General features: G+C 47.0%; 2 protein-coding genes and 2 long non-coding RNA genes across 4 annotated transcripts in view; all 4 read right to left on the bottom strand.

Annotated features, from left to right (window-relative positions):
• Window positions 1–2,797, bottom strand: part of LOC126508674 (uncharacterized) — a 75,973-nt gene extending 73,176 nt beyond the window's left edge. The window contains exon 1 of the long non-coding RNA XR_007593931.1: window positions 1,877–2,797. This is a non-coding gene — a long non-coding RNA (uncharacterized lncRNA). The remainder of the gene's footprint in view (window positions 1–1,876) is intronic.
• Window positions 1–3,061, bottom strand: part of Cemip (cell migration inducing hyaluronidase 1) — a 136,233-nt gene extending 133,172 nt beyond the window's left edge. The window contains exon 1 of the mRNA XM_050154029.1: window positions 2,805–3,061. Within this exon, the coding sequence (XP_050009986.1) occupies window positions 2,805–2,857 (53 nt within the window). The 5' untranslated portion in view covers window positions 2,858–3,061. The remainder of the gene's footprint in view (window positions 1–2,804) is intronic.
• Window positions 3,062–21,399: 18,338 nt separating this feature from the next.
• On the bottom strand, window positions 21,400–59,520 carry Abhd17c (abhydrolase domain containing 17C, depalmitoylase). Its single transcript, XM_050154026.1, has 3 exons — window positions 58,631–59,520; window positions 26,388–26,567; window positions 21,400–22,809 (listed from the first exon to the last, which is right to left on the bottom strand). Exons 1-3 carry the CDS (start codon window positions 59,191–59,193, stop codon window positions 22,590–22,592), a joined length of 963 nt encoding a protein of 320 aa, XP_050009983.1. The 5' UTR covers window positions 59,194–59,520; the 3' UTR covers window positions 21,400–22,589.
• A 4,069-nt stretch (window positions 59,521–63,589) lies between these two features.
• The window catches only part of LOC126508665 (uncharacterized), a 72,650-nt gene continuing 64,693 nt past the window's right edge, over window positions 63,590–71,546 (bottom strand). Inside the window, exon 3 of the long non-coding RNA XR_007593924.1 lies at window positions 63,590–64,896. This is a non-coding gene — a long non-coding RNA (uncharacterized lncRNA). The remainder of the gene's footprint in view (window positions 64,897–71,546) is intronic.

The following is a 71,546-nucleotide window of genomic DNA, read 5'->3' as shown; positions in this document are numbered from 1 at the left end:
CCCAAAATGAGAAACTTAGGGAGACCTCCAAATCCAGTGAGGACCAAAATACTGTGAGCAAAGTATCTTGGCCAGGTTGTCATGTCTGAGCAAAACTCAAGCATGTAAGAGAGTGTATGGTGCGACCACTCTAGATCTGATAAGGTCAATGTCTTTCCTCTGCAGCCAACCAGAACTTTATCTAGAAACAAGACCTCAGAGACCCTCTCTTACCCCAATGGTGCCAGGCCTCAGCAAAAGAGTGAGAGGCCCTGTAGCAGATCGTGTGAGAAGATATGATCGGCTAAGTCAAAGGGCTGGAATGATGAGGTGAAAATTACTTTCTTTTTTTTTTTAAAAAAAAAAAACTATTTCCTCCAAGTGGGACAGGTGGAGAAACAATAAAAATCCTCCAACGTATCTTTCCGTTCCGTCAATGAGGAGTCAAATATGACAATAAAATGGCAATGGAGTCACTCCCAACCAGTTGCGGAGTTAAGAAAGAGGCCACTAGGTGGCTAAACACAGCTCAGACAAAAGCAGAGCATTTTGAAATGCACATGTAAACCGGGACCACTTTACGCGTGCTCTCTGCTCAGCACCGAACTTAAATACTTTGCTCTAGACCAGTAATTTCCCTAGTCACCAGTAGATTCACCTTGCCCTCACTGACTCATGACACTTAGTTGAATTTCCCCAAGTCACAGATTTTGCTCTCTCCTCCTTCCCCCCCTCTTGTTTTTATTATTTATTATACACATGCTTCCATCACAAGCAGAAATGACCTTCTGATTTGTAATTTGTAATTTTTAAAATGAAGGAACACGCACACTTCTGTGTTTTGGTATGGGTCAGTGGTTCTCATCCCCCATCAGAAAAGACAGATATTTGCAATACATTCATAACAGTAGAAAAATTACAGTTATGAAGTAGCAATGAAACTATAGTTTTACGGGCGGGGGGGGGGGGTCACCACAACATGAGGAACTGTATCAAAGGGTCACAGCATTAGGAAGGTGGAGAGCCACTGGTGTAGGTGGTCCTGACAAGAAAAGCCCATTCAGTATCATTTCTCACTAGAAGAAGGAAACAAACCCTCACCCAGTTCCCAAGTAATCAGTCTGAACCAACATCTCCTGGGCTAAGTCGAGCCCTCGGAAGCTGCCTACAGAGTCCTTTAGGGGACACTGTTAAGATCAAAAAGAGGACAGCTCGTTTTGCACACCGTCTTAGACACTTCCCTGAAATTTTGTCTTATGTGGTTTCTTCTCCATTCTGTCATAGACTGTGAAACTAAAGTACTGATTCATTACCATAGTCATTAAATTGTTTAATAAAAAAATGGCCGTATGCCCTACACTGAAAGCAGTTTAGTTCTAAACCTAATTGCAGGTACTTTTATCTCACCGCCTGGATCGTATAACAAAGGCTGCGCACCTGTCACGCCTCTGAGGGATCACCATGGTGCCACATAAGACTAAAGTGACATTAAGAGGTTACACAGACTCAGAAGCAAGCTGGAAGAAAAGCCCAGTCCCCGGCAGGGTAGGCTCCCTCCTGAGCGGTTAGTGCCTCCAAAAAGAACACCTAGGTCCACAGGTCTTTTAGTATCTCTCTACCTTCCCATTGTCTCAACACCTGAGTCGGTGAAGGAGGCGCCTGACTGCTCCAGACTCACGGCCACAGGCCCGAGTGGCGGAAGTAGCTGGGAGCTGTCCATGGTGGCGCCGCGCCTGGGCACGCAGAGTCGCCTGTTCCCCGCCCGCGGGCGCGCCTGGGGTCCCTCTCTCCAGACCGCTGACTTGGAGACGACTCCCTGGCTCACTGTCTCCTGGACAGGGCTTCAGCCAGGCCGTGGCTCTCACATCAAAGCTTGGCTTTAAAAGGGAGTTCTTACCTGTGGGCAGAGTTGGCTGCTCGGAGTAGGACTGAGAACCTCAGACCCGGCGCGGGTGGAATATCCAACTCTTGGGGAACACGGGTGCGCCGCCCTTCTCGTCAAGAACATACGCATTCTCCCGGGTCCATTCCGAAATCTCCTCGGACCTCGTTCCCAGAGCGGCGAACTGGAGAACCGTGCACGACTCCGGCTTGCGTCCTGCTGAGACCTTGGTTTTTCTGTCTATCTTGTGCGACACTTCTTGCCGGTGACGCCCGTTGCCAGGGGCCAACAAACATTCCTACAGCGCTTCCAGTCTTAGTGTTTGCTTAAATATCAGCAGGGACCACCGAAGTCGTCTAACATCGGATCATCTCCGCTCGCCCCGTGCCAGCGCATCGCTGGGACGGCAGAGGGAACCCAGGAGACCTTGCCAAAGCGGAAGCGACAAGGTGCAGACTTGTGAGGCTCGCGACCACTAGCCACAGGGTAAGCTTGTTCACTGACTGGGCTCCTTCCGAGACCTGCTTCGGGATCATCGCTTTTCAGTGAGAGAGTCGTTTGTGTGAGCATCTAGTGCCATTCACAGGAGGACAACCTAAGCAAAGCCTCCCGTCGAATGCGTTCCTGGACGTTGGTGTCCCCAACACCTGCCACTTGTAAAGATCTCAGAAACGTCCACGGAGGACGGTGACGCGGGCGTATGCCCACCAACATACACATGAACAGACAGACGAGCAGGCAGACAGACACACGAGCAGGCAAGGAAAACAGACAAGCAGAGGCAGACAGTAGAGAACAGGCTGGACAAACAGGCCGACGGAGGGCAACGTTTTCCCTAAACCGAGGGGAGGCGCGGGAACCCGACTGTCCTCTCTCTTGCAAGGCTAAATCCATGCGCCCTCGCGCCCCAGTACCGGTCCTCTTACCTCCGCGGTTCTCTTACCTACGGCTGATGACCGAGACAGTGCCACGCCTCGGGGACCTGGAGTGCAGCATCCCGGAGTCTGGTATCTGATCCCACGCGTCGAGCCCCAGAGCGTGAGCAAACGGGACGAGAGCTCGCGGGAAGTGAAGTGCAGATCCGGGCCTCCCTCGGTACAGTGCGCTCCCGGCACCAGACCACTGCCACTCTGCGCGGCGGGCGCTCTTAGCTCGGCTCCGCGCGCTCACTGGCTTACTAGCTAGCTCGGAGCTGCCAGCCCGAGCCGCCGCTTTTTATAGCCGCCTTCCGGGGCTGGCTCCTCCCCACCCCGAGCCCCCGGCGCCCGCACTCATCCCTCCCCCCCTTCCCAACCCCGTCTCGGGGCAGCGGTCCTCCCACTCACCGAGGTGGGCGGCCTGCGGGGCCGGACCCGGGCGGGCTCTGGCGGCCGCTGGGGGAGCCGCAGACCCAAAACCGAGAGCCGCCGCCGGGACGTGCCACGGCCACCAGGTGAGGGCGCTGGAGCCCAGGACGAGCGAGGCCGATCTCGGAGGTCTGTAGCAGTGAAAGCGCGCCTTGCACCCAGTGGCCTCCCCAAGGGACCGTCAGGCAAGAGAAAAAAGAAAGGCCTGAGACTTCCACAGAGTCGCCACCACTCTGCATTCCTGCTGTTAGATTCCAAACCCTTCCCCCTTTTTGTCAGCTGACATAGCAACAGAATCTAGAGTCGCCTGGGTCTAGAGGTCCTTTGGAGGGGAAGATGCACCCTCTTGCAGTCAGAGATCTTGGTTTGAAAGAGGGCTCACTGAGTGCTTACAGGCTTGAAAACGAGAGTTCAATTCCCAGAATCAATGTAAAAAGCCATGGGTGATGGTCCTGGTTTGTAATCCCAGTGCTGCGGAGGTGGAGACAGGGGCTTGCTGGCCAGCCAATCTAGCCTACTAGGCAAGTTCTAGGTGAAAGAGACACCTTGTCTGAAAAACCAAAAAACCGAGATGGGCAGCTCTTAGGGTGGGGAGTGCGGTGAGGACACACCCCAGGCAGCTTGACTTCTGCCCTGCGACCTGCATACACACATACATCCCAGAAGAAGGGAAGGTAGAGTGATCTCACTTTCATGTACCAGTTTTCTGCACGTGCTAGTTACTTGACCATGAGCCTGGGGAGAAGATTTCAATGAGTTTGAAGAGTGTGGGTGCTAATTCATAGCAAGGGCTTGCCATCCGGCATGTAGGACAGGCCATGGGTCAAAACAAGAAGGGACCACTGATGAGCTATTCTCTGCCGCAGGAGTCAGTCCATACAGAGTATGGCATCTCCTTAACTCAACACTGGGTTACTCGACTACTTAACCCACTCCAAGCCTGGCAAGTAGTGGAAAGCGTTGGAGGTTTTCTTTCCAATTCATTTTAGTTCTAGGATGAGGACCTTAGATTGCAGTTCTACATCCCGTGCCCCCTTCCCCAGGAACTTGTTACTCTGCTCCCCCCCTCTGGTTAATGGGAGTCTCTAAATACACATTTTTTTTCCGCCTGCCTGCCAGTGACCTGTGAGTATCACTATGCAGGAGGGGCTTCACTGTAGCCAGTGTTCTCAGGAGTGGGGAATCTAAATCAGGGTCTTGGGGCCAGTCTGTGGTACAGACTTTGGAAGTCTTTGTCTAGGTCCTCTGGGCAAAAATTTGGGCACTACGTGGAACCAGGGAAGCATGTCTCCAAACCTTTCTAGAGAGCTGGAAACAACGATCAAGAATCTCAGTCTGTTTGACATCCAAGCACACCAGATCTGGGCTCTGCGGCAGGCTTCCTTTCTTGGCCCTTCCTTTCTAGCTGGAACCGGAACCCAGCCCCTTGTAAAGTGCCCATCCAGCTCTGTCCCGCTCACTGCATTCCTTTCTTAGGAACCCATCCCCCCAGGCTCACAAACACTGGGACCTGGATTGGGTGTCCGAAGGACGGGCTCAGTGGAGAAAAGTGTGTTTGGATCGGTCTCCCGGGAGCCACGTGTCTGACTCCGTTTCCAACCGGTGGAACAGTCCTGAGACTGCAAGGCTAGGGAAGAGCTTATTTCCACTGAGACCTACAAGAGATGAGGAGTGGCTGGCCTCCTGTTTTAAGGGATGGACGCTGGGAAGTACTGTGTCATGCTCTCTCCAAGATCCAAAGTGCCCAGCTCATCCCTCTGACATCCAGTTTTCTTTATCATTGACCAATGCCTGGGGTGGGGTGAAAATGCTGACTAACTACAGACAGGCTCTGTGTGTCTACAACAGGGACTATCCAGCCACATCCACTCAGCACGTCTACTCGGTCCTCTGTGACAGACAGGATGTGATGGGTAATTCTTTTGGGGTGAATACGGACTGTGTGAAGGACGGATTTCCTAGCCACACCTCTCTAAATCTGCATGTAAATGCAGAGATGGGGGCTAGCTACAGAAGGGACTGTTAGCTGTCTATTCTTGCCAGGATCTCCCCAAGAGGAAGAGCGGTTGTCTTGCCTGGGGGATGGAGTCACGCCCAGCCTCCACACCCTGTGAGGAGTTCCCACCACCTTCCTGAGATGTGCAGCCCCTAGACCTCATCCTGGGTGTTGTGACCTGCTGCCTGCCCCGTTCCACAAACGGCTCGAATCCGGCAGTTTTTCATCAGTCAGCCAGCCACATTCCATATCCGGCCCTTAATGCAAAGGTCATCTCATTCCACCTACTGACCACTAAAAAGCATGTCTGGGTGAAGTTTGAAGGGCTGGTCACACCTGTGGCTCCATTTTCCAAGCCTCTATTCCTGGCTTCCCGGGACTGACTAGGGACGGAGGAAACTATTAGAAGTGAGAAGCACGATGGGGCTGAGTGAGTTGCCGGTAGAGTTCACAAATTCTAGCAGACAGAAAAATCCCCAGGACCTGAAAAACGCTTGGAGGAGAAAAAGAGCAAATTTAAATCCCACCAACAGGGGTCGCCCTTGGACGCAGAGCCTGAAGCTGGCGTCCAAGAACCGATATTCTGGGGTCCACATTCTAAAGTCAGGTTTCTAGCACTTCGAGTTCCTAAATTCCTATTTTGTTGGAGGCAAATGAAGTCCAGTAAAGAGAGATGGAAAAAAAAAAAAACTGCCAGTGTTTCTGGAGAATTCACAGCTAGCAGGAACTTGAGACTGGAAGTCTGAAGACTCATGCCAACCTTTCGGGAGCGTGTAAGTGGATTTCTGCATTTCTCCTTCAAGGTGGCCATCACCACAGAGAGGGAAGTAAATATTAAATACATGTAAGCTTGTGTGTATGTTCTCACAACATTTATTTTTCCTAATTGGAAAAATAATTCTATGTGTTTCCTATTTTCCAAAGACAAGCAAAAGAAATTTGGAACGCACACACAGGTAAGTATTATCTAGCTTCAAGTTCAATGTGCCAGTGAGTTTACAATGTGGGATGTTTTTTGTGGTTTTGTTTTTGTTGGTGGTGCCCTAACCTCCACCCCCACCCCCAAGACAGGCTTTCTCTGTGTAGCCCTGACTGTCCTGGAACTCACTGTAGACCAGGCTGGCCTCAGACCAGCTACAACGTAAAAAGTTTTTAAAAGCCAAGCACAGTAGCGTACACACTGTAATTCAGGATCAGTGGGTGGAGGAAAGAGAATCTGGAGTTCAAGGTCATTTTCGGCTACCCACCTTCACCTGCAAAGAGGGAGCCTGAATTGAGAAAATGCCTGACACATTTGGCCTCCAGGCAAGTCTGTAGAGCATTTTCTTGATTATCGATTGATGTGGGAGGACCCGGCCAAGTGTGGGTGGTGGTATCGTCCCTGGGCAAGTGGTCTTGGGGTGTATAATGAGCAAACTGAACAGGCCAGGGGGAGCAAACCAGTAAGCAGACTTCCTCCGTGGATTCTGTTTCAACCCTTGCTTCTGGGTTGCTGCCTTAGAGTTGCTGCCCTGACTTCCATTTATGACGGACTGTGATCAGGAAGCCAAATAAATAAGCCAAATCTCCTTCCCAAGATGCTTTTGGTCATGGTCTTTGTCACAGTAATAGCAACATAACTAAGATGGGGAGTTTGAGGCCAGCTTGGCTACCTGAGACCTTGTCTCAAACAAGCAAAGAGCAAAACAAAAGCTTGAAATAAATTATATCAATAAATAAATTGAAGGACAAAGGAGAAAATGATCTCTTCCAATCAAAGCCATCTCTGACAGTTTCAGTATATAGCCAAACATTTGCTCTTGTATGTTACATAGGGAGGTATAGAAATACACACATGTAGACAAGCATTTAACAAATGGGATTCATAGTTCAAAAAATCCTTCTTCACCCCAACATATCTCCTGGGCTGTGTGTCTTGAATGCACACGTCTACCTGCTACTGCTACATCATCCAGCACAGAGTACCAGCATGACTGGTGACTGAATGGGCATATGCACACATGTCTCTTAGAAGGACAATGTGAGCTGGGTGGTGGTGGCTCACACCTTTAGTCACAGCACTCAGGAGGTAGAGGAAGACAGATCTGAGTTCAAGACCAGCCTGGTCCTCAGCATGAGTTCCAGGACAGCAGAGGCTGTTACACAAAGAAAACTTGTCTCAAAAACAAAAATTAAAAAGACAATGTGACTGCAGTAGAGAGGGGTCGGCGGGTAAAGGTACCTACCATGAGAACATGGTAGAAAGAGAGAACCAACTCCAAGTCATCCTGACTTCCACGTGCATGCTGTGGTATGTGCATTCATGTGTACACATACGTGCACACACACACAAATAAATGTTTAAAAAATTTTAAAAGAGGAGATCTAAACCCTTGAAAAGATGCTCCACTTTTCTATTAATAAAGAAATACAAATTAATCTGACTAGCAAAAACCTTAAAAATGTGGTAGTACTTTTGCTGGTCCTAGGCAAGCGAGGGTGGGGAGCAGCTCCGCGCATTCCTTGCTGGATGTGAGCCTGTGTCCGTGCAATGTGAGGACAATTTGACAAGGCTTGTGAAGTGTACATCGCATTTCACTTAGTAATTCCATCCTCAGGAACTTTTCCTACAGATACGATGTGGAAATGATCAACACCAGATTTACACTACTGCCTATATCTCTGTGTGTGTGTGTGTGTGTGTGTGTGTGTGTGTGTGTGTGCATGCATGCATCCAGTGTGGGGATACAGGTCAGAGGACACCCTTAGACATCAGTCCTGGCCCTCATTTGTTTCAGTCAGGGTCTCCTCCGTCCTGTGTACACCGGGCTTTCCTGGACCATGAACTCTTAAGGACTCTCCTGCCTCTCACTGTCTGGGATTACAGACGTGCACACTACTGCAACCAGCTTTAAGTGTATTTTGAAGATTCGAACCCAAGGCCTCATGCTTGCAAGGCAGATAAATGCTTGACTGAGCCACGACCCCAGCTCCTGCAGCATTATTTCTATCCATTGCAGCAGAACAAACAGTTTAACGTTTATAACTGGAGTTTAAGGATGTTAATCTGCAGGATAGAGTATTGTGTAACTGTTGTGGGGACACAGATGTACGCCTATAGCTCCAGCTTGGTGAAGGGAGGAGGATCGCCAAGTTCAAGGCTAGCCCAGGCTGCACAGTAAAACTACATCAGATAGAGAGAAAAAGAGGGAGGGAGAAAAAGTAATTGTTTTATTAGATTTTTAATTGTGTTATGTGTCTGTGTGTATATGTACATAATGCAGGTTATTCCTGCAGTCCAGAAGAGGATGTTAGATTCCCTGGAGCTCAAGTCAGAGGGTGTTGTGAGCTGCCTGACATGGGTGTAGGGGCCTGAACTGCAATCCTCTAAAAGAACAGTGTATAGTCTCGCACCGAGCCACCTATGTAGCCCCATAATAATTATGTTAGTAAATGACGTTAGATAAAATGAAAAATTAAAATGTACAGCAATGAATACTACCAGCTGTGCAGACACAGGGAAGGAAATGTACGTTTGCAAATTCCCATTTATTTCTGGAGATAAATGACCTAGATCATGCATAAGAAGCTAATAACACGATTTCCTCTGTGTGTGTTCAGTAGTATTTAGTATATTCATAAGGCTGCACAACTATTTTTTTCTTTTCCAAATGTTTATATATTTATGTTTTGAGGAATGTGGGCATGTGTGTATGTGCTATGCACATATGTAGAGGACAAAGGACATCTTTTGGGAGTCTCTCTTCCAGCATGTGGGTCCTGGGGATTAAACTCAGACCCTCAGGCTTGGTGGCAAGCTCCTTTATCTGTTGAGTCTGGCCTGATTTTTTGCTTGGTATTATTGATAGCTTAGGGAATGGGAAGGTGGGAAAGACACACATCCAACAGGAGACTGCTTTTTTTGTTTCCCTGCCACCCAGACCCAAATAATCACACAGAAACTATATTAATTACAACACTGTTTGGGCTATTAGCTCAGGCTCCTTATTAACTCACTCTTATATCTTAAATTAACCCGTTTCTATTAATCTGTGTATTGCCACAAGGCTGTGGTTTACCCAGTAAGGTTCTGTTCTGGCATCTTTCTCCTCCAGCAGCTACATGGCATCTCTTTGACTCTGCCTACTCTCTCTATATATCTCTTCCAGCCTGGCTATATTTTGCCCTGCCATAGGCCAAAGCAGCTTTATTCATTAACCGGCAAGAGCAACACATGTACAGAAGGACTTCCCACATCCTCCCCACACACACAACAATTACACATAATAAATCTAATAAAATAATTTTTTTTTAGCTATGGCTACACTATGCAGCCTGGATTGGTCTAGAACTTACAATCCTCCACCCTTAGCCTCCCAAGTAGCTGGGATTACAGGAATATACCTCTGTGTTTATTCCTTTATTTAACAGCCACACAATGGGAAACCCAGAAGTTCCTTCACTTTTTCCTCTATTTTTTATTCCTTTTTGAACCATGTGAATTCCCAACCCAGTTAAAACTTTAAATGACTTTTAAGTGCCAAATTTTATATCATACATAATAATTTTCCTCTTAACAGCTTATAAGTGTTCTCCAATGCCTGAAATGTCTTTCAAAATTTGAAGGTGGTATGCCATTTCCTGATAAGGATATGCTTTATATAATCAATATCTTATTGCTGACATCAGCATTCTAGATTTGGCTTTGAACAGTTTTGCATGATTTTTCCGTTGCCTGGCATTCACTTCGTAGGTGCTCTTACCTATGCTCGGCTTTCCTCCTGAAAACGGCCACCCATGTCTGCTCCAATCTCGACTCCTTTCTCTCCATCCTAACGCTTGCCCTTCGTGTAATGTATGATTGTTTAGTTTTTTAACTCTTTCCAGTGTGATAGAAAACTGGCAGGAGCTACCGGATTTTCCTGCCCATCCAGTTGAGATCACTCTTCCTTCACATAAACTGCCTGGTCCCCATAGGCTGGTTTAGGACTTGACTGCACAAAACACAGCCAGATAACTGCACAAGCTGGGCCCCTTGACGATAGGCAGTGTCTTGGAATGTCAGGAATCATGAAAGCATAGAAGTACAGCCAGAGCTCATGTTCCAAGACAAAAGGCAAAGTGGGAACCTCCGAGACGCAGCAAACTACTTCCTGTTCACATAAAACTCCAGATTCGGTGTCAATGGGACCCCTTGATATCTGCCATGAGCCTGCTGTGTTCATTCAGAATGTATCCTTCAGCTATTTCCTTAGCGTAACTACCCAAGATTCCTTGTCCATGCTGTTCCTTTTGCCTGAAGTGCTCTCCCCTGGCGAACCAGGAGTCTGCTCAAGAATTACTTTCCCAGAGAGGACTTCCTATCCCTCTACAGTAATGTCACTGTCAACTTTCTTGTTCAACCTCTTACCTTGCTTTATTGCCTGTCCTCTCTATATTGTAATAGGAATGTCAAGGGCTCAAAAATAGTCTTTGTTTTTTAAATCAATGACTGTGTTTTCAGTGCCTGATACAGTAGACACTCCACTACCTGATTGAACATCTTTCCATTACTGCTAGCATCAACAAAAGGCTATTTATAGAAAGTAGATACAGTCTAACAGAATGTATCTTGGATAATAAGATATATTAGTTCTTACTAAGTATCAGATAGTTCATTTGCATTTCTGAACCCATGCTGAGAACCAGGGTATATCTGATTGATGACTTTCAGAAACATTTAGATACAGCACAAAAAATAACCCAGCTCCTAGTCCCATTTTTTTGGGGGGAGGGCAGACAAGCATGAAGCCAGTCTCAACACTTACATCAAATATCACTGTCATTTAGAGAAATAGTCTGACCTTTCCTACCCTGACTTCTCAAGGTGTGACAGTGAGGCACAAAACGGGGGGGGGGGGGGGGGGGGGGGGAGGGCACAGTTCCACACTGCTCCTGGCGGCAGCTTGGTATGTTATTTTCAGAGACTTCCACTCAGGGGAAGCTGGGATTCTTGGCTTCACAGCAGAAGAGAATTTCAAGATGACCCAGTAGGAAGCAAAGCTGGAGTTTATTGGGTGGAGATCTTTAACATATATTTGAGAGGGAAATTATTGAAAGAGAAACACTCAGAAGACAAGGTAGCGCCAAGTGTGGGTGTGGGCTTCTCCGAAGAGAGCCGAACTTCGTGACTTACATACCTCTGATTTTTGTGGTTTTTAAAGTTGCACCTCAAAGCATTGCAAAGGAGTATTAAAGGATACGCCATAGGGTGCTTCTGAGATGCAATGGAAGATCACACAGCTGATAAGGTAAAAATCCCTAGATCATGTGGGCTACAGAAGAAGTTACGATGTTATTACTGTTAAATGTATAGCCTTGTTTGTAAAATTCCTGGAAACTGCTGGTTTAGTTCTGGGAAGAGAGTAAGTCTGTATACGTAGGTAGAACTGAAGCATGGTGCATTATAATGTTACCATTCTTGTTTGAAAATACTTCTATAGAAAAGGGATCCTGTCTCTGGGTAAGTATTCTTTAAAGTAGAATTTATCATTTGTGCTGGGTTTTTTTTTTTTTTTTTTTTTTTTTTTTTGGTTTTTCGAGACAGGGCTTCTCTGTAGCTTTTTTAGTGTCCCAGAACTAGCTCTTGTAGACCAGGCTGGCCTCGAACTCCCAGAGATCTGCCTGCCTCTGCCTCCCAAGTGCTGGGATTAAAGGCATACACCACCACTGCCTGGCTATGTGCTAGAATTCTTGACTCTCAGTTGGGAAGCGATCTCAGACTCCAGGGTGAGGGACTTTCTCTCGCATCCCCTTAGCTTTCCCCTGTCTCTCTGTGCTGCCTCAGCAGCGTCCCAGACAGGTGTTCCCTATAGAATCCCAGAGGTATGCCCGTGTGTGCATGGGTGCCGCACGCATCTCCTCTCCAGCTGCGAGTTTGAAACGGTGGCCCGTCTTACCCCATCTCTGGCCACAGGCCAGCACAAGGAGGGCCCAAGTAGATGCTACATCAATCAAAGCAGAAGTAAGCACCATGTCTCCATTAGGATTCATAAACCCTCCCAAAGAGAAAGCCTCCATGTGAAAAATAGCATGTAAGCAGACTACAATTAGGCGCTCCATGCCATTCTCGCAGAATGAGGAAGTAGATGCGAGATGCCCTGAGCTGGTGCATGATTTCACATCTGATAACAGCATCATGGTTGGTTTTAGGTGCCACGAAGCCGTTTCCTCTTTAAAAGCAAAGAAAGTGTGCTCTAGAGGGGCTAGAGTGTTGGGACCATTTGGAGTCCTGGCCTCCAGGCTGCTCTTCCCTGCTAGAGATCTTTACTTTCCTTCTGATTTCAGTTACTGAAAGCTGTGTCAAAGTTGTTTACCAGCTCTGCTTCACGAGCCCGCGTTGCCTTGCCTTGAGGATCAGAGGATAAGGTTTTCACCTGTTGGCCCACCTGACTGCTGGGTGTATAAGCCTCTGTGGTGCTATTGAATAAGGGGCTTCTTACCAGTGACTAGAGGTCCGTGTCTCTGTCTTTGTTTGTCTCTGTATGTTTCAACCTCCAGCCCCTTGCTCGAAGCTAGCGTGAACTGTACGGTAGCGCACAGAGCGCAGACAGGCATTGTGCACAGCACTAGAGAGATGCCTAAATAGGTAATGTGCTTGTCAGGCAAGCATAAGTAACTGAGCTCATATCCACAGCAGCCACATAAAAAGCTGGCACAGCAGGGCGTGCCTGTCACCCCAGTGCAGGTCAGGAGGGAGACAGGAGGAACCCTGGGACTCATCCAGCTTGTCAAGCCAGTCAGTGAGCTCCAGGTTCAGTGAAAAAGACCCCGTCTCAAAAAAGAGAAAGAAGCGACTGAGAAAGAAAGTTAACATCAACTTCTGGTCTCCATAAACAGGTGCATTTGCATGTACAGCAAGAGACACAGACACACAACCACAACCACCACATAAAAGAGTGCACTCCCAAGAAAGTAGGCTTTGCAAAAACTGTCTACAGATCAACCCCAGATCTTGGGAAATGTCCTTCCCCTGAATGGCCTAAAATGAATAGGGTGTATGTAAACACTGGAAAGCCTACAGCCCGCAGGGTCACTGAAAGGCCTAGGCACACAGGACGGTGTGTTGTGACATCTGGGTTTATTGAACCTGTCAATATTCAGTTGTGGATGGGACAGGGGCTCCTGGAGAGAGGTTCCCTGAAGCCAGCCAGTGAGCAGCGGCACGCACTCTCCAGAGAGTGACTGGCAGTTGGGTGGCTTCTGGGACAGGAGGAGTCAGTCACTGTCTCCAGAGGTGTTACCTCCGGCGACTTACTGACTTATGTGTACCCTCAGTGGATAGCTCCACACCCTTGCTAGTGATGGGGTGCTGGTTAAACCCAGATGTCACAAAACCTAAACAAAACAAAAAGACACAAAGAGGGCTTGGCTGGGGGAGGGCAATAAGAGAGGATGCAGTGACAAGTGTCACCAGAATGTATATTTACACATACAAAATTGTCAGAGAGTAAATAATTCATATCAATAAATGAAACCAGTTCTTCTGGTTCCTTTTTCTATGGTCAGAGATCAGTGTATCTTTCTAAGAACAATCGCCAGAGACTTTCGAGAACCAAACGCTCAGGAGAGTTCCTTTTGTAATTAGAAAATAATCTGGTTTAGTGGGTCTTAGATTTACTGTGGATGAAATGAGATCACGGGGCTGGCTGCTGAAACAGATACACACTCCACCCCTGAGCCACACACCCCGCCCAGCCCAGATTCTCCTGGTCAATAGGGCTGGAGCCGGTCCAAGAATCTGCCTTCTGAATTCTCAAGTTCCCGTGAAGCTGTGGCTGCTGCTCGCTAGGAATTCCCGCTAAGTGCCTCAACTCCTGGGCAGTATCAGCGTTGGCATGGACAAGATGATAGTAGGTTAAGAACGCCTTGCAGTAAGAGTACAGCAGGATTTGGGGCAGCCTGATGTTTCAGACTGATGGGCTAGAGGGACACAGAAAAGGAGACAGGAGAAAGTGAGAGGGACCCTCGCCCACCTATGTAGATCTGGCTTCATGCAGCTGGCTGGCTAGAGCAATTTTAGGGAGTGGGGCATGGCACCCTAAAATCTCAAACAGGACTGTTAAATAGCGAGCTATGTTCTATCCTCTTTGTATAACCTATGTGCTGTCAAAATCTTCAGTATCTAAAGGTTAACATGTTCTTAGGTTTGCTACATTCTTCCTCGTATGTCGGTCTGCCCAGGACACTCAAAAATCACCCTACAATTTTATTTATTTAAAAGAAAAAAAATCTTATGGGCTGGCAAGGTGCTTCAGTGGGTAAGGGGCCCTGCTCCCAAGCCTGGAGAGCTGAGCTCAATCCCCGAGACCGACAGGGTAGAAGGAGAGGACCAGCTCCTGCAAGCTGTCCTGACCTCCATACCCAACCCTCATACAATAAGCAAATAAAATTGCTGTGTGATGTTTTACTTAATCACACCCCAAAATAAATCACACACAGAGGCTTATTCTTAGTTAGGAATGCCTGGCGTTGGTTTGGCTTATTTCCTGCTGGCTTTTTTTTTTTTTAAGTTATCTGACTACCTTTTGCCACTGGGCTTTTATCTTTCTCTATTCCTATATGCCTTTCTTTACTTCTTTCCCCATGGCCTGCTGTGAAGTGAGTAGCTGCCCCCAAGTCCTCCTCATCCTTGTTTCTCCTATTTATCCTGTCTGCCAGCCCCGCCCATCCTTGCTCCTGCCTTGCTATTGGCTGTTCAGCTTTTTATTAGGACTATCAGGTGTTTTAGACAGGCAAAAAGAATCACAGCTTCACAGTTAATCAAATGCAGCATAAACAAAAGTCACACACCTGAGAATAATATTCCCCAACAATAAAATAATTGTTTAAACCCTTCTTGTGACAGAATAAACAAATCAACATATTCTTTTTCTCCCTCCCCCTTTGTTATATATAACCTCCTTTGAGCAATGAACCTGCAAAAGCCCCAGGTCACTGACAGGGCAGTTTCTGAAGCACTTACGTGGGTTCCTCTCAACACCAGCACCGGACTCTTTTAAAGAGGGCTGTCCTTTCTCCTAGTTGATAAAATCACTGGCTTCACTTCACTCTGGCTCTGCCTAGAGTTCTTTCCTGGAGGCTTGTGCCTGAATATTCGAGGTGAGGCTTGCAGGGCTTCTGAGCCTCCATGGTGGCAAGGCTGAGCTCTCTGCCCACGGCGACATAGATACAGGTGAAGTGTGATAGCTCCTCCACCTACAGACTGTGGTTGGAAAAATGGGCCCTAGGACGCCACAGTAACTCCTTCCCTCCCTCCTCTCTCCCTCCACTTTCCTCTGTGGAACTGCGGTCCATCTCAATTAGGGAATCCACAGACCAGGCACTTTCAAGAACTCCCCTAGGTGGGTGTCTCTGCTTGAGGAGGTCTATGTGATGCAGGAGATATGAAGTAGTTTGTTCTCAAGCCAAATACAAGTGACCATGGCCCAGGAGTTTGGAATGGGGTTGCCTTCCACGTCATGCTCCAATGTGCAAACAGTATGATGAAGTTTTATAGTTAGAGATAATAACCGTGATCAAGATATTTTTCAAATGCCATGGCAGGATCATCCAAGAGGTGGGTTATAACCAAATGGGCAAATCTCTGCCACAGGTACCAGATGCTGTCTGATGACTTGATGTGATGCAGGGGTCTCCTACGTTAATACAGACCCCCCCCCCCAAATTCACCTGTTTTTTGTTTGTTTGTTTGTTTTTTTGGATTTTTTGAGACAGGGTTTCTCCGTAGCTGTTTTGGTTCCTGTCCTGGAACTAGCTGTTGTAGACCAGGCTGGCCTCGAACTCACAGAGATCCTCCTGCCTCTGCCTCCCGAGTGCTGGGATTAAAGGCGTGCGCCACCACCGCCCGCCTTCACCTGATTTTTATAAGGATGTTTGGTCAGAAACTGTGATGGGCAATGGATGACTATTACTACGGGAGCTAAAAATAGTCCAAAATAATTTTATCTCTGAATCTGCAACATCCCAACTCTTCACAATTACAAAGTTCTCAGCCTTGAGGATATTTAACATGGACATAGCTTTTCTCCTGGGAACTCCGGCTCACAATCTGAGATCTGGCTCTTGAACTCTTCAGGGTGAGTCAGAAGGCAAAGCCATAGCTGACGTCATCTGAGCATGAAGGAAGCAAGTTTACAGAATAAGTGGTAGGTGGTGTGTGTGTGTGCGTGCATGTGTGTGTGCATGCGTGAGCTCGTGTGCATGCTCGCATGTGTGTGTCTAAGTGGTGGGGTAGAGACTAGAGTTCCCATTTAAACAGTAAAGGCTGGGCAACTCTCATTCTCAGGAGCATCCTGGCTGACTCCAGGACCTTGGATTTTTGCTGTGAGAACACTCAGTCTTTAAAAGGGAACCTGGCACAGCCATTAGCCTGTGGGGCCAACACTTAGAAGAGAACTAAAACCACTCCGTGGTTTTAAAGGTGAAACAATTTTTGCAAAGCAAATTCTCACAAAAAAAACAACAAAAATTTAAAAACAAACAGGCAGTTCTCTTATGCATAGAAGCCACCACTGTGTGTGAGTAAAAGTTCCAAACCTGTGGGGCAGGTAGAGCCATTTTCCGACACATTGCTATTATCTTCCTCTCTGGGTTTGCGAGCAAACCCGTTTCAGAGGAGAATGAGCGCTCTGGTGCTCCAGGTGTCGCTGGTTGGGGTTCAGAGTGCAGCCGCGTGTTCTGGCCCCGTGGAAGCCTCACCTGAATCGAACAAGGTAGGACCAAATCATCCTTATTTACCAAGTGAAGGACAAGCAGCACAGAGAGGTTAAAGCGCATCCCCGTGACACACAGCTGGGGACAGGAATGCTAACCCGGGTGACAAACTCCACACAGGCATATCTAAATCACTGCTCTACCTCTCTAGGGCCAAAAGACGTGGCGCCTTCCCTCACCTCAGAGCTCTGTTGACAGCGCATATCACACTTGGAGTCTGGTGGTTTCTCAGTGTTTACTGTCACTTTTCGATCAGAATGTAAGCTCCAAGAGAGTGCGCACACTGCTCATGGCTGAAGTTCCGGAGCCAGCGTGTCGTAATGGATTCTCTGAGTGAGAGGCAATGTGCTGAGTCTGGTCCATCAACCACCCTGGGGTTTGGTAAGGAGATGGTATACGGCTGGAGAGAGGGCTCCGTGGTTAAGAACACAGGCTGCTCTTCTAGAGGACCCGGGTTTGATTCCCAGCACCTACATGGTAGTCTCGCTCTTAGAAACCACCTGTAAGTCTAGCTCCAGGGGATCTGATGTCCTCTTCTGGCCTCTGGCAGGTAATGCATGCACACAGTGCACAAGCATACAGGCAAAACACCCACGCACATAAAAGATTTTTAAAGACCGTGTTATATAGTTCTCATACTTTGTGTCAAATGATTTTCTGTCTAAGAAAAAGCCTGAGGTTTACACTGGAACAGAAGTCGCCTCTAAGGTGACAGCATATGACATGGAGAATGAGCACCACCTGGTCTCCTCAATCTACGTTTTGCCTCAATTTTTCTTGAGCTGCTAGAACCTGGGGGCATAGCAGAGTTCTAACTACATCTCACAAGGCTCCTTCCTAACCAAAGACTAGTGTGCCCATGGGGACACCTCTGAGGCATGGGCTTGGCAAAGAGCAACTGAGTGAGTAGACTTGCAAAAAATTAAATAAAGGAGTATCTAGAATTTGTGAAGATTATGACTATGAAAAAAGAAAGTACAGAAATCTATCAGGTGAGTAGGCTAGGGCTACAAGCAGACATTTCACAATAGAGAGCTCTTGAACATCCTGTGTGGTTTTGAAAACTTATCTCTTGAGTGATCGGGACATAATATTACACATTTAGACAAAACTGCACAAGACACATCAATTGTGGAAGACTAGAACTCTAACCCGCTGTGGGGAGGAGTAAGTAGATCCAGGCTCCTCAACCCCTCCATGACTTTTATACAATCCTCAAAATCTGCAAATATTAGTGGATTTTTTTGTTTTTGTGCATGTGGTATGACTTGGTTTCTCAAAACGAAATCTCAGGTATATTTTTTCACTATATTGATAAATTTGGTGGCAACTGATTTTTTTTTTTTTTTGGTCCATTTTTATTTGTCTCCTATGCTGGTGGGTTCTTGTCAGCTTGACACAAAACCAGACCTGGGCGGGAAAGCGTCTGTAAGATTGGTCTGCAGACAAGCTGTGGGCTTGATTACTGGATGTGAGAGAGCCCAGCCCACTGTGGGCGGGGCCATCCCTGGTGATCCTGGGCTCTGTAAGAAAGCAGGTTGTGCAAGCTGTGGAGAACAAGCCGGTAAGGAGCACTCCCGGGTTCCTGGCTTGGTTCTCAAAAATTAGTATCACCCAAAATTAATAAACTCCTTCCACCCCAAGTCACTTTTGTCCAAGGAGCTTTCCCACAGTAACAGAAACCCTAACTCAGTCTTGGAATCTTAAATCTTTGTGCAACTCCTCTTGAGTTTGTTGCAATCTCTCTCCCTTCCCGGCTTATCACGTGGTTGGAATTCTTGGCATCATACTGTAGTGTGGATGGCAACACCAATCCTTGACTACAGAGCAAAGAACTTGAATATAATCAACGTTAATTTTTTAATGAACTAAAAAGCCAGCTTAGCAGGCATGACGACACATCTGCAATCCCAGCTGAGACCCAGAGGGTGGAGGGAGGCGGAACTGATTAAAGACTAGCCTGTGCTGCGGGGAGAGACCCTAAAAAAAAAAAAAGGCATCATCCTTCTGTACTGATTTTACTAGAATTTCAAGTCAGAAGTGAGCGTCAAGTCATTATTGCTGGGCTGGGATGTAGGCCAGGGGTAGAGCATTTGCCTAGAATGCTCAAGGCCCTGTGCTGGATCCCCAGCACTGAAACAAAACCAAACCATTACTGTGGGCTTTGGTTTTTAATTACTGAAATTATGCCTTACCGATATATTAACGTTTGTGCATTTTGTTTGCATAATCAGAATAAGCCCAGCTTGATCATTCATGCTGTGTTACCGTGACAGAACATCTGTCCTGTTCAGAACATCTGTGGAACATTCGCTCCACATACCTGCATCTGCATGTGAGCGCTACCCTGGTCTACGTGTTATAGTGTGCATCTGCATGAATGTACCGTTAATCGTCTACAGATGATGGAATTCGCTGTTCCTCTTAACAGTATGGAAGACTTTATAATTGCCTGAGCCTTGCATGTTTTTGGAGACAGTTTTACACTTGTACCTGTCCTTCCAATGCTTTCAGTCCATTGTCTTAGGGAAGCCGTGTCTCGACTGGGTATCTCTGTTGTGAGGTTTTGCATCCTGTTACAGACTAGAAAAGCTGTTCCAGGGTTGTCTCTGAGACTTGGTCCTCGGAAACACATTTGCCAGTAGCCTAGACCAAGGGAAACGCTAGAGGGAAGGCATTCCCCATTCCACTCCCAAGAGTCAGGGAGCCGTACCCCAAAGGAGTTATCCTGACAATTCATTTGCCCTTCCAAGCTTCAAACAGTTCTCACAATCTGAACTGTTGTAAGCATGGTTTTGAGAGGATACTTTTTCAGAAACAATAACCACCCGATTCTCCATGTTTACAAAGAATGTGACAAAACCCCCATCCAGCCAAATCTTTTTCACCGGCTGGTGATTTGGATGGTGACGGTACCCACAGGCTCAGCTGTCTGAGTGTTTGGATACTTGGACCCCAGTTGGTAGAACTGTTTGGGAAGAATTAGGAGAGAGCCTTGGAGGATGTGTCACTGGATTTGAGGTTTCAGAGGCCCACAGCAGGCTCAGTTAAATCCCTCTCTTTGCTTCCTAGCTGCTGCTGAGATGTAGGCTCTCAGCCACAGCTACAGTACCACGCCTGTCTGCTGCCCTGCTCCCCACTATGATGCTCATGGACTCACCTTCTCAAGCTGTAAGCTCCCAATGAATGCTTTTCTAAGTTTCCCTTGTTCGTTCTGTGTCTTAACAGCAATAGAAAAGTGGCTTCTTGATTTCAGGGATAACAACCATCAGAACGAAAGTGAAGAACGTGATCACAGTACCTTACCCTCTGTGTGATTTCTATGCCTGTCCCTTAATATTTGAGTTTTCGTTAGTGGAAAGCACCAATTCATATATTAGAAATAACCCACTCAATCTCCAGTCTATGAAGGGGCTTTTCCATACATCCTTGATTTCTTTTGTTTCCTACAGAGGAAGGCAATTTAAGTCTCCCTGACAGAAGCTTCTGTATCCAGAGCAAACCTGGTGGGCATTCGTCATTGAGGGGTGAGCACAGCTCAGGAGGAACCTGCAGTCAGGATTCAAGACCCCTGTGGGATTCCATTACTTCACCAGCCACGCTCAAAAGGATGCTGCTTCTACATCATGACCCTTGGCTCTGGGAAAGCACGAGCTGCTTTGAATGACTATGAAGCAGCAGTGAAGGAACGGGCCTCTCAGTTTCTATCTGCCCACAGGGTAGTCGCCTATTATTAATAACAACTGTTGAAAGCAATCTCACTCAATTGTTCAGGAGGTAAAGAAAATGAAGTAAAAATAACAAAGATGCAAGCACTTCCAACAAACAGGGTGAGAAGTCAGGTGTTTAGAACTCCAGGTTAACTTCCCCTCAACAGGCCTCTGGGGAGTTTCTCCCCTTCTGGTGCTCTGGACTTCTGCGCATACCCTGGAAGCCTTGTTAATGCACTCTCAAGGGAACGGCCCTGCCCAAGGCTCCCGCATTAGCCAGCAGTGATTTAAGAGCAGAACGTGGCCTGCTCAAGCATGCACACCCATATCCTTCACCTTCCCCAAGAGCTGGGACTAGAGCCATGTGCCATGTCAGGGAGCCACCACATCCTCTTAAACATGGCTGGGAAGGGCTGCTAAGAGCTGAAAGCTGGCATCCTTCCTCTGGTGCTCACAAGGCTGAAGAGACCCCACGGCATCCCCACAACTCACCCTTCCCAGACAAACAGGCATTTCGTCTCTGCCAGCTGTGTGGTGAGGAGATTTCTCTCAGTTTTGTGCATTTACACGAAGTGCCCACTGCATGCCCCTCTTAGGGGCCTTCTGTTTACTGCAGCTTTGTGTTTCAGCCTATGCAAGTATCTCAGGCGTCTCACCTACAGCGATGCCCCAAGGATCCCCTCTTGAGATGACTGATGCGATCTTACAGTTCCTTCCATGCGAGATGAAGAAAGAAGCACATAAGCCCACGTGTTCTGATCCATGCGTCCTTTATTCCATTACCAACCACCGTGCCACATTCAGGCAACAGCACACAAACTGGCAACCAACGCAATCCAGTTGTACAACGATCTGAGGCTTACAGTACATTTAAGGCTTTTAAATTTGAAAGAAAGAAAAGAACTAAAATAAGACCAAACAACCCCAAACCCAATCCCCCGACCAATACAAGTAGTGTAGCAATCTTAAGCATCTCATTTCTGATGTTCACCTGGCACGACTCCAGTGTCAAAACCCAAGTAACTCCTAAACTAAGAAATCAGCTTAGGGAAATTTTAATTACCTAAATTCTTCAAAGCAGAAACTTGGAATTTTTGTCTTGGAAATGTTATAAAAATTTTAATAGCAAAACATAGGAATAAAAACATATTAACAAAATGTATTCAATCATTTACAATACAAACAAGGAATCTGCAGTCTGTTGAAGCCTGACTAAAGGAAACTACCCATTAGGAATCTGTGCACAATGTCATTGCAAATATGTACAGGACTTTAAAAAAGCCGACGAGAAGGACTTTACAGAAGGAGAGTCGGCCAGGCTTTATTAGACCAACCAGACAGTCAAAATATTAAAACTCTTGGCTAGTAATAAATTTACACTTAAAAAACCCCAGTTTCCTGTTGTTTAAGAATATTCCAGTTGTATTTATATGGTTATAGCTGATGAAGCTGTTGGCGATAGTTCACGGGTGTGGGAAGGACTGGTGTGTTAACACGGCTAATGGAGGATGTCTCACAACAGGTTTCCAGTTACACTACCATAGCTTCACAAATGGGTCTCACCCATGGCACCAGAGCGGAGAGTGCTGCAGTCAGACACTGGCACCTGGGTGAGAGGGTGATCCTGCACCGGCTGGGGAATCAGAGGTGACAGCGAGGGAGACAGACTTGGTCACACTTTAGTCTACGATGCTGGGAAACAGTCCCCACGGTCAGCTCTTGTTCCCACTCCTGCAAGGTCATGCAGCTGAGACCCCAGCTGCTCAGCCTAATGGAAGGTGGTGATTAGGTACAAAAGACAGACTTTGTTAGCTCTTTAAGGACAACACCCCAAGGGCTGGGCCCTTCTCTGTGGTTATTGGGCATCACTGTTAAATCCAGTCAAAGTGTGTGCAAACAAGGATCCTCGCTTCACAGTAATGAGGTAAGGTCGGCCGTCATCTTCAGGAGTTGGGAAGCTCGTGAGATATGAACTGTTTTAGCCGCTCTAGGTACTGTGCATAGAGCTCTATGTCATTGTGCCCAGCCCCCTCAACCCACAAGGGCTCCACAGCACGAGGACAGCGCTCATACATCGCCAAGCCATGGGAGAAATCGATGACCTCATCCTCAGTACCATGGATAACCAATACAGGAGAGGTGACTTTAGATATCTTGTCAATGCTGCAAGACAGAAGTGGGAGGGGAGACAAGGACCGTTTAGTCATGTTCTCGAAAGTGCTGCCCTGTCACAGCTGGACAGTACAGAGCCTGGCCGTGCCCTACGACTAAGAGTAGTGCCCCGGCCCAGGTGATGAACTCACACCAACACACTGTAATTTCTCAGTTTTCTTTCCCCACTGCTAGTCTAGTAATATTTTTTTTCCTTAACATCTTAATTTGGAATCATTGAGGATTCATAGCAAAGGAAGATATAGTTTCCCATAATTCCTAACTCATTTTCTATTGGCTAACAGCAGCCATTACCATGCAGTATTTGTCAAAATCAAAAAACCAACTTTGGTACATACACAGTAGCTAACATCTCCCGCCTTTATTTGGATCCCACTTAGTTTCCACAAGCGTCACTTTCCTATTCCAGCACCCTGTCAACAATACCATACTGCATTTACTACTACTTTTTAAAAAGCAGTTTTATCAAACATCAGACTAGTGCCTAATTTTTCTTTAGATATTCACGTTTCGAGAAGACTTTAAAATGTAAATAGGCGAGCACTTGATATGTCTGAATGAGCATCCATCTCTGAAAAGTGGGACTGGACGTCCTCCAATTCTCAGAACTCTTCTTGAAGAAGCAAATGCAGGCTGGGTAGTGGTGGTGCACGCCTTTAATGCCAGCACTCAGGAGGCAGAGGCAGGTGAAGTGCTGTGAGCTCGAGCCTGGTCTACATAATTGAGTTCAGGACAGTCAGAGTTACACAGTGAGACCCTGTCTTGAACAGACAAAGAAGCAGTTCTGGGCTGGAGAGATGGATGGGTCAGTGGTTTAGAGCACTGGATGCTCTTACAGTGGATCCAGGTTCAACTTCCAGAATCTGCATGGTGGCTCACACCCACCCAACTCGTTCCAGGGGATGAGGCCCTCTTCTGGCTTCTCTGGGTACCAGGCACACATGTGGTACACATACACGAAGGCAAATTACTCATACATATAATTTAAAAAATTTTTTTTCAAGCCCCATTTCATAAAAACAGGGGACTATTTGATAAAAAACAGCATCACTTAGCTCAAAAGCTTAACATGGTGTTTAGATTTTACTCCAACTGTCTTCTGTTAATAAAAACCAAATCCACTCTTACAGGATAAATTCTCAAGGATCTGAAAAATCATCCCAGGGAGGATCTGAAAGGACCATCAGCATCTGTCCGGCTGGGTGCCTGGGCGACTGCTCTCTCTGGTGGGCGGGGGGTGGGGGTGAATACGGTCCATTAAGCCATGAATAAACATATCTTTCCATTTCTTTCCATTTGTCCTTCGGCCCAAGACCTGCTTACTGCTGACTCCTTTCTGCAGCTGATCCTGGTCAGGCTTGTAAAGACACAAGCGGGTCTATCTGTGGGAGTCTCGCTGATAAAGTAACAGCCATCATTCATCACAGCTGAACACTCTGTACAGTCCGTCATTTAATCCTTAGGAAACTGGACCCATGAGGAATTGCCTTCTGTTGATCAGGGAGGGAACTGAAGCTCAGAGAGATTATACAGTAACAGGCACCAGGCCAAGGAGATAATACAGAGGGCTTCCATCAGTTATACATTCCAAAGGTCTACTAGTGACTGTCACAGTCTTTATGAACAACTCATGAAGCTGCCAACTGCTTGAAGGCACCACAGAAAGACAGAAACACCTCAGCAGCCACGGGGTCTGCGAAGACCAGAGCCTCTGTGGCCATGTGCAGCTCTACAGAGCAAGAATCTTACCTGAAACCTACTCCTCCCCTGGACTGAATTTGAAAGTGCCTGCCTTTATAAGCTTTCAATTATACTCAATTAAAAAAGCGATTTACTCATCAGTTACGGCAGCCCTAAGACTATGCCCATAAATCTCGGACTGCCATGGGCATGTGAAGCTGAAAGCCCCGGCAGAGAATAACCAACACTGACGTATAAACAGGAATCATCCTCTCTTTCTGACACTGGAAGGGACTGTGAAAGTGTCTTCCCTTTCAGAAAGAAAACATTCTGCCATTTGGTAGCAAAGGATACTATATTAAAAAAAAAATGTTTGCCAAATCCAATTAATGATGAAAGCCAGTGCAGCCATTAATGGCTTGAAATATATCCCATCAATAATTTAGGGCGCTGAGTAGGAGCAGGGGCCTCTTTGTCTCTAACCTTACGAAACCAGTGACATCACTGCTCTTGACCTGATCTGTAAAGAATACAGTAACCGGGTCAACTTCTTAAAGCTGCTGGGAAAGCCAACTGGGGGGACAACCACACGCCTGGTGGATGAGGCAAATAGCATTTGTTGTTGGTTTATTATTAATTAATAACACATAATTAGTTACAATGGAATTAGTTTCAATTGCTGCATTTTAAGGTATAGGCTAAACTCATCATTTTGTTGCCAGGGTAACTCCTGGAATTATTTTCCACAAACATGCAAAAAAAACTATCTTTAAACAAACTGCCCCTCATTACCAATTCAGCACAAATAAGGCCACATTTGCGAGGCACATTAGCCCTACTTAGCATTCGCAGCCACACCACCAGAAATGCACAGTGCCCCATTCCCAGGAAGCAGGGTTTCAGTGAAGCCTGGTACAAGCTACACAGAGCTGAGGGTCAGCCAAGGTGCTAACATAGATTTCTTCCTGTGAAATGAGACAGTGGAACACAACCTTATGCGACCTAACGCTGTGTTTTCTTCTCCAGCAAGAACAGAACGCTGGCAATTAATAGGTCAGCCCAAGTCTGGAGACCATGCATTACTCCTGCTGATGCTTTTCCTGGAAAGGGTAATACAAGCTGGCTAGCTTCTGCAATGGACTGTGGGAAAAAGCTAGGGGGCAAATACTCTAAAAATACATCTCACGTTATCACTTAAATAACACAAAACAAAACAAAGAGCCAAGAAGGAACTTGCCACGAAAGCACTTTGCTCACAGCTTATATTTACAGAGGATCTCTCTCCCATTAAGCGGAACTAGAGACCAGCAGGGGTCAGGTCAGCCTGCAGGAGGGGCCTGGGCTGGCCAGGATGAGTCTCAGGCCTCTCCAGGGCAGGGCGTGTCTGCAGGGACAGGCTGCAAGTGTAAGATCAGGACAAGGTGGTTTTTCTCCATCACCCCAGGAACACCTTTCTATTCTTCTCACAGAGACTACCTGAGCATGTACCTTTCCCCTCATCGCATCCTCTGACTGGAAAACAGAAATTTCATACATGTGCCTGTTTTTTATTTCAAGGTCTAGACCAGGGTTAATTGCTAATTTATATCTCCTGTGTGTAGCTCTTCAGTAATTGAGCAATACAGGTCCCTCTGAACAAATCAACACTGAGCTGGAAGTTCCTTCAGGACATGCTGCATGTTACAGCTTAATCAATTAGTCCCGGGCACCGGCACTCTCAAGGTCCTTATCCATCATCTGGAGACTGAAGTCTCAGTATGCTACGTTTGCCTCATCCCTGGTGGTGCCCGGGTGAGTCTGACCTGGGGGGATGCTCAATCAATATTAGAAAGTGCACAGATGTGGACTCAGCACTGGCTGACTTCTCACTCACCTAGCTGTGAGCTTACCTGGGGAAAGCATCAAAACAGTATGTTTTTCTGGTATCCGGAAAAGCGACACGCAGACCAGACATCAGCGGGGAGTGGAGGATGACAGCTGCACACTCATACCGCGAGGCCAGGTCCACGGTGGGGACAGTCCCAATGCTCTGCCCATAGAGGATGATGTTCTCAGGGCTCACACCGTATCTGTGGAAAGCAGAGGTTACAAACCATGGATGATGACAACACTATTGTAAGCCCACAAAAACTCCCACATACGTTAACTTAAAACCCTTATCTAACATCTACATTTTAACTTAAATGAACGTGAATTTTATAAAAAAACACAAAGGCCTATTTCAGGACTTAAGGACTAAGGATCTGTCTTCTACATTTGAAAGCAATCACATCTTTTTAAGCCTCTTCTCAGGGCTAAATGCTCCCCAGCTTTTCATCTCAGCAGTGGTCTCCTGACCTGCTTCTGTAGGGGTTCCAGTTGGGTAATGCCCAAGGGGAACACTGACTACACTTCCCAGCCTCCCTTGCAGTTCCAGCCAAAGGCTGATGCTAACAACCATGAGGTGTGGCTTTGAAGTGTGCTTTCCTTCCTCTCCTCCCTCCATGTTGTTGGGAAGTGGTGTCAGGTGAAGGTGTTACAGAAAGCTACACCCATCTAAGGGTAGAACAAATCAGAAGACAGACAGAAAAAGGGACCCTCTTACTAGCCTACAATAAAGAGAGGGACGGTGAGAGACAGAGATACCTCAGTGGGTAAAAACACTTATGGCCAAAGCTGAGGACTTGAGGTCTTATCCCTAGGACCCACATAATGGAAGGAGGGAAACTTCCTACACTGCCCTCTGACTCACGTTATGTGCAACATGGTACACACACACACACACACACACACACACACACACACACACACACACACACAGAGCTATCAAGAGTATACTAAGAGCACCTAGCTAGAAAGGACAAAAAGACGGACAAATGAGTGGGGGGAGAGGGAGGGGCAGAGGAAGTGCAGACACCTAATACAAACACAACACATTAGTTTTGTTATCACACGACAAGACACATTAAAGCAGTGAGTAGCTATTTTATATCCAGGAGACTGGGGAAAATGAGAGGCAGACAGCCTTCAAGGTGAAATGTGCTGTTTAATCCTCCCCGTCATCTTGGCTGCATCTGGAGTCCCCTAGGAAGCTCCAGCCATCTCTATACATGTGTAAGTTCTGCAGAGGTTCTCGCTGAAGGTGCCAGCCCATGGGTCGGGTCTCGGAGGAACACAGTTGGAGGGAAAAGGGAAGTGAGTACTAGCACCCATCTCTGCTCCTTCCTGACCACAGATCCAGTGTGACCAGGCACCTCGTGTTCTTGCTGTCCCGCCTTTACCCCCCTGTACTCACACTGCAAGTCATTAGAAACCCCATCCTTCCTTTTGTCACAGGGAGGAGAAAAGTAATACAGATGACAAGAGTGAACCACAGAATGTGTTACCTACTGAAGGAGTATAAATTACTACAAAAACCTCCGGAAAACAATCTGGCACTCTGACACTAGCTGGTAACACTAACGATACCTAATGTGCAAAGTGTGTAAAGCCACCAAAAGGAAAAGCTATTGCTTACTGCTCACTTGATGCAATACTAAAAAACAGGGATTTCAATTCCTACACAAGTGGTGATGGTGGGACAGGGAAGGGTTTCATCCGGGAAGGTTGAGTCACTTGCTCAGTGTGCAGAGTGGCAATGGTCCTGTTATGGTGTGCCTCTGCTGGTCACTAGGCTGGACATCTGCCAGTTGATGATCCTCTGAGATCCGTTGCAAGAATCTGGGGTCAGTTTCCCAAGGTATTCTGTAGATCTTACTGGCACTGCCTTTGCATCCTTCCCCAGGAACTTAGACTGCACTTCTAATCTGCCCTATTCTGTGAATCATCCCATGATTATGGGAAGCAGGTGTCCCGGTTTCTGGATCTCAGTTGGGTCTCAAGTCCCCTGTCTCACTGACTCATGTTAATGACATATACCCTGATAGCCTGCCAGGACTCTGCCTTCTGCTCGGGGCGGATCTTGGGTATCACCTGATCTGACATGCCCACGTCAGACCTGCTCCTCTCTGTGACCTCCTGCTCTCAGTTCTATCTGCATGGACCACCATAGTGCCTACACTCTGACCCCTGCCCTCTGCCCAGGGAAGAATTTGGGTATCAACCAATTTGACAGACGCCCATGTCAGACCTGCCTTGCTCCCAGTTCTAGCTCCATGAATGGCCACGATCCTCATTTCAATTCATCTCCCACTCCCACCACGTAAGACACCTGTCTGGAAACAAGGCCGAGCAAACGACCTTTTACCGTGTTACTTCCTAACCACACCCTTCGGCAAATCCCTACCTCCAAGCCCACAGACCTAAAAGAACCACCACCTGGCCCAGATAACTATTCCACCCTTTCCTCTCTAAGTAGCCCATCTGCGAGGAAAGCTTAATCTCCTGCTGATCATAAACGCTCTCTGCCTGCAAACCCTTGATGGCCTTCATCACTGCCAACCGCTGGGCCCTATGGACTCGTCTTCCCAGCTCTCCCTCCTTCTCACACTTTCCTAAAGCCTCTAGTCCGCTGCAGTATCGTTTGCCTGAGCTACTCATTCATGTTCACTGAAGTGAGGTGAGGGGTATGTGATGAGCCACTCTGCTGCATATAAGCCTTGCTCTGCTGGTGGGATGTAAGCCCATAGCCTTAGGTGTACCCTTTAGGAAAGCTAAGGACATCCATGTCCAGGGATCAGTTGGAGGCATCTCCAGCTTTGAACTAAATATGATTCCAGCCAAAGGCTACTTGTGTAAGATATAGAAACACACACACACAAGCAAGCACACGCATGCATGCACACACACACACGCATGTGCGTGACGGTACTGCTTAACTTTTTTCCCCCTGTTTTTGCTGTCTGCTTCAGGTAAGTTTCTGGTCCAGAGCTTGCCCAGCAGACTAGGCCAGGCTGGCTAGTAAGCCCCAAGAATCTGCCTGTCTCTGCCTCCTTAGTTCAGAGATGACATGTGTACACCAACATGCCTGTTTTTTAACATGGGTTCTAAAGACCAAATTCAGGTCCTACAAAGAGCCATCTCTCCAGCTCCAAAAGCTATTAAAAAAAAAACTAAAATCCATGCATACTTAATATTTCTATGATCTAAAACTCACTGAAGTCTGGCATCCTGGAGATACTGGATAGGAATACAATCTCCAATTTGCAGGGCAGTGAACATGAAAGTCGCAGCAATACCAGTAAGCATATAAACTTTGGTTTTACGGGCATGACCTAAGGTTTTCTAGAAACAAAGCTCAAAGTGTCAGAGTCGGGGTCTGAGGAAGCCATGGTCCTGGGCCCAGCTTCCCATGACCAACAGCGTGACTACAGGCATCTCCACGTTCTGCTCAGCCTCTTCCAATGTCCACCACGGTTTTGTAACTCAAGCTACACACAGTCCAGGAGTGGCCTGGAGCCAGAGACGCCATGCCCCTCTCAGCATCAAAAGGTGTCGGACAGGAAGACCCACCCTGGAGGCTGAGTGAGCCAGGGCACTGTCCCATGAGAATAATCACCTATAACATTCAAGTCATTTGTTTTTGTTTCAACGTAAAGCTTTCTTCTCTCTACGGCAGAGCACAAGCCCGACCTCCCCAAGACACCCTGCATCCTGTGTGAGTTAATGGGCCCTGACTTTGTCCTTTGTCAAAAGCTTCCTCCTTTATCTTCAAAACTGTGCTTGGCACAGTTCCATTGACTTTGAAGTCAACATTTTAAATATTTCAGAGCTAGAATTCCTAGTAGGATGAAGACAAATACTCCAGGTAGTGGGAATGTTAACGGGAGGACAGGGTCTGAGGATAAGGGGAGACCCTTACCTACTGTGGGGCAAAACTGCAGAGCCAAACAGCCCGGCTGGAGAGGGAAGCAGGCACACACAGGCCAGCCCCAACCAGGCTGGATCCTCTGCCTCCAGGCAGGCGAAGTGAGCTGACTGGGGACTTTCTGGGCATAGAAAGTTTAATCAACACGAGGTTTACATTTTAAGTATGAGGAAGAGGAGAAAAACCACTCATCAGAGAAAACATGTTGAGCTCCCCTTTTCTAGACCTCTGCAGTCTGGGGAGGTCTCGGCGACTGACTAACCAAAGCCTCATGCACTGGCTTCCTGGCTGTTTATTCCAGTGATGAACAGGAAGCACACGAGAATCTGCTGCATGCTACTGCTCGAGAAAGTAAAGCACTTACAGGTTATTGGCACAGACTATGTTTCTTTTCTTTCTAATTTTTAGTTAATTTAGTTGAAAGGGACATTTACTTTTTGTAAACTGTCCCCTCTAGAAGCTTTACAATTGTGAACACAATCAGTGTTCCCTCCATACCAGTTATAAAACCAAACAGTCCAAATAAACCACGAAAAGTAGCCTTACTGGTTCCAAGACACAACAATAGGGAGGGGGGAAGTGGAGGCAAAATTACATGCTCTTCAGTCACATGTCTTTGAAGGAATAAAAAGTAGACGGATTCAAACTTCTCAGTTTGTACAGACAGGTACAAATGGAGGCAAAATGAATAATACAGCCAGTGGGTTTGGTCCATACAGAGAATAGAGGATGGGTATGGGGAGCTGGGTATAGCTCTGGGAAGGAAGGCAGCTCACACAGGAACCTGGAGGTCAGAGGGGTGCTACTAAAATTGGAGATGTAGCATGGAAAGACTGGGGGATCAGGCACAAGATCCCCAGGACACAAGAGCTTGGCTGCAAGCTGTGGTCTGGGGAAGACAACTGTCTACATCAATGTGTACATGACAGGAAGGCTCAAGGGAAGGGAAAAGGAGCTTCAGACAACACTGGAGAGAGAAGGGCTGACAAAACTGGCCGAATCGAGGAGCTGCAAAAGAGATGAGCTGGAGCTAGTCAGAATTTTGTTGCTCTAGGAAGTCCAGTTTGGGGTATGTTGAGTTTTAGGAAACTAAAGTAAACCTGTTGTACCACATCATCTTCCAAGCCAACTGCTACAATCTCCCTGAGTTCAACTGTGCCCACTGTGTATGAACTTCCCAGCATGGCTGCTTCACAGTCACCTATGCCTCTGCTGGTAGCCCTGCACCCACTGCTCTGTAAATAATGAACTCATTGGTTCCCCAGAGTGAGCTCTGGTAGAACTGCAGCCTGTGCTGTCCCTGGGACCTCAGGAGGAAGGGTGGACGTTGTTCAGCCCCACTGCCCACCCAAGGAATTGTAGCAACAAAACCTGACAGAATTAACGGTGAGGAGAAATCTTCTCAAATCTGATGTATGCGCTACAAAGACCATCCTCGAGTACAAAGCTTTATCTTCTGCTGTAATTCAGAAGATGGCTGGCTGAAAGAGGCAGCCTGGGGCATGTGTATGTGAACAGGAGCTCAGCTCACCCTGGGTATTAGAGGATGTCTCCAAAACCTGTGGGATGTTCACATCTCCTATGTGAAAGTGTAGAGCTTGAATATAACCATGCACACTTCAATACTTTCAAACATCTCTATATTGTTCACAATATTTAACTCTATTGTTTATGGTATAATGAGAAGAAAAAGAGCCTACATGTTCAGTACAGGGACAGGCATAGCCACAGCAGGCCTAACTACAGCCCACAGGGTTCAATGGGTGCCGGAGAAACTGGCACGAGAAGCAGGAGGCCACATGCATGTATACATAACACTCTGTTCACATGCATGTATACATAACTACTCTGTCCACATGCATGTATACACACTACTCTGTTCACATGCATGTATACATACTACTCTGTTCACATGCATGTATACATAACTACTCTGTCCACATGCATGTATACATACTACTCTGTCCACATGCATATATACATACTACTCTGTCCACATGCATGTATACATAACTACTCTGTCCACATGCATGTATACACACTACTCTGTTCACATTCATGTATACACACTACTCTGTCCACATGCATGTATACATACTACTCTGTTCACATTCATGTATACATACTACTCTGTTCACATTCATGTATACACACTACTCTGTTCACATGCATGTATACATACTACTCTGTTCACATGCATGTATACATACTACTCTGTCCACATGCATGTATACATACTACTCTGTTCAAATGGTTTGGCATGTTACTCAACAAACAGCAAATTCAAGTTTTGCTTTAGGGAACATTCTAGAATCCAATCCACCTTCCAGATAGTCCCAATTTGTAGTTGTTGAAATCCATGGATGCAGAACCCATGGGTAAAAAAGGCTCAATTCAGATACTCTGGGAAAGATCAAGTGCCCAGATCCTATTCACTACGATAAAATGAAATGCATAGGACACAAAAGCCTCTAAAAAATACAACTTAAGGAAGGCTTGCAGCGTGTGTGCAATGCTTATCAGCTCAGCCTTTCTTTGTGTTTATCTAAACAGCCGTTAGGCCAGGCATCTTCCTTTCACACAGCACCATCCACCTGTTTACAAGTCCTTCTAGCCGAGTGCTTGCAACTTCCTTCTAAATAGAGATTAAGGGAAAGGTTCTCCTACAACTCAATTTTTTCTGACATTCAAAACTATTCCCTACTCCAACTCTCTGTCAAAGCAAAAATAAATAAAGCCTGACACGACTTAATTTTAATATTTTAAAAACCGTCTTTCAGAGGAAAACTACAGCTCTAAAGAATATAGAATTAACTGTCTCTGGATCTGTTACAATTAAAATAGAATCACTTACTTGAATTCATCTAAATATAATTGAGCATGAAATTATCCCGATGATAATCAGATTCCTGGCATTCTGTAATTATCTGACATGCTGGAAAAGCCAGCAAATGCTGCCTCCCCCAGCTGCAGCGCCCCCTAGCAGGTGAGAGCACAGCTGCCCTGCGGCCTCTGCAATATGAACTGCCTGACGCAAAATTCGAGCACAGGCCCCCGACAAGAGCCCAGTGCTAAGTGTTGCCTTTGTCCAGAGAAAACAGTTCAACACAAACCCCAGCTCTAAGAAACCCCAACGAAGCTAAGGCACAGGCATCATGAAAGCTCTCCCATGGGAAGACAAAGTTTAAAAGCCCAAGTTCATGGCCTACCGACTGCCAAGGCAGAGTCACTTCTTAGGAGTGGAACCTGTGATGTACTTGCTCTCACTCTGAACAGTCTCAGAGGAGCTGTGGGAGACCTGCAATGTCTGGAAGCTTTCCTGTGGAACACTGCCTTAACAAGGCTGGGATGCCACAGGTCACATCAGCTCATGCAACAAAAGGTTTCCACTAGCAAGCTCTCTCAAGATGACAAGCGGAGACAGGGCACCGATGACCTGCTCTTTTCGGGGGTGGTCAATAAGGTCTGGGCCCCTCTAGGGTAACGGAGTGACTTTTCAGGGTAAAACACAGGACTCAAGCATGCTTTCTGGGGGTATCTGACTCTTGTCTGAATCATGTCCTGGACTGAGGCAGGACAGCTCCTTGGCAATTACTACCGAGAGGAAAGCCAAGGAAGGGCACCAGTCAGCCTGGTTCTTAAGGACCCACACCCAGCTTGTGCTCTGACTGTGCGGTCTCCTGATGCAGCTGGGTGAACTTCGTACTCTGGACGGCAGTGAGGCAGGCGCACATGGTCACGACTGCGGAGAACAGGGCAGGAGGAAACACGGGGAGTCAGTGCTCCCGGGTTTGCACCCTAGCTTGGCACCGCACTACAACAGGACTCCACCACCTGCTTCTCTGGCCCCTGGACTGCAGTGAGGAGTGAGAAGAGAACACAGGGCAGGGGGCAGGCCAGCCCAAATTCTCAGACTCACTCCACACACCCAGAAGTGAGCCGTGCTCTCAGCTCTCTCCTTCACAATCCCGTCTTCCTCCCCCGTGCCTTCCACACTGGTGTCCCATTTCCAATCTCAGGTCTTGCCTATAGGATCTACTGTGGCCCCAGTTACTAAAGCACACTACGCAGGCTGAGGTCCTGCCCTGTTCTGCACGCATCCTGACTATGCTCCAGCACCCACCACGGCACCTCTGAGATCCAGCCAGCTGGCCCTTCCTCAGTGGCATTTTCAGCTCCAATCTCCCGGACCAAATTCTCAAAAGTGTCCCTTGTTTTCCCCACTCTTCCTTTTGCTTCCAGAACTTTCCATCACTCTTTCTTAAAAGCACACACACACACACACTCACGTCACATCATCAATTATGGAAATAAATCAAACCACAGGACAGCTTGGCAAGGTCCGCAGAGACTGTAGATAGATGGCTGTATTTTACAGATAAGGAAACACTAGTTCTGAACAAGGTTACTGAGTTAACAGGGAGTGCGATTACCAAGACAGCTTAAGTGAATCAGAGCCGGAACTGGGACTTAAGCAGGGGAAGAGCCACAGAATTCCAGGTTTACCAGTTACCATGAATTACAGCCCTGAAAGGTGTAAGAACTGAGCTGGTATCACCAGCGCTCTGCCGGTCAACCGCTGCTGGTCCACCTCTACCCCCACAGGTCAGGGCATGCTTTCCATCGCCGCACCGGGTTCTAGCTCCCACTGTGCACCAGGCTCTTCCCTACAAGAGGTGCTGGGTGAAGACTCAACACTGGTCCTTAGCACATGCACACCCATGACTCAAAGACGCAGCAGTCTGTACCCAGGGCACCGCACTGGGTCCCCATCAACAGAACAAATCCATTCAGTAGCAGTCTTAACCTTTTGTGGGGAGGGGAGGTAGGAAGGCTCCTAATGATGAACAGGGGTGGTGGCTATACAACAACGTCAAGGTGTTCACTGCCACGGAACATCTACATAAGTGGTTATGACTGGAACCAAGGATGATGTTGCACACCTATAATCCCAGCAATAGAGAGGCAGACACAAGAGGATCATCTCAAATTTAATGCAGTCTAGTAAGTTTCCAATCAGGATATACCATGACCCTACCTCACAAACAATGTTTTTGTTATCACTATTTTCCTGAAACAGGGTTGTTCTGTGTAGCCCTGGCTGGCTGTCCTGGAACTCAGAGATGCACCTGCCTCTGCCTCCAGAATGCCAGGATTAAAGATGTGAGCCACTACACATAAATAAAAAATTATTTATTTATTTTTTGGGTGATAAATAAAAAGTTGTAAGGGCTGGGCAGAGTGAGACACACCTGTAATCCTAGCATTTAGGAAGTAGACTCAGGAGGATTGCTGAGTTCAAGGCCAGCCTAGTTTACATAGTTAAGATTCAGTTAAGACTCTTAAAAAAACAAAATCAGGTTACACTGGCAGATTGTGTATGTGTGTGTGTGTATATATGTGTGTCTGTGTATTCATAGTTTCAAAAAAGAAAATGGGGCTGGAGAGGTGGCTCAGCGGTTAAGAGCACTGGCTGCTCTCCCGGAGGTCCTGAGTTCAGTTCCCAGCGACCATATGGTGGCTCACAACCATCTGTAATGAGATCTAGTGCCCTCTCTGGCCTGCAGGCAGACATGCAGGCAGAATGCTGTACACATAATAATAAATAAAATCTTTAAAAAAAAAAAAAGAAAATGAAGTGACCATTCCTCTCACATCTGACCATCGCATCTTATTTCCCTATTATCCTAGATTCTACCATGGAAGAACAGCTCTCCCAAATTCTAAATAAAACAGAAACACACAGTAAAACTGTCTTTTTTATTGTAAAATCCAAGGGCATTAAAGTTTATTGGTAGTATAAAGAAAGAAGATTCTCTAGCCAGGTGCTGAGACTCATACTTGCAATCTACCATAAGGGAGCTGAGGCAGGAAGATCACTGGAGACCAACCTGGACAAAACAGCAAGAGCCTGTTTCAAAACCAAGAAAACGAGAATCAGATTATAAAATGTGACCACGCTGTGCTCTTTTGCCAATCTGGAAGACCATTCCTCCCCTGGGATACTTAGTGGGGAGGGTATAAAAGGCGTGGTGACAGCAAAGCTCAGATCCTAAACACTGCTGTGAACGTCATTTTACCTTCCTTGCACAAGGCTTCAAATGTGCCAGGACTCTGGGATCAAGTGTGCCAGTCTTGATAGCCCACAAACAACAGATGCGACTCTGTGACTGAGGCCTAACCCACAGAACTTCCCATTTCCTCTTTTTAGTCAGCCTCAAACAAAGCCTTGAAGTAACTTCAATGTTCTATTTTAATTAAAATACTATGTAGGGTACAAACTTAATAAAGCAAATCCTGCATCCTTATTTATCGTAAACAGGAAGGCTTTCCCGGCCACTGAGAACACTGAGTACCATGATCAATAATTCAAAATACCCAGCTAACCACATTCTGCTCCACACACTTCACCATAACCAGTTTCAATGTCTTGTAATGCAGTCTTTGGGAGTAAATGCAAACCAGAGGTGTGGCAGACTCTGGGCTGCTGAGGCAAGCAAGACAAGCAAGACAAGCATGCAGGGTTGAGTGCTCAGGATAAGACAATCATAACCTTTTGGTTTTTGTTTCTTTCAAGACAAGGGCTCACTGTGTAGCCCCTGGCTGTCCTCGAGCTCAGAGACCACCCGCCTTTACCTCCCTAGCACTGGGAGTGAAGGTATGCACCACTAAGCCAGCTACATTCACAGACTTTTAGGCAGCAAGTCCATACTGAGTGTTACATTGTTCCGCCAAGGCAAGAATGGTTCTCCTTTGGCAGAACATAAAATGTAACATATCTCTCCTTTTCTGAAATTGTGATGCCCTCAACAAGCTACATGCTAACAAGGCCTTGGACAGCTCTAGCTGCATACCTGCTTTCTACTCTGAAATGAGACTATTCTGTAATTGTAAAATCTTCAGACTAACATCTGGATGCATTGATCATCCACACTCAGGTGCCCGGGGGGAGGGGCCTCCTCATCCTGACAGCAGGAACTGAAGAGGGCAGCACAGGCCAGCAGAGGGGCATGCCACGGATTATGAGGACAGAGGACATTCGGGCCAGTACCCTGGACTGAGGCGGCAAAGGCAAGGGGATGAGGGCAGCGTAGCAGAATCAGACATAGACGTGCTTCTGGACACCTCCTGTTCTGAACACAGAATTTACTGTCTCAGAACAAGACTCCTCTGTGACTGCCACGCATGTGTTCTCAGGGGCTCATAACTTCCCCAGATGGGTTCCGTTCCTCCTCCTAAATCCACCTGACTTCAAACCCTAGTGAAATCCCCTCGGAGATGCCTCTGGGCACCTCAACACATCACACTCTTAAACACTGCTTCCCTTTGCTAATTTACTGGTGTTTGAGCTCCCACCAAAGCAATGCATTAAAAAAAGTCACATCAATTATAAAGATGTGATCTTAAAGGTGTAAGAAGTGGGCAAGTGTGTGATGTCAGAGAAATCAAATAGATATGAAATCTACAAAGCAAGAACAAATGCTTTCCATAATATCTACTTATATGCATGTTTACCTTGAAATAAGCATATTTTCTACAATGTATTAGAATTCCTAAGACTGAAAAGAGGAAACATATGGCTGAAGTATTTAAGAAAATATAAAGATTTTTTTAAGATTTCACATCTGCTGTACTACAGCACAAAGCAAAATTCATGAGCAAGATAATAGACACAAGAATGGACAGCAAATGCCTGAACTGAGCAGCCCCCCCTCCCCTAGACCTCTTAGAAACCAGAGGAAGGTAGCTCTGAACCTCTATGAGAACTGTGACATGGTTTCTGGGGACTGCCCTTAGAGGATGCTTGACCAGAGAGCTGGTCATGAGTGTCACCTGCATTTGGTACCAGAAACCTGACTTCTAAGTATGGTCAATCTGTCTCCCAGGGCTGACACTCAGCCTCAATCCAGGCTGGGTGTACTTGGCAAATCTGTGCTTTTAGATAATCCGTTTGGTAACCTAGGTGATAAAATTTTATCTTCTAAAAACAGCCTCAGTTCTCTTCAGACCTTGGAAACCTCTAGAACTGACTTGAATGTATCAAGAGAGGTAGAAGACCCAGCCACCACACATCACTACTCCTAAGTAATGCCCTAGGCATGGACCTTATGTAGAAGTCAGCACTGAGGAGCGTTAGGCTGATCTGTCCAGTGATGGGAATGGATCAGGCCTGAACCTTGCCCACTCCTGCTCCTTCTCCGCTAGAGTAACTCATCACTGCCCCCCTACAGGCTCAACCTTACCAGGTCAAAGCAAGTGGAACAGCCCAATGCCCAGGTGCTACTACCTGGGGCTCAGGCCTGATGTGAACACTGTCTGGTTCTGTAAGAATTTGCACACCGTGGGCTACTTGTAGCTATATATAAGGAAGCCTTGTGCTCGTGGCAGACAGACTCTGTTACAGCAGTGGCTTGATCTTGCCATTAGCAAATGCCCAGCCCACAGAAGAACCCATTCTATATGCCGTGTCCTTGATCCTAGCAACAATCTGGCATTGCCAGCTCCATTACACAGACCGGGACACTCAGCACCCTTCAGCCAGGTAAGCTGAAGTTCAAGTCTGGTACTTGCCTCCGTGTCTCCACAAAAGACCAGCGAGGCTGTGGTGAGGGCCAGGGAGGACAGCCTTGCTACACAGTGCAAAACCCTATGAAGTCAGGAATGCAAGCCTCCCCAAGCACACAAGGAAATCCTCGGGCCTTTCCCACAATGCCACACTCATGATGAAGTCCACATCTTAGGAGGCTGCCCCAGACGCATTGCCACAGACTCCATGGTCCACAGGCACACTCAGGGACAGCTCTGGACAGCCACTCCCCCGTTACTGCAAAGCAACTCCTTAATTTTCGGGGTCTGGCCATGCACTATGTTTCAAAGAATGCAACGCTCTGACAGTGACGGCTAGCTAAAGGATCAAGAGAGGCCCAGAAATGTGGAATTCACAGCCCAGCACAGAAGGCTGGCAGGGCACAAAGAATGCACTTTATCACGTGTGCAGTGCAGCTCTGAAGTGCCACCTGCCAAACAGCCACATAGTTTGAATTTCTCACCTTCAGTTCCTCAAGTAGGCAGATAACTTCCCATACCCTCCCCCAGCTGGCGGCCCCAGGCTCTTTATGAAGGCCCTGCTCACCAGACCATACTCAGCGAGAGTTCTGTCAAGGAAGAAAGGGGGTCAAGTCTCTTAAGAACTAATCATGCCCACTACAGCATTTACAAGCGAGCTAATGGATTTTCTCTTTGCATTTACAGCTTAACATTTCTCTCTTCCCCTGCAAGACTGGAACAGGGCTCCCTGTGACCTCAGACTGAACCTACTGCTAGCCCCAGCCGACTGTGAGGACACGGGAGCAGACTGTCAATAGGGAACCACTTAGATGAGCACAGGAGTCTATAAAGTGCTGAAAGGGCCTGAGCTCAAGACCACAGTACATGATACGGCACCCTTTCTCACTGCAACGTCAACAACCAGCACAAGAATAAAGAAGTGGTTAGCCAAGAACAGGAGAACTCCTCGGCATTTTAGAAAAATGTAGGCTTTAAAAATTTTTTGCTGAACAATTGTGAATCAAAGAGAAATGAAAGCCAACATGCAAAAACATTGAAAGCACCAGCTACTCAGGCAATGGAACTTACTGACCACCATACCGAACATCCACATAACCAAAGTCACAGCAACACTGAACTACAATACAAAACTCGGGGCTCAAGAGACTTGGGGACAGTGACAGGTGCCAACTGCATGGAGCAGGATCCTCAGCCACACTTGCCTGTAGCAGCCCAGCATCCCTAGGATATCAGAGGCCAAGTCAGGTCCTATCTACTACAAAGGTCTGCAATGGCTTAAAAACTGAAGAGAAAACATTCTCAATTATTTGGGACTAGTATACGGCTGTCAGTCAGCAGTATAATGCCCACCATTCTAGTTTTCTTTTTTTAAGATTTATTTATTTATTATGTATACAACATTCCTTCCATGTATGCCTGCAGGCCAGAAGAGTACCAGATCTCATTATAGATGGCTGTAAGCCACCATGTGGTTGCTGGGAATTGAACCTAGGACCTCTGGAAGAGCAGTCAGTGCTCTTAACCTCTGAACCATCGCTCCAGCCCCTCTAGTTTTCTTTCTGCTGCTGTGATAGAACACTGTACACAAATCAGCTTGGGGAAGAAACAGTTTGTTTGGCTTATACTTCCAGGTTACAGTCCATCACTGAGGGAGCCATGTAGTAACTCAAAGCAGAAGCCATGGAGCAAAGTAACTTGTAGGCTCACTCTTTATATACAGCCCAATATTACCTGCCCAAGGTGGCCTGGGCCTTCCTACATCATTAACTACCAAGAAGTCTCTCAAAGACAGACTCACAGACCAACCTGACAACAGACTTTTGTTCCCCTCTGGTGATTCTAGGCTATGTCAAATCGTCAGTTAATTCAACTCAGGACGCTCACAAACACCAGCATCTCTGAATGAAACCTTGCTACTTCGTGTTTCCTGTCATTCTTGGACAAGCTGACTGGCTATTCTGCAAGGTTCCAGAGCAGAGGAACATAAAGACGGAGGTTACATAGGAGAGAAGACAGCACTGGTTTTTCCTCTAGTGATACTCTGCTGCTGCTGGTCCTCATCGGAACCAAAACTAAAGTCATGTTACTCTGTTCTCATCCAGGGCTCACCGTAGACAAGGATCCCAAGAAAATACTGGGGGAGAAGAAAACTCTACCTTCAAGCAAAGAAGTCATAAAAAGACTGAGGAGGAATGGGGAAAAGATAGAGAAGACAAGAGAGCACTTTCATGCAGAAACACCAACACCCCAACAAACAGACAGCTCTGCCCAAGAAACTTCAGGTCATCACAGAAGCACCTGTGAACCTCTTGAACGGCTCCATCTTGTTTCCAGTCACCCTTTCTTCACCCTATCAATTACCCTCATAACAGACCACTCTAGACAAGATTTTAAGTCAGCAATCAATCAAAAACTACACTGTAGAATACTGTTTCCTAATGATGATCCAGAGTCATTAATAAATGATTATGCCATTCATTTCTGCTTAGAATGGAAAGAAAGCACATGAAGACATTTTAGACCTGTTTTATCAGGAATTGCTGAAGTTTTAAAGTTTAAGGACACACACCAACTCTGAAGCTCTGTAAGCGACAGCCAGACTGCAGCTCCTCAGAGAAGGATCTGGCCACCGCTCCCCCTAAGTATTTACCCCCCAGCACAGTGTTCTGGATCCCTCATGTAAATAAACCCTTGAGAGTCCTAGACTTTGGTACAAAATCATCTTTAAAAGTCAAGAGTAACTGGGGATTACCTTTCTCTCCAGCGCTTAGTGCATCCTTCCCTGACACTGTCTGCAGAGACGCACACTGGGCTTGGAGGCAGGAGAGAAGGGCAGGTAGAAACAACACAGAAGGAGGTGGGGGACCACTTCCCTAGCTTTTGTCATGGCAAATCTAGTGCATTTTAAAACAACAAACAAAACTGATAGGTGGGGCCATGAAAAGTATCAACAAAATCTCCTGCCGGGAGTGTGGCTCAGTCCTGGCACACTGGCTGACAGGAGCAAGGCCACCATGAAGTAAACAACTGAACCACAAGTGGCACTAGGACTTTCTGAGAGGAAGTAAATCCTCAGTCCAGCTGAGTGTGCTAGCTGTCATACTTGCCAAACTGCCCCTTCTCTCCTCCCAATAAAATAAGGGAGTTACTAAGTTTGCAAAAACTAAATAGCAATCAATCAATTACTGTAATAAAAAGCGGAAAAGGCAGTATTTTTTTGCATTTGGCTTTCCAGGAACTGGCGCTGCCTTTACTTCTTGCTTTCCTACTTTATCGTAAAGTCAAAATGTCTTCTCAAACCGTTGGCATTAGGAATCTAGGGGATATTTCCCATCCTCACAGTTCCACCAAGGAACAATTGTTTTCTTAATAATGGAAGGAACAAAATCTTAAGACCCATTGACAAGTACCAAGAACTTTTTTACAGGGCACAGCCTGTTTGACCACAAGTGGCCGTGCCTCTGAATCTCTCTGGCTAATAAGACTAAACTTGAGTGGGATCAGAGGGGCTCCATTCAGTCCAGCTGCCTGCAGAGCTTGGATTGGTCTCCAGAGTCCCCTTGCTTTAGGAATAAGAGACACCACCACTTTCTAAACTTTTACAGCAATGCACCTACAGCTAACAGCTATGAATCATACCTCCAGCTGGGTCACTGAACTTGCCTTACCTGTCCCCGCGGTTGTCAAACAAGCCTGTCCCTGTTGGGAGCCAAGCCCTCGGTCAGTAAATCATCACAGAGCCGCCCAGCACCAGCCCTCAGAGCAGCTGCTGCTGAAGACAAGCGCTCTATACCTTGGGTCTACAGGACTCTGGGAAGGAAAGCATCACAATGCTAATTTAAGCTCCCTAAAGAACTCAAACTGATTTTTAAAAAAAAAAAAACATTTCAATGCCCCCTAACAATTCGACAGGAAAAGTCAGTCCCTATCTGAATGGTGTTGTTCCAAGAGTGGCTACACTACATGTTTGAAGCCTCATTTCAAAACAAAAAATAGAAAAATTAACTGAGTTAACCACTAATCATCACCAATTACAGGAATATCAGTGAGATGGTACAACACTCAGCTGCCCAGGGGGAGAGGGGTTAAACCTAGAAGACAATACTTGGAAGCAACTGCCAACAAATCCGCTGAGGCAGGTGGTAGCCGGAATGTTTGTCAAGAGAAACAGCAGCTGATACTTGCTCCTCAGTCCCTGGCTCTGCTAAACCAGAGCTGCCAACTTCCTCCTGAACTCTCCTGCTGTTCCTACAGAACTGTTCTGAGGATCAAAGGTTTGTGGAGCACTTTGAAGACTACAACCCCTTCAGAATCACTTCGTTGATCTTTTTCAAATCTCTGAGAACTATCTATACTGCGGAATGACTCATTCATTTATCTTTCTTTTAAAAAAGAATCTTACCAGAGTTTGGAAACAATTTTTTTAGGGGGATATGTGGGGGAGTGGAAACATGGTTTCTCTATGTAACCACTCTGGCTGTCCTAGTACTCACTCTGTAGACCAGGCTGACCTCAAACTCAGAGATCTTCTTGTCTCTGACTCTGCCCCTGCCTCCAGATTGCTGGGATTAAAAGGCAGGTCACCACCAGCACAGTCACCACTGCCAGAAGAACAGCAACCACTTCACAGAGGAACCTGAAGCACAAGGTTCAAACACCACTCAGGAACTGCTCACTGGAGATGTAGTTTCCTTCTTCCGTGTGATTTCAGAGTCAGGAGAAGAATACTGTCTGTTACAGGATTTGAGTTTCTGAAGGGTAGTGGGAGTCTTTATGAAAGGGTTCAAAGTCATCTTTTCAGATACAAACTATTGTGTGTGTGCAACGTAAGTCCCTACCTGGTATTTAGTCCTACAACCAACACAGACACACCAGAGCGTCAGTTATCCAAAGACTGAAATTTCTACACATTCAATTGTTCTGCTCAGATCTCACAGTTCAGGAAAAGAAATCCAGGAATGGCCGGGCGGTGGTGGCGCACGACTTTAATCCCAGCACAGGCAGAGGCAGGCGGATCTCTGTGAGTTCCAGGCCAGCCTGGTCTACAAGAGCTAGTTCCAGGACAGGAACCAAAAAGCTACGGAGAAACCCCGACTCGAAAATAAAAAAAAAAAAAAAAAGAAAGAAAGAAAAGAAAGAAATCCAGGAATGCATGAAACAACTGCACTGTCATCCGAACTTTAAATGAGAGGAGATGGGAGCCTGTGCATGACTTTAATTAGGCAACACAAGCTCTGCAAAACAAGAAAAACAGTGGTGATGCACCTTTAATCCCAGTACTTGGAAGGCAGGGGCAGATGGGTCTGTGAGCTCAAGGTCAGTCTAGTCTACAGAGCAAGTGTCGGAACAGTCAAAGACACACAGAGAAACCTTGTCTGGAAAAACCAAACCAAACGAACAAACAAACAACAGAAAGAAAAGAGACAGTGAAAATTCTAATTGGCACACAGAACTCTAAATTCTGATCTTGCTTTTCTGCACTCAGACTTGACTGTCCCCCATAAGACACACAGATAGACATACAGACAGGACAGACCCATTCCCCCATCCCCCCAGGTCTTAGAACACAGGCCCCCAGGTCAGCCCCAGCCTACCTGGGGTCAAACTCTGCTTTGCTGTTTAATGAGTGACCCAAGGCAAACCATTCGGTTTCCCCAGTCTTCAGTTTCTGTACCTGTGAAACCACACACAGACCCTTCATAGATGGGTGTGCTAAGAATATATAAGTAAAACAAATGTTTTCACACCAATGCTGCCTCAGCAGAATGGGTACAAAACCGTTATTCCAACAAATAGAGGCACTAAGGCCACCGAGACAGGACCTGCCAGCTGTGTTTTGGTGGTCACCCACAAGCCACTGCTCCCGTAGGGTTCTGACCAATTCTCTGTCACTCATCTTGGCATGACTGAAGTCAGAATAGTCAGCCAACAACTAGAGCCTTCCTTCTAACTGTCTAGTATGCATCTACTGGCAAGCCCCTTTAGTTCATCACACACCAAGCCCATCTTCCGGCTGTCATCTAGCACTGTGTCTACTGTATGGTGAGGAAGGTGGGATGCCACACCTGCTCACCACCAGACCAGATAATGAGATCCTGCCAGGAACCAGACAGCCAGCATGGCGGCATTTCAATGCTTTTACATTCTTCCTTTGAAAAAGAACAGCCTACACAGTACTAATAACAGCCTGGTGGAGTGTGAGCGGGGACGGATGCTGTATGGCAGGATGTTAATAACTGCTCAAAGATGAAAACTAATATCATGGGGTTTATTCCCATAGTTCCTTACTTTGCTTAGAATTGAGGTTTTCCAAATAAAGTGGCTTTCTATAAACAATACAGTACAGGGAAAAGAGTAAAAGATCTCATAGACCAGAGGGAATGAAGCAATAGTCAAGTAGTTAGTGAAACCACATTCTCGTCATTGTCAGCTGACAGTATGTGATAACCACAACCATTCTCACAAGTATTATAAAAACACAAGGCTGTATAGACACACACACACACACGCACACACACACAGAGAGGGGATGGTGGTTTCCTGATAGTGGTTAGACTTGCGCACACATGTGCACACACACACCCTGCCCCCTCTAAGCAATTTGGTCACCTTTTTGAAATGCAGATATGGGGGGTGTTGATTTTCCTAAGAAAGCAAGCTTCATTTTTCTTCAGGTCTGGTTTGAGAAACTGGAAGGCAGGGTATCAAGAAGGCCTTAATTTTCTCAGGTCCTTATACCTAAATCCCTGTACTTTTTCTGGGCTGAGGTATACTTCCACACTAAACTTTAAAGAAGGACTTCACAGAAAAAAAAGCTAAGACTGCACCAGTTAGGTTACTGATGCCTTTGTGGCCAGAATTAAGTAGATAAAGACCTACGATCTTGAATCAGAAAAGGAAAAGGGCCCTAAACATAAACCCAGTGCTTCAGATTGTCTAGACCATCCATTAACACTGCCAGAGCAGGTAAGACCAGCTCTGCAGGAAGAATGCACTGGACACCTACTAAGTCTAAGAACAATTGGTTATGACTGTGTCTTTCCTCGAGGTTACATTCCTAGGAGGAGGCAGACAGACAAGCTACTCAGAGGACTAGAGAAGGGCAAAACCCAGGAGAGGCAAAATCAGAGCAATCAGAGTGGAGACAGGGAATTCTGTCGTGCTGGCAAGGGTGACATGGGACCAGGAGCCAGAGGATTCTAGACAGCACATCAGCAGAGAGGAGTCAAGCCTTTGGAGTGTGTGGGGGGGTGCGGGGGTGGGGGGTCCCCTTTCAGAAATACACAGGTAGCAGTCTTTCACTCTACAAAAAAGCTAAGATGGAAAAGAAAACTCCAACTCCTATGAGATTTAGATCCAATGTTTGGGGTGTTAATTAACTTTGCAGTTCTTCGGTAAATGTAAAGTTGGGGGATAACTGAAAAATAAGCATAGGATTGAGAAAAGCTTGCAAAAGCCCCAGGAAAACTTGTCCCACTTTCAGTTCAGAGGGGAATAGGAAGAGATACACAGGCATCCAGCACTGTGGAAATAGAATGGTTAGCCTTCACCATCCTTAATCCTGTGAAAAGTAATTATGGGTCTGTGGCACTTCACACATCAGAAAGATCAAGAGCACACCAGGTCAGCAGGAGGGCTTTTCAAAATTGATCCAGTGGAAGCCAGGAAGCATGCAGTCATGAAGACTGCTGTCAAAACTGCAGTGCACAGCACAGGTGAGCACACAGAAAAGAACCTTCTATGGGTTTTGGAGCTCCCCCAGACAGACAAGCTAGGTAGACAGAACAGTCACAGTCTGACCTCAAGAATTTCTCTCCCAAAGAAAAAGAGGCCAGCCATGAGAGATCTGTCCTTCCGCACCAGTCTCTTCTAGGCCTGCAGGAACAACCACAGAAACACTCGAAGGAAAAAATGGACCAAACAGAGCTCTTGCAGGGTTATCCTGGCAAGGACAGTGACAAAAGCCGGCTAAGCCCAGCAAAAATGGCATCTCTTTGTTTTAACTTTTAAAATTCACATTCATCCATTTACATGCTGGGGGGGGGGGGGGGCGGCGTGCCTCTTGTAGAAATTCTTTCCCTGCATTGTGTAGGTTCCAGGGCTCAAAACTTAAGTTGTCAGGCATGTACTTTCACCTACTAAGCTACCTTGCTGGTCCAAAAGTAACAACTCTTTGACACTTGTCTTAGGTAGAGTTTCTATTGCTGCAACAACACAACACAGGAAGTCGGGGAGGAAAGGGCTTATTTGGTTTACACTTCCATATGGCTGTTCACCATCAAAAGAAGTCAAGACAAGGTAGAACCTGGAGACAGCAGCTGATACAGAGGTCATGGAGAATGCTGCTTAATGGCTTGCTCCTCGTGGCTTGCTTAGCCTGCTTTCTTTCCTTGCCAGTCCAGGGACAGCACTACCCAGAGTGGGCTGGACGTCCCTCATCAATCACTCATTAAGAAAATGCCCTGCTGCTGGATCAGTTTCTCAGTTGAGGTTCCCTCCTTCCAAATGACTCCAGCTCATGTCTGTTGTTCCTTTTGGAGACAAGGCCGCACATGCGCAGAGAATACAGCATTCTCCTGGACTACGAATCCCAGCGCACCTATGTGTATATTTATTCATCTCTTTATCTGAGACACGATGTGTAGGCTAGCCTTGGACTTAGGATTCTCCTGCCTCAGCTTCCACGTGCCAGGATGGCAGCAAGAACTGCGATTACAGGAGTCTATCTATCCCACCTGGCTCCTGCTGTCGTTTCTGACATTCCCATTCTCCATCCTGCATCAGCAAATGTTGTTGGCTTTACCTTTATAATACACCTAAACTTTGAGCACACTACCTCATCACCTCTCACCTGAAACACTCCAAATTCTCACTAATTTTTCTTTTAGTGGTGCAGAAGCTCCCCTTCCTGCCCCCACCCCGGAACCTTATCAAGAGCACACCAATGAGGGGCTAAGACCTAAGTCGAACCACATCACATCTCTGCCCAAAGCCTTTCCACAACCTCCATGTCCTGCAGTGGTCCTCAACTACTGGACTCCTCCTCGGCACTCTCGACTTTCCCTGCCCCAGCCTCTGACTTCCTTGATGCTCTGCGTCTGCCAGGCACACTCACTCCAACCCCGGGACCTCTCAGTCCTCTCCTACACACAACTCTCTCCTACTACTTCAGGACACATGTCACTCTGGAGATGAAGCAAACCCTAGCCACCCCTTACTGCAACCACAGAGCCCACTCCAGACTTGACAGCAGAATGCCCAGCTGTTTATTCGGCAACACTTCTTGTGCCCTACCAACACGGTCGTCATCATCATGAGCAGTGTTTGTCACCAGCATTTGTGAAGAGGAACATTTCCAGGCCAGGGTGTGTTTTGTTTAGGGGCACTCAATACATCTGTCAGTAAGCAGACCCCACAAGATGTGAGGTGAGCCAAAGGAGCGGTATCTGAGAATTCAAAATCCTTACAGCAGTTCAGCCCAGGTGGCTACAAAAGGCAAGATGTGACCTCAGGAATGGGTTGTACAACGGTGCCAGTCAGAGAGGATAAACTGAGAAAAGGGATCACGAAGAAGGCTCCTGAGCAGTGCCTGGCTACCATACAATACTGAAACTGTACAGGCTGACATAGGTGGCTGACCAAGGCCACAACGAGCTTTAAAACCAGAAACTACACATTTACTGTATGACAGCTGAGTACGGTGGCTTACACTCAGAGGCTGAGGAATGCCATGTGTTCCAGGCCAGCCTGGGCTAGAGAGATGTTAAAACAACAAAACAGAATTTCAGAAGTCTGTTACACTACAGCGATATGCTTCCCAAGCTTCTCCACTCCAGGAGAACTGCGGCAAATGTCAGAAAGGATAACAGCTAAAAACCAGTCACCCTGCAGGCTTCTCCACTGCCTACTTCCCAAGCTGACAAGTCCCCATGTCCTAAAATTTAGATCACACACCCTCACACCAGCCTTGGAATCACCAACTCATTTGCTTAACTACTCAACACATGGCAGGCGGACGGTTCCGCTGCAGCTGCGGGAGAAGCAAAAGCCAGCCAAGAGAACCACGCAGTCACACCTGGCCCAGGACTGGACCGAGACCTCCAGAGAGCAGATGGGGACCAGGGCTGTAAGGGGAAAGAGTGGTGATCAGGAAAAGACTGACTGCTCAGGTATGTGATGGCGGAAGAAAGGCGCCAGAGGGCTCTCCAGCTGGAAGCCGTGGTGGCAGAGGGCTCTCCCGACTCAGAACAAGGGTGAGCCGTGTTTACAGAACACTGAGCCTAGGTACAACATGAAAAGACCAGTGGGTGCCACCTAAGAGGGCGAACCCTCAGACTGCTGGATCCCATGATGATCTCTCTAAGTACTAATGACAGCCCGAACTCTTACCCCTCTGTAAGCGTATTTTTAGCTCAGTATGTTCCTAATCTAGTAGAAAAACTAATTTTTTCCATTAACTCCAAGATGGCATGTTCATTTCTTAACTTACTTCATCTAGCCTAATTATGATATAAAATGTGCACAGAAGCAAATTAGCATGCGAATAGTCTTTTCCTAACAGGTATATAAAAATTAAAATACAGGCTGAGAGAGATCCCTAGTACATAGAGGGCTTGCTGCTCAAGTTTACCACACATCAAGGTGGAAACAAGAACCCGCTCCACAAAACTGTTCTCTGGCATCCTCCCACGCACAGTGGCACACATCCCAACAGACACACAATAGTAAGAAGACGGATCTTGTTCTGCACCGTGGCCCTTTACAGCCAGCCAGCAAGGACTGTTCGCACTGCACAGACTTTGGCTGCATCTAGGGCAGTCACTAAAGTCAATCGGGGCTGAGCTCCAGCCTTCACACTACAGTGACAGCCAGCAGTCACACTTCCCATCTGGATGCACATTCTCTGATGGATAGATTCTGAATATAGGTCTGCTTTCCACTCTTCCCCCAAAGCAACTGCCCAGACTTCACTGTACGCATTTAAAATGTCAGGTGAAGCAGCATGCAGGGGTTCTTTGTGTTCCTGTTCTTTTGAAGATGTGAGCAGTCCTGGGCTGAGAGGCAGTGTGGCTCTCCCAGCCACTCAGTGTGTAACTGATACTCAGCTAACTGTCTCCTGAGCCCTGGACTTGAGCAAGCCAGACTTCCTGGAAACAGGTTTCCAGTTTCACCACAGTGCCACGGTCCTTTAGCTCACAGTGAATCAATATCATAGAACTTATCAATGAGCTCCGTTACAAAGCCTTGAAAACACTCTCTGAATAGGAGGTACATGGCATTATGGGAACATTCATATTTTAAAAAGAAATATGATTAAGGTTCCTTAGCCAACTTCACAAAATGGGCAAGTGACTGCGTATGGTTGTCCCCTTGGCAAAAAAAAAAAAAAAAAAAAAAAAAAACAGTCAGAAGGTTCTGATGGCCAGAGGAGCCAAGGTTTCACTCCTGTCCTGATTTCCCCTAAAGCCTCTGGCTCCTGCTGCATCTGACAGGGCTCCCTTGTGGTTGCAGCAATACAAAGGACAGCCTGCAAAGTGACTGGAGGTACTGGGTCACAGATAATGTTTCTGCTCCTGGAAAGAGCTCTCCGGGGGATAGAAATGCCCTGGTATGAGTACAGTGCCACTGCGTACTGCTCTCCAAGCAACAAATCTTGATAACCTCCCTCTTCTCGGCTCTGCGCTCACACACCAGAGTGAGGCTCCGCTTGGACATCTCCTTACAGACAAGGTGAGGGAACAGCACCCGGTGGGACTGGTCTCCAGCATCACCTGATGCGGCAGCCCCAACACTTCTACCAACAATCCCCAGCGATGGCGTCTCATGCTCGTGTCTCACTGTGTGGAGGTGATGTGTCAGGATCTGGCATAGGTATCTTATTTGATGTTTACTCCTTTGGGCTCAGTAGGCTTTTTGGGGGCCCCACCACCCAGCTCCCAAATAAACTACACACGGAGGCTTATTCTTAGTTATGAGTGCCCGACCTTAGCTTGGCTTGTTTCTTGCCAGCTTTCCTTAACTTAAATTATCCAATCTATCTTTGGTCTTGGGGCTTTTATCTTTCTCTATTCCTGTATACCTTTTCTTTCCTTTTTACTCCATGTAGCTGGGTGGCTGGCCCCTAAAGTCCTCCTCCTCTCTCATTCTCCGATCTTTTCTCCCAGAGTTCTCCTTTTATTTATTCTCTCTGCCTGCCAGCCCCGCCTATCCTTTCTCCTGCCTCGCTATTGGCCATTCATGGCTGTTCAGCTTTTTATTAGACCATCAGGCGTTTTAGACAGGCAAAGAATCACAGCTTCACAGTTAAATGCAGCACAAACAAAAGCCACACATCTTTATGCCATTAAACAAATGTTACACAGCATAGACAAAAGTAACACACCTTAAAATATTCCCCAACAGGTATTACCATTGACATAGCATTCTCAGCTATGCTACTTAGTGGGGGCTGGAGAAAGCCACATCTGAATGGCACCAAGCAACTTGTAAGTGGCACAGCCAAGACCTAAATCCAAGTCTGTTCCTTAATAACAAAACACCTGAAAGCTCAGGCTGGCGGAAATGTGCCTCTCCAGGCTATCCCTGAAAAACAACCTTGCCTGTTTGACTGTGACATAAGCTGGCAACAAGTTCCAGCTGTAAACCTCCTAAATGAAGAAATAAACCATTGGACCATCTCATGCTGAGAACCTTTAACCCAAGCGGCACAAGCCCAGCTTCACTGTGCAGCTTCGGTCCTTCTCCTGCCTTCTCTGCCCTCAGACTGTTCAGGATAGCATCCACACAGCAGGCCTCCTCCAGCAACCCTCAGTGTCACCTGGGGTCTGTAGGAGTGCAGGACAAGAAGGCCCAAAGGGAAGAGCCCCATTTTCCTGGGCTGTTCACCACCGTCACTCCCAGGCTTTCCTTGGGTTGCCCACACACAAGGTCACTAAAGAACAGTGACATCAGGTTTAAGGAGTTAATTGTGCTCGGTTCTCCAAGGTGAAGATTCTGTGTCACGCACCCAGAATGAACAGAAAGCAGAGCCTACTAGGGGCAGAAGAGTAAACGTGGAGCACTGGATATGATAGGGCACAAAGTGGCGCCAGGCATCTGCCACAGCTCTTCCCAAGACCAATGCTGAAACCTAATTCCCACTGTACCAGTGTTAAGAGGATGGACCTTCAAGAGGTGATGGACCAAGATGGCTCCACCCCCCTAAAAGGAAGAACACCTTCTCTGAGAGTGGGCATATCATAAAGGGCCCTTTCTTTGCTGACTAGGATAGAGAAGGCAAAGGGAATAGACAGTAAGGTAGGTAGGATTCAGAAACACTCGTTATAGGAAAGGGCAAGCACAAGATAGTGATGAGAATAAAGTCCTATCTACCCACCCAAATCTAGCCCATGAAAAGAAGCCGTCCGCCCTCTAAAGGTGGCCAGCACTCAAGGAATCTTCTTGGAAGCCAAGGCAAGGCCCTCAGCACACCACACATGTGCCCTGATCTTACGGACTCCCCAGGCTGCAGAATAAGAAGGAAGAAATTACTCTTCTTTTAAATTACCTGTTGCTGCTACAACAGCACAAAGGGACAAAGTGATAGTGTCAGTGGTAGCGCTGAGTTACAACTGGCTGCCAAATCCAAAAGGTGTGACCTTTACCTACTGTCCTGTCTTTTTATCAAAATCAAGAAACCTGTTACTTAGAATACAGTACCCCAAAGAAGTCAGTTTTTTTTTTTTTTACCTCCCATGTGTGTTTGGGTGGGGAGTGGACCAGACGTATAGCTTCAGTATGAAGCTAGCAGAAGCCAGTGCAGACGAGAAAATTTGTGAGCAAGTGAATACCACAATCTCTAAAGCCAGACTTTTCGAGTCTCCCCTGTGATTATGACTGCTAAACAGCGAATTAAAGATGGAGGGCGAAGAGAGGAGGCAGAGGGTAGCAAAGGAACCTTAAGGGTAAGGACTGGGTAGACTCAGGACAGCCAGGCATAAAGCGCTGTGGCAACCCTTCTTCCAGACTTTAAGACTGAGTGTTAGAGGAAGAGTCTCCAAGAGTATCCAAACCAACCCTGAGAGGAGAGCGGGCTCACTAGCAAGTTACACATTACCAGAGGACATGTTTCTCCTGCAACTGGATCGCAGAAGAAGTACAAGGTCCGCCAGACAAAACCACAGTCAGCAGGATCCCCCAGGATAAAGCAAGAACTCAGACTGTGTTCCCTGCAGGGGCAAAGTAGTAAACCTAAAGGCAACCATGGGGAGAAAGGGAGCGCCATAGGGAAAGAGAGCTCTATGCAGGCAAACAGTCCCCAGCTTTGCCTGAACACATCTGCTCTGAAGAGGAGCCACCTTCTCCTAATGGGAGTCTCCCCCTGCCCTGGAACTGTGAGCTAGCAGTGACAGCTGGCCTGCTATGTCCACAAGCTCCACACCTGCAGATCCACCTTCGAAATAGCAAGAAACACAAACTGCATGCTACTGAACAAGACCTTTGCCTGGTTATTATTCCGTAAACAGTACAATCCAACAACTATTTACACAGCATTTACTCTGCATTAGATGTTACAAGCAATCTAGAGATGATTTAAAGGATGCGTATGGGTTTTATGCAAATTCTGTGCCATTTTTCTACTAAGAACTTGACCTGTGGATTTTTGTATCCATGGGGTCCTGGAAACAATGGTGCATGGATACCAGGAGACAAGTACATTTCCTTTCCGCAACGCTTTCTCCTCCTATCAGGCAGTGCTCAAAGCAGGTTCTGTCTTCATACTACTGAGCAGAGTCGGGTGGAAACCCTAGGTTTTTTCCCTTACTGACTCACAGTGTTCCTTCTGAGAACAAAGAGGTTATACTACCAACTTCACCATGCTCAGAAAAGGCGAGCTGTGTTTCTCTTGAGGACAATTACACCCTATGAGTGCCAATTTTAAATAGTATCCAAAACCAACAGAAGGTGCCCCCACTGCCTGTGTTCCCACAGTTCTACTGTCTGTCACAGGATTTCCCAAATCACAGATCCTATGAATGGCAGACATTAAAGTTACCACAGCATGTGGATACATGTTCGGTTGCTTCTAAATTCAGTTGTCAGAGAAAGAAACAGACAGGCAATGGCTAATATATAGTTTGCTGACAGAATGAACATTGGGTCTTTTTTTAAAAATTTGTCTTTTGAACCAAGGCGCAAAAGCTTTTCATCTTCCCCTCTCTACATCTGCTTTCTCTGTTACCAAATGCCTTTCTCCTCCACTGTCCTTGCCACCTACGTCAAATAGAAGGCTCAGAAGTGACTTATGTGGATGACATCAGTAAATACCACCAACAAACCAAATCATGAGCCACCGTCTGGGTCTCTAGATCAGAACACTCGGCTAAAATACTCTGCCTACTTTGCACCTCATTCTTGGGGGTTGCTTATATGGGTCCATTCCCACTCATTCACAGTCAGACATCTACAGTGTACAATTGCTCTTGCCAAGAGATGTCTCCTTAAAGGGCAAGAAGAGAGCCTACATCCGCCTAGTCTCACCCTGTCCTGCACACATCAGTCACTTTCTTCCCCCAACTCAAGCAAAACCACAGGCTCCAACAAGCCCCCAGGATTGACAGTGTCCTCTCTACAAATGCTTCAAAGCCTGCAGCTGCTTGCAATTCATGGCACACCTGTCCACCACAGGCTGCAAAGCTGATGCATTGGTATCCCTGGCGCCCTCCATCAGGTTCAAGTTAATGGTCGTAGTACCAACTTTCTTCCACACTAGCTTACACTTTCTAGCGGCTTCAAACCCTACCCTTCTCAAACACACTTTTTCATAAAATGCTAAAATCCTTAAGACAATAACCTTTCCCAAATAGCAAATCAGCCTTTCTGCCTCTGTACCTTTTAGAAAAGGGATTTCCTGCCTTCATCCATGCAGGTGGAATCTACACACTGGGGAGAAATCCCGCTATTAACATCACAGTAACAACACACGGAGCTGCACGAACAGGTAATGGATGAAGACGGAAGACAAATGAAGAATGAGAACAATCATTCTTTTCTTCAGCACAGACACCACAATGTCCTAGGAACAGCTTGAACATAGCTAGCCAATACACTAGCCAATACATCTGAACACCCATCCTCCCCTTTTTGGTGAATGGCTGCGCCCACAGATACTAAACTCTGAAGGGAAAATAAGATCCAACTCTTTCCAACTGGTACTCATCTAGAGAGCACTCAACTTACTATATAAATGAAACGCCCTGAACAAATATTGAATCAGGGTCTATATTTTAAGGCCCAGTGCTAGCTTCTGGGAACAGAGAAGAGACAGAGGTCCTTCCCTCGAGGAACTTTCAATTAAACACACAAGCACAAGTGAAGAACTGAGTGCCGGGTGCAAAAGTGTACCAATCACATTTGGTTGCTATGACAGGTACTGGGGGGGGGGGCTGACTTTAGCTCATGGTTTCAAAGCCTTCAGTCCATCCAAGCTCAGCTGACTCTGTTGCTTTTAGGCCTGTGGCAGGAAAAATACTAAGAAAGAAAGGAATGGGAGAGGAGAGCTGTCCCCACCCACCCACCTACCACACCCACCGCAGTCAGGAAACAGGGAGTAGAGAGGAAGGGGCCACGTGGTGAAACAATTCCTCCAATCAGGCCCCGCTTCAGGTTCCCCATCTCTGAACAGTCCATTTGACTAAGAACTATCAACACATCCAGCTGTTGGCTAGGTCGGGCCTTTATAGACCCATCACTTCTCCCAAGACTCTACTTCTGAACATCATACTGCGGACCAGGCCTTCAACACATGAGCCACAAGATGGGGACACAAAGAATCTCCTAATATCCAAGTAGGATCCAATTAGGATCAATACTTGTCCCTCTCCCCCACCCGAGACAGGGTTTCTCTGTAGCTTTGGAGCCTGTCCTGGAAAACACTTTGTAGACCAGGCTGACATCGAACTTGCAGAGATTCACCTGCCTCTGCCTCCTCCCGAGTGTTGGGATTAAAGACGTGCACCATGCACCACCACACCGGTAGATCAATTCTCCTACCATGAAGGGTACATTCAAAATGCCAGCCCAGAGCTCAGGAAGGGCATGTCCTGTGCCTGGGACTCGGGGGCTGCCTATAGCTCTGAGTCAAACAAGTTATTTTTCAGAAAATAGTCTACAGACAGAACAGACAACTCAGAGGGAGTAAGTGTTCCAGTCAGTATCTGTGACCTCTGATTAACCGAGACCTTGGGTTTGGAAGAGGGGTTCTGAACCGACCCAGAAGAACTGGCACTGAGAGGGGATGATGTCCTTTCATGGCAATGACCTCAACAGCTGGGAAGGCGCAGAAATGGACTGAAGGGTCACAGAGAGTAAGACAGAAAAGACAACAATTTAGACCTAGAGGAAGCCTGGTCAGCCTCAGAATCAGGCATCACCTAGATCACAATAAGCCAGACTCACACATCTGAGAAATCCAATGACTACAAAACCAGGGTGGAAGAGCTCTAAGGTATCAGTCAGGAGACTTGCTGGTTGGCTGTGAGATTATCCTTCTGTCAAGGTGGGGTGGGCGGATGGAAGCAGCACCCCACAGGCGCTGGGAAATACTCTCAACACTGCACACCCAGCACTTTTTTTTAAAAAAGTCAAATAAAACAGAACACATTCTGCTATGCAAAGCACCCACTTGAGGGGGGGTTGTTTTGTGAAACATTTGGTTCAGATATGCAGCCACCAATGAATGTGTTTGCAGAAGCATGATCAAGATGTAGAACAAGCGTCCTATTGTAGGCAGTCTAAAGGCTGGGAAAGCACCGGACAAGAGGATTTGTGAGGTGTCTTCAGATTCTAAGATTCTGGGGACCAGGGATGGGTAGGTGTTCCACCTGTAATACCAGCACTTGTGAAGTAGAGGCAGGAAGTGATGGCCAGTCTCAGCTACATTGTGAGTTTGAGGTCAGCCTATGATTCACAAGTCCCTGTCTCCAAAAAGTTTAAGAAACTGAAAATTAACAAAAAAATTCACTTATTTTAGATATGAGTTCTAGTATAACATTAAATAACCCACAAGCAAAATTTAGAGCTATCGCTAGGTAATTCAAATTTTAACTTACCCCCAAACAATGCTTCTTATATTCAACAGACTGCAGAAGGTAACTACACCTCACCCATGTGGTAAGACAGACACATACACACACTCAGAGTGATGGAGCAACCCTATAAAAGGCGTTCGTTTCCATAAAGACAGGCCCACATAGGAGGAATGTTCTGTATTTTTATAGAAATTCTAAACATCTAGTACCAAAATTTATTTTTAATACCTACACTACAGCAGATTCTAGTAGTTCAAGATTGTGCGACATGTGCTTTTTAAAAATAACTTTAAAAAAACCTGTGTATATAGTGTATGGGTACAATTACTGAGGTGACAGGACAGCCTGGGAGAGCCAGTTCTCTCCTTCCGCCTTTGAATTCCACGAAGAAACATTGGACAGCAGGTTTGCCCTGCAAAGCACCCTCCACTTGCTGAGCCATCCGACTAGCCCACATACTTTTTCCAGGCTGGGTCTTACTGTAGTCCTGGCCAACCTAGAACTCGCCACGTAGCTCAGGCTAGCCTCTGCCTCCTGAGTGCTGTGGCAAATCACACACCACCACTCCCTGATTGTGATGCATGCTTTCGAAAGCCTTTCTTAGAACAGGTGGCATGCAACGACTTGTGGATTCTCAGCCAGACCTCAGGACATCTGCGGCCTCGTCTACCTACATCGTTTTCCAAAAGCTATGCTCCAGTTAAGGGTATCTCCAAGACCTCAGAAGAATTTGAGCAAGAAGCACAGAGTGAATACTAAGTACTTCTCTGTTATACAAGCCATTTCCCCCACAGGCACAAGGGAAAATTTATGAACATGTGTGCAACTAAAATCATTACTATTAGCCATTCACTTGAGCCCAGCAAATAGGACTTTTCATGAGAACTATACAAAGGTCTCTAACAACAACAGTGCCTATTGCCCTAACTCTGGAGGCTCGTTCCTCTAAAGAAATCCAAGCTCATTACCGACAGGACCTCGGGTACGGCTGCCACCTGTGCCATAGGGATTACGTGGGAAAGGTCATAAGCACCCAACAGGACGGCACTAGACTCTCCCACAAACCAAACGTTTGTCTAAGTTAAGAGTACAACTCAAGCGTTTTTCCTTTTTCTTCCCCCCCCCACCTGGTCTGTCGGACTATGAAATTTATGCCTGGCATGTAAAAGACCCTCAAAAACCACTTTCCAGTTCTCCGAACGCTAACTCAAGGTCAACAGATTCCCTCAGGCCTATGAGACGTCCTGTGCTACTGGTGGGGCTTTGGGAAGGTGCCAACACGGCGAACTTCCTGATCTCCTGGTGCCAGCTACTCTGCCCCACCAGGAGGCAAAGTCCTCACCACACCCGACCCTCCCCTGCCTCACTGGCAGTTCAGACGCCGCCCCAGGGATACTTTCTACTCGGAAAGTCTTTTAGAGGTCAACGTCTCGCCCCCGCTTTCACAGGCACTGGAAACCCCAAGGTCACTTCCACCAGACCTTCGGGGTCTGAGAGTAGTTCAGCACACAACTCAACCCAAACCAAGTTGGTTTCGCCCGTACGTTAGCACCCCCCACGGCGGCCACGTGCGTTTAACCGGAGCCACAAAGACTCCAGGCCGCGCGGGCCAGTTAAGTCTGAGCTCTCCAGCCCCGAGTGCTGGCCATCCCGAGCGAATGCAACGATCCGAAAGCTCAAGCCCGCACCCCACCCGCAGCTCGGGGCTCACCGGGTGCGCAGCGCCTGCCACGCGGCGTCGATGTCGGCATAGAGGTTCTTCTCGGAGGGCTTGCCGGAGCTCACGCCGTAGCCCGAGTAGTCGTAGGAGAAGATGTTGCAGTTGATGCGCGAGCCCAGGCCGATGTAGAAGCTACACATCTGGCCCAAGTCCACGGCGTTGCCGTGAGAGAAGAGCAACGTGTAGCGGCTGGAGGGCGCGCAGCGCACGAACATGCACCCCAGCCGGTTGTCGCGAGCCGTGCGGGAGAAGAAGACCTCGACGGCATCCAGTTCGCGCTGCGAGTACTGCCAGTCGGCGCGCTCGCTCAGGTGCAGGCTGCACGCACCGGGGCCCGCGCCCTCCTCGGCCGGGGCGGGCTGAGCCGCCGGGGCGGGCGCGGGGGTCGCAGCCGGCGCGGGCGCGCGCTGCTCGGGCGCCAGCACCGTGTAGGTGGGTTCGGGCGGCAGGAAGGCCAGCTTGGCGGCGATGCGGCTCGGACAAGGCGGGCAGCAGAAGAGCCAGCACAGCTCGCCCAGCGAGAAGCCGTTCATCCTGGGGCCGGGCTCGGGCATCGGGGCGGCCTGGAGCCCGCCGCGGGCGGGAGGGAAGCGCAGAGAGCTCCGAAGGAGCGCGCGCCGGGAGCGGGAGGCCGGCCGAGGAGGCGGAGAGGCCAGGGGCGGGACCAGGCAGGCGCTACGCGGCGAGCGGGGCGGGTCAGCAGCGGCCCCGCCGCCCCGGCGAGGCGCGGACGGCCGGGGCTTGCGCGAGGCACACAAAGCCGGCGGCGGCGGCGGCGGCCATGGCCCGCTCGAGCGCGCCGCCCCGCCCCCGCACGCTGCCGCCACTTCCGGGTTACCGCGCGGCGCGCCCCCACAGGTGGGCGGGGCTACCCCTCCGAACGGACGCCCTAGTCTGAAGCGAGACTCCCCCATCTGGGCGGAACTCCCGCCTCTGGGCGGGGCCACTCGTTGGAAGGAACCCCGGGTCTCGAGCGAGGATCCTGGATGGGGGCGGAGCTCTTGCGTCTGGGGCGGGGCTCATCTTGTCAGGGGCGGGGCTCTGGAGGTAAGGGGGCGGGGACGGTTAGGATTGTCCTGGAATGAAAGGTGGTGTGCAGGTACCTGCGGATTCGATTCTCCAAAACCAACTTCTGCCCTGGCGGGGGCTTATTGGAAATTTATGGAAAAGAAAATTATTAGGGAAGAGAATTGAATGAATTAAAAATACCTTGCTCTCGTCTGTTCATCACTATTTTTTTTTTCTCTGTCTTTTGGTTGTTTGAGACAGTTAGCCTAGGCTGGTTTAGAACTCATGATGCTCCTTGCCTCTGCCACCAAGTGCTGAGATTCCAGACTTTTTGAACAGCCTCTCCCATACCAGTGCCGGACCATCTCGTGCCTGTTCACGTGTTGCAGGTGGCTGCCGTGTGTGTCGCTGCGCCAGTCTTTCTGTGCCCACTATTACAGCATAGCCTGATGGTTGTTACAACAAATGATGTTGATGGGGTCCTTGCTCCGCACCCCACACACCTTACATCAGCCCCTGTGGTGCCAACTGGATACCCTGTGTCTATCTTTTATGATGTCAGTTTCTTTCATATTGTTTTGGCGCCAGTTTTAATCATGAAAGACAGCAACGGTTTTAAGCCACTGTGATCTTGGCAATCAGCTTCAGGTGGTTTTCCAAATATAACACTCAGGGCCTTTGAAGCCATGGGAACCAGTTGGCAGAGCCTCTGCCCTTCCCCCATGGGCTTTGGCATCAGGCTCTCCTTTCCGGAACAGAGAGGAGGGCATCCCAGGCTACCTACAATGCAATCAGAGCCCCAGTGGGCAGTCGCCACTCCAGACCTCGTTCCCTTCGCAGAAGGCCTGAGAAGGCCACTTTTTTTTCGAATTTTGAGCACTATAATTTAAACTAATTTATCAGTACCAACTTGTAGTGACCTTGACTGAGTTTCAAAAGGCCATGTCTTTACTAAATCAAGTGTTAGATGTGTTTGAATTATCAAACTGTTCCCAAAGCCTGCCCACAAAGCCTCTTCAAGTTTGCTGGGAAAGACTGTTTTCCCCTAGGCAGGCTTTAGTTTCTGGCCTTGAGTTTCGTTTTTCCCAAAAACTTTGTGAGTGGTTACATGTTCTTATATTTTGCCTCTTTGTTTCTTGTATTCTGTAGCTATGTGGGTGGTGTTTTTCATGCTGTTGTGCCCACTGGTCAGGTGCTGGAGCTACAAAAGATAAGACAATGTCTGCCGTGGTCAGGATGCTAAGAGAAGATTAAAAACCGCTTTGCATATACATTAAAGAAGCTATTAACTCAGAAATGGTGACGGGGTAATCAGAAGTTCAAGGTCATCCTCAACTACGTAGTGAGCTGAGGCCAAACTGGACAATGAGACCCAGTCTCAAATACATACATACATACATACATACATACTCACATACATACTCACATACATACATAGTCAAATACATACGTACGTACATACTCAAATACAAACATACGTACGTACATTCATACTCAAATACATACATACATACATACATACTCAAAATACATACATACATACATACATACATACATACATAGTGGGTTTGGAGGATAGAACTCCAATCATCAGACTTGATACCCTTGATACCACACAGTTTTACTCACTGAGCCAGCTTATAGCCTGAGGCAATGGTTTCAGGTCCCAACCTGGTGGCGGTATTTCTGTGCGGAATAGACGTGTAGTACATTGCACACTAATCTAATGCAGAACAAGAACAGAGGACTCTGAGAAGTGAGAAGAAAAGTATCCACTACTTGGTGAATCTTTCTCCAGCACCGCTCCTCCCACGTTAGAATGGACAAGAACAGAGCTCTTGAAAGGTTACCCAAGGATTCCTAAGTCCACATCTTTGCGCTGCCAGTGGAAAGGACAGCAATCACATTCCAGATGTCCTGGTAGCAGTCCTCAGACTGTTGGGCTACTTCAAGCTGTTTATTTGGTTTAGTCTCCGTCTCTTTCCAAAAGGGATTTGTGCAATATGATTTGGTACATTACCGATAACTAAATAAAAAGCCTAAATGTTTAGATCGCTTTAGGAGACTAGGCAGAGTGAGATTTCCTGGAAAAATAAGCCCTTTCATATTAATGTGATTATTAAACTTAACCCCTTACATTGTGTACCATAGAGAGCAAGCCTGCTTGCCCATACTATGTAGAGGAGAGACTAGAGTTTGTGCGGCCCTCCAAGATGATATGTTCCGCCCAGGGGCTGACAGGCTCAGCATCTCAGAACATTTGGCATGTAAAAAAACCTTCAACAAACACTTTGCAGCTCTTTGGATGCTACCCACTCTGTACCGTCATCTTTAGATATGAGCATCCACAGGCACCACCTTCAGGTACAAACATCCGCAAGTGAGACAGTGTGCGTATTGAGCTGGGGTTTAACACCTACCCCAGAGAAGTGCTATGCCCTGTAAGATGCAAGGGCTGGGGTTAATTGCTGTCCAGTTTGACCTTAAAGAACTCTCGTGTGATTCTTAATGTTCTAGCAGAGTAAGATCTATCTAACTTTGAATTCGGATCAGCAAATGTATTTGTTGGGTGTCTAGCATGAGTCGGTCAATGAATTGACCTGGGACACGTGAAGGAAAAAGTTCATGCCACAGCCAAGCGTAAGGATTGTCAATGCCGCTGAAACAGCGCTATCCCCACCCACCAGCTGGGGCTAATGAGCTCAACAGCGCTCCATGTAGCTGAAAGGCATTGGTTCCTACTACTTGATAGTAGAGGCATTTACATGTTTGACATTATCTTTCGTATTGGTCTTCTACATGCTACGTTGCTGAAGATTGACTTGATTTATAAATGCAAAGCCATATTAATATGGAAAAATAGATCCATGTGTTATGGCCAGAAGAGAAGGCTGGACACACATGCTTAGAAACTAACCTGTGAACTATAGAGCTGGCTCGGCCTTTAGAGCATGCGCTCCCCTCACAGAGGCCCTGAGTCCAGTTCCCAGCACCACATGCAGTCATGTGCACACATGCACACAATTAAAAGTAATAGAAAAAAATCTTTAAACTACAAAACCTGTCTCCTCTGTCAGGATGGAATCAGACACACTGTCCTGTTTCTTGCTTTTGTTCATTCTGACACCAGAGACTGAAGTCAGGGACAGGAGCCAAGTGGATTCTGTCCACCACTGTTTTCCCTATGACAAGCATAGATGACGGAGTTTCGAAAACGTTATGCTGCTAATGAAGGAATGATTTGGTGAATAACTCTATGGACCAAGCCTGTTCCTTTTGGTGTGAACAGTATTAATACAATGTGGCCTGGAGGAAGATCAAAGTGACCCACACTTCTGCTAACATGACACTTGTTGACCAGTGTCCATGTGCTCTGTGACTTAGCTGCGCAGCCACCCCACCTTTCTTGAAGGCAAAGCCCAGATTTTGTCCTCAGTAACAAGGCTTACAAGGAAGATAGTCACCCAGCCTCCCTTTATATAAGCAGAGCCCCATGACATGACTCCACCCAGGAGTAGCAAACATCCTGAGGATCTTCCAGAAATACATTCTTTCTTTTCAGGACTGGTGAGCAACTAGGAGTGGGATTATATGGTAGGTAGACAGATGAAAGAAAGGGACCACAGCTAGGTAATAAAGATGGAGAACTTCCAAGGTGGCTGGCTTCTTCTTTATCCTCCTCTGGCATATTAAAGATTTAAAGGTCTTTCTCCCGCCCACAGTCCCTCTGCTGAGGGACTGGCCCAACAAGTTCCAGGTTGGATCAGGTTATGTTACACAACAGTTGTGGGCCAACCATCCTATCTTTCTTCAAACAGACCAACCCTAAATCAGGGAGGAAATCTCTCCAGTCTAAAAAAAAAAAAAAAAAAAAAAAAAAAACCAACCCTCTAGAGGAGACTAGATTTCTCAGCTTTCTGAGCCCCCCTCTGCTTTGCCGAGGGTCTTTGTCTTTGTGTTTCTGCTTCATGGATGTTTCCTCACCCCAGTAAACACCTTTCTTCAACTGTTGGTTTTATAGGCTCCTGTTAGCTGTGTCTGAGATTTCTACAGTATTACTTGTCTCATTCTTTTCCTGCTGCCTGTGGATCTGGATGTAGAACCCTCAACCTTTCCAGCATCATGTCTGCCTGTATGCCACCATGCTCCCCACCATGATGATAATAGACTAAACTTCTGAACTGTAAGCCAGGCCCAATTAAATGCTTTCTTTGATAAGAGTTGCCGTGGTCATGGTGTCTCTTCCCAGCAATAGAATACTATTGAAGACAGAGGTGGTCTCCTTAACACAATTTCAAAAGAAGTAAGCCCCTCCCAGTGAAGAGTTTATCAGGCCCTGAGAAGAGTAAAGGGGAGGAGATTGACCCAATTTTCCACCAGTTTCCAGGACCAAGTTGCTCAGAATTTCCTTCAGAGTTCTATTCATCCTTTCTATCTGGCCTGAGCTTTGTGACCTATATACATGGTGTAATTTCTAATTAATACTTAATACGTTTGTCAGATTTTGAGACACTTTGGCCATGAAGGCCAAGCCCTTGTTGAACCCCAGAGCTAGGGGCAATCCAAATGTAGAAATTCCTTAGTAACTATTGGAGCAGTCTCTTCTCAGGTGGGGTAGGCTTCTACCCATGCTGAGAAGGTGTCTACAAACACCAGCAAATATTTATAGGCAGAAACAGTAGGGCAGATTCCAGTAAAGTCACCTCCCAATGTTCCCCCACACGGTTTTCTCAAGCCTGGATCCCTTGTTGGGTTTACCTGAGCACAGACAGCACAAACTAAAAGTGGTGTTTTTACACCACTTAAATATCTGGGCCTGAGGAGTTCAGCAGCGTCTGCAGCTCCAAAGTAAGTGGCTTGGTGTAACCGGTTGCCTTCTCAGACTCATGGGAAGGATGGGTCTGTCTGCACCTGGCAGCATCTGTCATCCTTGCTTTTCCTGCGTGGCCAGTCTTGTTTCTCTGTCTGTCTCACCCTTGGGTGCATTCCAGGAAGTCCAGTAAACTGGGCTCCAGCAGGGCCACCAAGACTTGGAGAGGACCCGCTGGCTGTAGGGCCACTTCCCCAGGAACCAAGTCAGCCATACTGTTGCTTCTGGGAGAATCACCTTGCAGGTGTCCTTTGCAATGGATACACTCTTGGGTAACCAGATAGCTTCCAGGAGGACTAAGATTTCTTCTCTATTTTTGACTTCATTTCCTGTTGAGGTTAGCAACCCTCTTTCCTTGTATAGAGTACATGGCCATGGGCTGTGGAGAGAGCATGTCAGCTGTCAGTGTATATGGTCATAACCTTGTCTTTCCCCCAACAGAGAACTTTAATCAAAGTCAAAAGCTTGGCTCCTTGGGCTGAGGTTCCCCTGATTAAAGATTATACCCAGATAATCTTACCTTGAGTCACCTCTGCTGCCCCTGCATACCCGATCCTGCTTGCGGGCAAAACTGCTCCCGTCTGTGAAAAATACCTCATCTGTTGTTACCAACATGACACCAGTCAGATCAGGCCTGAAGACACTCATTCAGTGGACCCATGGGGTCATATTTAACAGGAGTTTAGCAGGGTTGAGGGCTAACATCTTATGACCAAATACAGGGTTCATCCGGAAGCAGGACTTGGTGTTGGGACACCCAGGCATTAGAAACCCCAGCCTTCGAGAGGGGCTTTAGCATCTCTCAGGTGCTCCCCTCAAGAAGACCTCAACAGAGTGAGGAGCTGTCAGGAACAGTTCATGACCAAAAGTTAATTTGACAGCTCTTTGTACCAGCAGGGCAGTGGCAGCTGTGGCTCTTGCACATACTGGCCATGCAGCTGTGACCAGATTAAGTCTCTTAAGCAGCTATGCCACTGGTCTTTCCCAGGGTCCCAGGGCTTGCATGAGGACCCCTAGGCAGTGCCTCTGACCTTATCTTTGTACAAGTATCATGACTTAGTAATGTCTGGGAGAGCCAGGACTAGTGTGATCAGCAGGGCTTTTTTTCGAGGCCTTGAAGATGCTCTGCCCAGTCTCCGGCCATTCCAAAGACTGTGTGCTCTGGTGCTGGCATCTCAGCAAGTCCCCCCATCCATTGCTGCCAGCATCCAGCTGCCTCCAGGAATTCCTATACTGATTTTTTTTTTCGATGGTGGCAGCGTAGGGGGGGATTGCAGGATAGCTGAAACACAGTTGTGGGAAACCATCCGCCTTCCTTCCTCTAGGCTGTAGCCTAGGCATGTGGCCAAAGGAACACACGACTGAGAATTCTTAACTGAGATTTGGTACCTCAGGGCTTGGAGGGCCTCTGAAAGGCCTTCTGTCAGCTGTCCACATTCTTCCTCAGTGGTTGGAGCTCTGGGGAGGCCAGCTACACACTGGAGCAGGGTGCTTTGTGGATATTTTTGTCTAAATTCCATCAGTTCTACACTCAGGGCCCTACCAAATGATGCTGGCGAGTCCCTGAACCCCTTCTTCCGGTCTATTTCCCCCATTTCCTCTCTTGTTTGCCTCCCCAGGGGAACAATCACCTCAGAGTTTCTATCCCTTTATGTCATCAGCTGAACTGTGGCTGTTGTAAACTTAATGACAATTTCCAAAAGTTAAGACATATCCATGCCTTCAAATCCCTGTCATTTCTGGAGCTTTATCCTTATGTCTGGGGTCAGCTGCATGGTGAAGGTAATATTAGTGGCTCACTGGTTTTGTGGGGCATCTGGGTCCATGGGAGTAAATACCTGACATATTTCACAGAGTTGTTCCAGAAACCTAGTGGGTGATTCTTCTGGTCCTTGAGTAACCTGATCTACCCACCTTGGATACATCGGCAGGTTTTATGACTGCTGCTTTTTGCCTTTTCTGTTTTATTATCCCAATAATGATTGGTGCAAAAAAAAAAAAAGGCATCCAATTTCCTCTTACCTTGAAACAGTTTCCAATGGGCTGAAATGGCCTGTGGCTTCTCTGAAAATGGAGGGTTTGGGGGTCTTCCAATTATCCAAGCCACTGGTAGAGAAGAAGCTATAAACCGTGAAGGGTGGGAGAGGTTGAACCTCCACTCTCCTGCCCCCAGGGCACTATGGGGAGAATTACTCCCCCTTTCTCTGGCTGCAGCCAGCTGCTTCGAGAAGGAAGGGAAGGAACAGAGTGCTCTGACAGGGGGCCTATTTCTCCTTCCTGCGCAAACTCAGAGAACTCCCCTACCTCCGTACTACAAGTGGGAATCAAGCAACCAAACAAGCTGGAAGAAGGGGGGAGGGGGTAGAAGGTCTGTTTTCTCCTGTGGAGCTGAAAGAACAGAGGCTTGGGTTTTCTGTGAGTGACCAGGGCAGCCCAAAAGGATTCAGGTCCCCAACAAGAGGGCACAAGCCTTAAGCCAAGGGGTTGTGTGTGGCTGGGGAGCCATCACCATAGCAACAAGAACAGCTGGCTGCCAAGGTGCCACCCAAAGGAGGTGTGCCACATCAAGGGTGGGCAGCCCTGGACGGTCCATGAGCCAGTGGGAAAACAGGGAATTAGGCATCAAGGGCATTGGTAGCTGTGACCTAGGTCATCTCATTTCCCTTCCGTTTTAGATCCGTTTCTCCAAACAATAGAACTGACAGAAACACACAGTGACTCTAGTCATACGTGACGTATTCATACACCAAAACAGACCAGTGACACTTCACACTGATTCTGGACACAGACCTACAACTGCGTCAGACCTTTTCTGTGTCCTACCCAGATGTCACCTCTTACAGACCAAACTCACCTCCCTGGTGTTCAGACCAGATGACTTTTGATTTCTCTTTTGGGGGTGCGTCCCCCTTGCTTCCCCGTGACATCAGAAGGACAAAGCATCACAATCTAATCCCATGACAGGAACTCAAAGCAAATCTGTCAATTGATTGGAATTCGGTTTCTGGTGATTGGTTTTTAATTTGCTCCATTGCCGTGTCACAGTTGGATTGAGTTTGGTGAAGTAATTAGTAAATGTTTACTTAGTGGTAACGTAGAGCAGAAAATAGGGAGGTGTGACCTGTGTCTGCCAAGCTTGCGAATGCAAAAGATCAGAACATCGATTTTAAAGTCTTCCCTCCAGCCAGAATTTTGGAAAGCAGGGCATTCCAAACATAGTTGGATGATTGACTGACAAGTAGTGTCGTTCCAGGGAATTTATAATAATAAATATTAAATGTATAATTAAAAAAACAAAACAGTAAGGCTCACATAAGACCAGTGAGAAGAATATACTGCTTTGGCAAAGCCTTTCTCACGGGAGGAAGCTGGTGTTTCAGACCTGTGAGAACACAGGAACTTACTCAGCTAGTAACGTATTTGAAAAATCTCTGTCCTGATGGATCCACCGGTCAAAGTTGGTGTGCGTGTGTGCAAGTCTAGACATCTATGCATGGGGAGACCAGAGGTCAATGTCCAAGTGTCTTCCTCTATTGCTCTCCACCTTAGGTTTTTGAGGCAGGGTTTCTTGCTGTCTGTAGCTTACAGATTGGCTACATGGGCTGATGAGTTCTGCTTTCCTGTGAGTGCTGCGGAGCGAAAGTCAGTCTCTCGTGCTTGAGCATCAAGCCTTTCATCAGTTGCATCATCAGCCCCGATTAAACCAAAGTCAACTGAAAAAAGTGCAGATAAAGATGGCTGATACTTTTTAATTTTGTTTAAAATTATGTCTGTGGAGATGCCTGCAAGTAGAGGCGTTACACCTGAAGAAGGGTTGATCAAGCAAACTGTACAATGGTGTCTGAGATCTCCTGGCACGTTATAGACCTTCTAAGAGGGAGGTCCCCTGGGTCAACTCTACATCACAGCCAGAGCCCTCCCAGAATGCAGTGCAACCAGCTCCAGGGAAAGAGTAGCAGCCTCTTTAACACCAGTGATTTCATGAACCCAGAGGACAATCTCTCCCCTCTGTCTTCCATCCATACAGAGGGAATGAGGGATCTTCCTTGCCCCGGGGGTCTGTCCAACCCTTCTGGCTACTGTGACAGCATACTTTTATCGCCCAATCTTCTGGGCTAGGACACTGTGCGCCTACCTGGGTCTCCTCTGCTGTGAGTAGAAAATCTCCCTCTGCCACCATCCCCCCCCCCCCCAACACTGTTAGAGTGCCCTATTTATTCTCAGGCATCTGGAATCTCCTAGGTATTCATGCCCTGGTTCCCTCAGGTGAATTGTAAAACCAGGGGACAGCCTCTGCTCTCCAGCCTCCGCCCAGAAAAAAAGAGAGACAGGGGTTCTGGACAAGCATAACTTATAATGTGAACTATTAGTTGTTTTGGTTAGACTTCTTTTCTAATAAACTACTTTTTTTTTTTTTAACTTGCTTGCCTGCTTGTTTGTTTTGAGACAGGGTCTTTCTACTAGCCTGAGCTGTCCTAGCGCTCACTACGTGGACCAGGCTGGCCTTGAACTCACTGAGATCTGCCTGCCTCTGCCTCTTGAGTGCTAGGATTAAAGGTGCGTGTGACCACACCTGCAGCAATAAAATGTTTTTTATGCCATAAAAAAACCCCAAAACTATGTGTGTGGGAACCATATGTGCACATGAGTCAGAGATGCCCTTAAAGGCTGGAAGTGTTCGATAGCATGGAGTTGGAGCTACGTACAGGAGATTGTGAGCCATGGAGCGGCAGTTAACATGGGTGCTGGGAACCAAATTCAGGTTCCTCTGTAAGAGCAGTGTGGGCTCTCACCAGTGCTTAGTATTCTTTGGAGCATAATACTACAAGCAGAAATCACTGAGGAAACGGTGGAGACGTGGATGATTTGATGGCCCACGTTTTCAGTCACATCACACTGAAGTATTTGCAGATGAAACGATAAGATGTTGAGGATGAGCCGCCAAGAAGAAGTCAGAGAGAGAAGATGATGGATGTGAGACAAGACTGATCATCTATGAGCCGATAATCGTTGAGTCTGCGTACTGAGTTGACGGGGACAGGGTTTTTTTTTTTTTCCTTTTTTTAAATTTATTTATTAAAGATTTCTGTCTCTTCCCCACCGCCGCCTCCCCTTTCCCTCCCCCTCCCCCAATCAAGTTCCCCTCCCTCATCAGCCCAAAGAGCAATCAGGGTTCCCTGTCCTGTGGGAAGTCCAAGGACCACCCACCTCCATTGGACAGGGGGGTTTTACATATCCTGTCCTATGCCTGTAAATGTTTGAAGGTCGTTTTCATGATAAACATTATGTTTTTAGTCCAGTGTTTTCACAAACTGGGCTAAACTTCTGTCACAACTCGTTATTAAAAAGCCAGTCACACACACACACACACACCCTTATTTAGTGGGAAGAAAAATAGACCGATTGATTACAGGCATTTTTAAAAATTTATTTGTTTGTGTTTTTTTATGTGTTTTCTCTGCTTGTATGTCAGTGTAAGTGTGTCAGATCCCCTGGAACTGGAGTCCCAGGCAGTTGTAAGCTGTCATGTGGGTGCTGGGAATTGAACCCAGGTCCTCGGGGAAAGCAGCCAGTGCTCCTAACCACTGATCCATCTCTCCAGCCCCCAGGCATCTTATTTTAAAAAGTACAAAAATCCTGGCACTAAGGAGACCAAGGCAGAAGATTCAGAGAATCGCCTCAAGTTTAAGGGCAACCTGGGCTGCATATTGAATTTTAGGTTCACTTGGGCTCCATAGTGAAGCCCTTTTGGTCTATGGAGAGAGTTCCAGGATGGCCAGGGCTACACATAGAAACCTTGTCTCAAAAATAATAAATAAATGGAAAGTATTAAAATATTAAGTGTGATTAGTTTCAATGAATCTGGGGCCTGGTGAGATGGTGAGATGGCTCAGTGAGGAAAGGGGATCACCATACAGCCTGAAAACCAGAGTTCAACCTCCGCGACCCACAACCCACGAGGTAGAAAGGGAGGACCCACACGTGCATGCGCACAGTGGCATAGTTGCCCTTCCCACATACAAAATTAATGTAATGAAATTATTTTAATAAATGTACTTTCATCCATCGATTGACTCAAACACTGCCAATAAAATGAGGAACACTCTGCTGGGTGTGGTGCAGAGAGAGTGATCACCTTCATGGTTTTCTGCCGAAAGTGTTCATTGGAAATCCTTTCTGGACGGAAACGATATATCCCAAGATGTTAAAAAAAATATAGCAGATCTGTAATCCAGTCATTCAGGTTGGAATTTGGTCAAAAGAAGCAACTCGCAGGGCCTTTCAACCCTAGGATGCCTGTGGCAACATACTTGAAAGAGAACAGGAAAGGACGGCTTCAAAATCAAAAGAAGCAAGAAATCAGCCATTCCTACAATGGGCTAATAAGGACCACCAAAGCTGGAACTGTCATATCAAAATGTGACAATCCATGCTCCTGGGCACAGGCTGCAAGTCCAGCTTCTTGGGTGGCCAAGGCAAAGGGAACTCAAATTCAAAGCCTGCTGGGTTACGGAGTGACATCTTGTCTCAAAAGAGTGAGCTGAGAGGCTGGTAATGGCTGTGCCTCAGTGATAGAGTGCCTGCCAAACATGCAGGAGTCTAGTCCTAGGTCCAGTCTGTAGAACTGAAGAAACAGAAAATAAAAGATAGATAGATAGATAGATAGATAGATAGATAGATAGATAGATAGATAGACGATAGATAGATAGATAGACGATAGATAGATAGATAGATAGATAGATAGATAGATGATAGATAGATAGATAGATGATAGATAGATAGATAGATAGATAGATAGATAGATAGATAGATAGATAGATAGAAGATAGATAGAAAGAAAAGTGCCAATGGAATTATGGGATGTTTGGTTTGGCTGACTGGTCTGATATATGTACATGTATATTCTGTGTTTTAACATTTTCTTAGTTTTGTAATTAAGAAGACAATAAAGTTCATTTCATTCCAAATCATACACAAAGGAAGAAGATATTTCAAAAATAAAGATGTTTTCCAGTCATTAAGTATATT

The sequence above is a fragment of the Alexandromys fortis genome, unplaced genomic scaffold (assembly GCF_014885135.2).
Source record: "Alexandromys fortis isolate MF-2015 unplaced genomic scaffold, M_Fortis_MF-2015_v1.1 scaffold_86, whole genome shotgun sequence".
NCBI lineage: Eukaryota > Metazoa > Chordata > Mammalia > Rodentia > Cricetidae > Alexandromys > Alexandromys fortis.
Note: the sequence above shows the minus strand (reverse complement) of the source record. Positions and strands in the feature narration are given on the sequence as shown.

Coding starts and splice junctions, on each gene's coding strand:
- Abhd17c (XM_050154026.1), bottom strand. CDS start 59,193: ATGCCCGAGCCCGGCCCCAGGATGAACGGCTTCTCGCTGGGCGAGCTG. Junction 26,568..58,630: donor TGGCAGGCGCTGCGCACCCG/GTGAGCCCCGAG, acceptor TGCTTTCCACAG/ATACGGTGTGAGCCCTGAGA. Junction 22,810..26,387: donor TGTTTTGATGCTTTCCCCAG/GTAAGCTCACAG, acceptor TCTGTCTTGCAG/CATTGACAAGATATCTAAAG.